The 61,828-nt window shown below is 45.6% G+C and overlaps 1 protein-coding gene across 3 annotated transcripts; it reads right to left on the bottom strand.

Annotated features, from left to right (window-relative positions):
• Window positions 1–2,930: 2,930 nt before the first annotated feature.
• Window positions 2,931–56,862, bottom strand: RANBP3L (RAN binding protein 3 like). 3 transcript variants are annotated; one of them, XR_015869854.1, is made up of 16 exons: window positions 56,426–56,862; window positions 40,439–40,497; window positions 39,282–39,318; window positions 36,184–36,261; window positions 33,480–33,554; window positions 32,990–33,061; window positions 31,592–31,713; window positions 28,349–28,443; window positions 26,734–26,818; window positions 25,878–25,977; window positions 24,628–24,752; window positions 22,163–22,283; window positions 10,556–10,698; window positions 8,868–9,069; window positions 4,188–4,374; window positions 2,931–3,796 (listed from the first exon to the last, which is right to left on the bottom strand). XR_015869854.1 is itself a non-coding variant. In XM_088447776.1 (15 exons), the coding sequence occupies exons 1-15, from the start codon at window positions 56,637–56,639 to the stop codon at window positions 3,753–3,755; spliced, it is 1,572 nt and encodes a 523-aa protein (XP_088303902.1). In that variant the 5' UTR covers window positions 56,640–56,862; the 3' UTR covers window positions 2,931–3,752. The 3 variants fall into 3 exon arrangements, 2 of the variants coding, with proteins under 2 accessions (XP_088303902.1, XP_088303903.1); XM_088447776.1 differs by lacking the exon at window positions 4,188–4,374; XM_088447777.1 differs by lacking the exons at window positions 2,931–3,796; window positions 4,188–4,374; window positions 8,868–9,069 and adding an exon at window positions 19,867–19,974 and having other exon boundaries at window positions 10,616–10,698.
• Between the last annotated feature and the right edge of the window lie 4,966 nt (window positions 56,863–61,828).

Raw genomic sequence — 61,828 nt, 5'->3', positions numbered from 1 at the left:
GGCCCCACTGACATCACTAGTGATGTCAGTGGGAGTGATTTTGGCTCTGATAGAGCCAAAATCACTCCAGGGCTTGCGGTCACCGAGACCCTACCGCAGGGTCTCGTCGCAAGCCCGATGGTTGCGATGGTCTTGACCATCGCAACCATCATCATGGACGCTCGCATAAGCTGTGGGTGGTAACCCACAGCTATGCGAACGTCCAAAAGGCCGGAAGGAAAAAAAAAAAAACCACGCCCTGATTCAGAGCGGGCGCTCGTTCAGAGCGTCCGGCTCTGAATCAGGCCCAGAGTTTGAGAAACAACACACTCTGGGAAGAAGGCAAGCCTGCGGAGGCAGTGTGATGGATGGATGTTACTTTGACTTGTACCACCTACCTAAACATCATTGCACACCAAGTACACCCCTTCTGGCAATGGTTACCCCTGATGGCAGTGGCCTCTTTCAGCAGGGTAATGTGCGCCCTGCCACACTGCAAAACATTGTTCAGGAATGGTTTGAGGAACAACGATTAAGCCTCTGTGGGATGTGCTGGATAAAGTCAGAGCCATGGAGACCCCACCTCGGACCTCAAGGGACTTAAAGTAGCCTTATCCCCCACATTTTGTCCACAAAAGATAACAGTAACAAAACTGTTACTTATAGGTCCTGTAAAAAACAATGCATGACTCCAAAATGATTGTCTGCGTAGCCAAAACTACCGACACATATGCTTAGATATCTTAGTGTAACCCTGGTTAAGGGTTAAAGAACATACTATACTAATAAGTACATATATGAGGTAAATATATATGTACTGCAGTCACAGTTCTTGAGGTAAAATGTATGTGTGTGTCATGTATTTATAATGGAGTATTGTAGTTCATGATATGTGTATATATATATATATATTTAATGTATTTACATATAAATTTATGTGGTACTTTTTTTTCCCTGTGGTGAGGATGTGCACAGTGTATGCATGCACATGCACTGGAGAAGAAGTGGGTGGAGTGATATGGCGGTGAGTGGTTGGGTTCCGGTCAGGAAAAGAGGGGCAGGGACAGAGAGACATATAAAAAGGAGCTGCCAGCAGACTGGGAGTTAGTCTGCTGATCCCTCCCTCCAGTGCCTGCCCTCCTGTGACCCGGGCAGCCAGTGAGCGGCGATGAGCTGTCGGGGCACAGGGGGGCAGAGCCGGAGAGGGAGGTGCCGCAGGAGGAGACCAGTGGGCATGGGAACTCTCCCTACCTGAGAGGCAGCGGCCGGGGCGGCAGAGCAGCGCTCACCATACCGCTGTCAGCCCGTGTACAAGGAGAGGGGGCGTGGCCAGCAACCCTCCCAGGCTGAGCAGCGCAGGGAGAGCCGGAGTGAAGGTGAAGCTGCCTGGTTGCTGGTGGTGCTAGGAGAAAGGCTGTGAGGGGGCATGTGTGCAGTATAGGAGGCAGAACAGTCAGAGGCAGTTCCCTAAAGGACAGCCCAGCAGCAGCAGTCATCAGAGGGCATGATGGGAAGCTGAGAGAGCGAGGCTCCTGGTGGATAAGTTAGCAGCAGCGCCCTGCTAACTGAGTATTATGCAAAACACTCACATAGACAAATACCACAGTGTCAGGCATACTTGTCTACCTACAGCTCCGGAGTAATGAGCTGGGGAAGGGGCGTGACAATGGTAGTGCCTGATCAGAAGACAATTAGAGGGGACTGATAGTTGGTAGAGTGAAGAGAACTCCTGCAATGTAGTGCACTCAATACTAAGGTCGGAATTCAATTGTTTCTACCCCCCCCCCCCTCGCGCCCGACTGAGCTATTCAATTGTTGCTCCTGTCGGGCGCGATCAGCTGCCAGCGCTCCATTTCAGCTTGCAGCCCCAGCGGTGTGCGGGCTGAAATGTGCGAAAAGTGACCTGTTTGGACGCCCAAACATCACTTTTTGCGGTCGCGTCCAGCATTTTCGTCGCGGGTAGCTGCTTTACGCGGCTAAACCCGACCACTTTGGGTGCAATCAGCGCGAAAAATGGCAGCAATTGAATAGTGGCCCGCTATCTCCTGTCACTTTAAATGGGAGATCCGGACGGAGTGAACAATTGAATTCCGCCCTAACTGCCATAAGAAGCACTGCAGTATAGTACTTGCTCTCCGTATGTGTACAAGCTAATGGTCAGTTATTACAATTACCAAAGGATTCGTCCGGAGAGACCTCTTCAGTCAGAACCTTCAGGACCCATACTTAATATATAGCTCTATATTGATTGGAGATACAGGACTTGTGAACTAGAACACTTTTTAAAGTGAGTAAAACTATATATGCATGTATAAATACAGCTGTAGTAGTTACGTGTTCTTCTGGTACCAGTGCTACGAATCCTATAAATTGTAATATATTCTTATTTGACATGATATAGTTACAGGTGTAAGGAATAATTTTGTAAAACGGAGAATAATCATTATATAAGATAGGTTATATCTAAAGTAGCTGTAATTCTCGGTTATTAATAACTATATATTAACAATAAATGTTAATTTGTTATGACATAAAACCAGTTGCTACGGAAGTTATTGTTGTGGAATCTGATGATCTGTAACAATAAAATTCAAGCTTTAGCATCCGAGGAACCGTACCCCATAAGTGGTGTCAAAGGTGTTGAAAATATACATATATGTTGAGTCTATTTCCACATACCTATATTACATTGTGTTAGGGCTTTCCCAAGTAGGCCCACACTATATACTGATACTTGGGTGGAGGAAGGTACACCACTTAAAGAGAGGTTAAGGGTGGGTACAGTAGAATATATGGGTGTTAGTAACCTGGTGACCCTTTAGTGGTAGAAGGGGGTTTACATTAGAATTAAATAAAATTGGAAGGGATTGTAGGAAAATAAGTCACGTGAAATTCAGTTTACAAATAAGCAGAATATGTACATGTAGAAGCATGCCAAGCAAACTCTGATAAATAGATGAACTCTTTATTTATATTACACTACCATATAACAACCTTTAATAAAATAGAAATATATATTATTCAACAATTTTAAATACACATTAGATTAGATATTTATATATAGTTTACATTTTAGCCAAAAAATTAGCCCTCAAACCTTCAATTACTCTTAGCCATTGTGACCAAATAATAAATTGTGCCAAATATATTTTAATATATTAACATCACAAAATAAGAAAACATCACAGTTCTTATAAAAAAGTAAACTGGATCTAGCCATCAATATGATGCACAATCCTTGTTTGATGTATCTCTACCCTTTAGAATTCATACGATGCAGGTGCAACAAATTCCTGACATCGGCGCGTGATCACACTTGGCGCCAATTATTGAGAGGAAAATTATATTTAAAAAAAAAAAAAAATTGGGAAGAAACCAGTTGGCAATGGGTATACTCATTTTAGGATCCACTGCACAGTCAGGTAAACTCAAAAGAATTGTTCTCGAGGTATATTTGTAAAGTCCTCCTAATGTACGATCAGTCTCATTGAGTTAATCTGGAAAAACGTACAGGTGTGGTGCAGCAGTATGCAGCTTGCCCACATTTAGACTGCTGTTACTACAATACTTATTGCATATTTATTTTCTTGTTCTCGTTCATGATTTCAGTCCACAGAAAACTTGCATGAAAGTGTTTTCCCGCTCTCCATATTTCCAGTTTGATATTGTCGTTCTGGTAAAAGGTACATGTGGTTAAAGCCGTCCACTACTGCTCTGCTGTGTTACTGTACTAAGACGCAAGGCTGAGAAGTACTTTGAAGGCAGGCTGATTGTCAGGAGTACAGGACAGGCTGTCTCCGGATCCACTGGTGGTGATCTGAAACGGAATTAAGACTTACATTTATTACAGTGTAATTAAATATATGTTAAGTCACGGAGGCAGAGCCTTAATAAATGACAAGTATAGTGGCACATCTATAATGAGTGCAGGGTATGGACTGATACACCTTTCCTCAGCTATACTTGTATTCAATGGTGCAGCTAAACCCGACCTCTATGGGCGCGATCATTGGCATTAATTGAATAGCCTCCCGCCATCTCCCATCGCTTTAGACAGGAGATCAGGAGCACTAGAACAATTGAATACAGTCCTGTGTCTCTTCATTTACTGTAAAACTACAAGTTTTCTAATTACCTACCCCCTACATTACTATTAGGGATCTAGTGATTTTGGTTACAAAAATTCTCTATAACTTATAAATATGAACCTTTTATCTTGTCATTGCTGTTGCAGTGTAGCAACTGACCCTGCAGCCTGTACAGCCACTTGGAGTTTCCTCAGGATGCTCTAGGCAGTGAGATACTTCCTGGTGCTAACGAGCCTGCCTCCTCTGCATGAGGTCATGCACTCAGGGGGACGGGACCGGCATAGGGCGCACTGCCGACCTGGTACAGCTAAAAAGATGTGCATAGTCCTGGTCAACAACAGTTTGTAAAACCATTGCATTTGCATAAGAGGAAATACATGTGTTAGCAGGGTGGAAGTGAGAAAGCAAACAGTTATTTGGGGATTTATGGTAACTATAGTTTAATAGAGAATAGAGATGCATTTTTAAACTGGCTATGGCATTTTGTGAGAAACAAAATGGAGGAAGTGTGTATGTGTGCTCATACAAAAAATTATTCTATATCCATACATCCGCCCAAACACCCTCACACAAACACACACCCTCCCTCACATATCACACATCACATTAAGATACTTGTACACATTACTTTATCAAAGAGTAAAGGAACATCATTTGTATCATGTAATATACTGTTTAATAATGTAATAATAATTACGCACGCAGTCTCACTGCGAAGATATGCTAATGATTGCAATTGCAATGCCGTACGCAGCCTAACATAAGGACGCCCCTTTAACCTTACAAACATCTATAATACTTACCAACGTTAACAATGAGTACCATCGGAGCCTCACGCACACTTGCACAAGGTCTGACCTTACTCAGGAATGGCTAACTTCATCGCATGCAGTGAAAGCCCAAGCTGCGTAGGTCATCGCAATGGATAATTTCTGCACACCCTTGTAACAGCGTTCAAACGCACTGGCGGCCCTGTGTTTCGCCAACCACCCCCCCCTCCCATCACCAACCCCCAAACAGTGCTTCCTGTCAATCACTCTGCAATGGCTCTGCGTAGTCACTGCGATCGCAGTCCCGGTCGCAGTGGCGTGTTCGCGCACTGCAATGCATACACATGTGTAGAATCAGCCGATTGCGTGCGTAATTGCAGTTGCGATCGGTAATGAATCAGGCCCTCAGTGCTAAAGCAGAGAATAGTATAGCCCTTATCATACCCATACTTATACAAGTCAGAAACGTTACAGTGACGCAAGTGCTGCGGATTGATGTAAAAAAATGTAACCACAAAAGATACATTTGGACAAAAAACAGATAAAACATTACAATGAAAAAGGGGCCCGACTGTTAAGGGGCCTATCTATTATCTTTTGTCTTTCATCTTTTAGAAAAACATCTGCTATCTATTGAAAATTTCTGTGGCTGTGCTGAACGATATCTGTCATGTACATGACGGATTTCGGCAAAAGACGAACGATGAACGATATCGCATGACATCATTCAGGGAGTGGATTTTTTTCTCTGTAGCGCTCTGTAACTGCTGCTATTATCTTTCATCGTTTGTTGTTTACCGCATATAAACTGCCAGATATTTCTAATATCTGTCAGCGATATGCGATAATTGACCAACATGTTGGAGAGATGAAAGATTCAATTTATCGGCCGTGGGAGTGCGCATCTGTGATCGTTCAGGGCCTATCCATAGCAGATAAATTGAACGCTATATCGTTCTATTGTTCAATTTATCTGCTAATGGATAGGCCCCTTTACGCATTTATTATGCTTTGAGGCTGTGCGACAGCCAGTGGCACAGAGTATTATGTCTGGTGGATGGAAGAATAGATTCAACTTAATATCAACAATGCCTAGAATCTACTTTCAGAGAGTTAGTGAGGAAATTGAATTAGATTCTAGGCATTGTTGATATTAAGTTGAATCCAAACATACACAAAAATTAAGCAACATGAAAGGTTTTGGAATGACCATCACAGTATTATGCAAGATATTTGGGGACATCGGAAACATGCAATGATGTAAGAAGACTTAGGGCCTGATTCAGAGCCGCTCGTAAGCGGCCGCTCGTTCGCTCCGAGCGATGTTTGCACAACTGCGCATGCGTATGGGTTGTAATACGCATGCGCCAACCAGTCATTGCAGTCGGAAATTGTGTGCTCGCAAAATAGCGAATGCCTGCTAATTTGAGTGACAGGATGAGGCGTTTGTGGGTGGTAACAGGGGAAGGTGCTTGAAAACGGGGAGTGGAGATCCGAACGCACGCTGCCAAATGGTCAAAACGGGCGTTTTAAGGGTGTGCATAATTAACAAAGCAGCGTCATCGACCACGTCACTTGGTTGTCTTTTAGCCTGAACTGCTCGCATGATTGCGGTAGGAAAATCCAACCACAAGCACTGCGAGCAGTTCATACGCCTTTCGATGTACTCGATTAATCTAATAAATAGCGGAGATGACGTAGGATGCGAGCGGCCAGGGGGCGTTTTTTTAAAAATAGCGAGCACATGTTTCGTTCGCTCGTTCAGACATAGAGGCCTCAACAGACCGCAAAGAGCGAGCACTCTATTTAAATATCCAGCCCCTTTTTCTGAACAAGCGAGCGCAAATAGCGTCCGGCTCTGAATCAGGCCCTTAAGACTCTTCCTGAGCTAGAAGAGTACCGCGAGGAGGAGCGGGAATAAAATCCTAAAGCAAAACTAGAAAGACACAGGGCCTGATTCAGACCCGCTCGCGAGCGCAGGTCGATGGTGGCCCAGTGCGCATGCATGGTGGCCCAGTGCGCATCCGTCGTGTGCATGCGTGAGACCCGGATAGGGACGGGCAAGCCGTCACTCCGGGTCTCGTACCAAAGGGGGCGTGCTGTCGATGTTGAGTAACAGCACGCCCCCTTTGGCGGGCCGGCCGGGGGAGTGGCTGCCCAGACCGTCTGGGGCCGGCCCCACTGACATCACAAGAGATGTCAGTGGGAGTGCTTTCGGCTCTGTTTGAGCCGAAAGCACTCTAGGGCTTGCGTAAATGAGACCCTACCACAAGGGTCTCGTCGCAAGCCCGATGGTCAAGACCATCGCGACCATCTTCCTGGCCGCTCGCTATAGCAGTAGGTGGTCACCCACAGCTATGCGAGCGACCAGGAGGCCGCTCTAAAAAAACAGAAGGCCGGCCCTGATTCAGAGCGAGCGCTCTGTCAGAGCGTCCGGCTCTGAATCAGGCCCACAGTGCCAAACTTTTTGTACAAGCCACAACAAAGTTTTATCACATCTGCGTAATACAGGGCTCGACAAAACCCGGGGGCCAAGTCGCCATGGAGACCAGATTTGGTTGCCTGGCGACCAGATTTTCAGCAGCCCCCGGGCCCGGTAGTGCAGACCGCAAGCACGGTCCACACTACAGAGTAACAAACACACAGCCGCCAGCGGCAGCCGATGAGTCTTTCCCATATAACTCCACGGAGTGAGCCGGCTGGAGCACACTCAAGAGCTCCGCCTTTCGGCTCACCCCACAGCAGGTTGGGAGAGACGTCATGATATCTCTCCCATAGTGCAGAGCGGCCAGGAGGAGCAGACAGCGGAGGTCGTCGGCAGGAGTGTGGATCAGGTAAGTTGCGTTTTCTAATTTTTTTTTAAGGGGCACTGCATGGGGGGGGGGGGGTGGCTGCTTGTGGGGGCACTGCATAGTTTGGGTGGCCGCTACTGTGGGGGCACTGCATAGGTGGGGGTGGCCGCTACTGAGGCAATGTACAGGGTGGGACCGCTACTAGGGGCAATGCATAGTGGAGACTACCACTGGGGTCACTGCATAAGGGGGACTGCTATTGGGGGTACTACTACTAGGGGCAATGCATAGTGGGGACTACTACTGGGGTCACTGCATAAGGGGGACTACTGTTGGGGGGACTACTACTGTGGGCAATGCATAGGGGGGACCACTTCTGGGGGAACTGATTAAAGGGGCACTACATAAGGGTACCACTACTGGTGGCACTGCATAGAGGGGGTGGCCGCTACTGGGGGCACTGTATAAAGAAGGGGGGGGTGTTACTAGGGCACTGTATAGGGGGGTGCTACTAAGGGCAATGCATAGTGTGGACTACTACTGGGGGCACTACATAAGGGTGCCCAAAGCATATTCTTGCATCTGGGCCCACCACTTTCTAGTTCGGCCACTGCCGGCGGTAGCTTTGCTTGCCCGGGGTTTTTTGGCTGCGGAGGGATGGTCTTTCTGGGGGTTGGTTGCCTGGAGAGGCGGGTTAGCTGCTCAATAATGTGGCTGTGGGAGGGTGGTTTACCTGGGGTACCCCATCAGTGGTATGGCCATGGGAGTTTGTTGCCTGGGGCGTAAGTGCTCAGTAATGCTGCCCTGGGGAAAGGGGGGTCTGGCTCCTACACTTTCATCCTGGCTCCTAGGTTTTACAAAAATTTGTCAAGCCCTGGCGTAATATATAGTGTTGTCACACTATACCAGTGGTCTAACATCATACTTCTTTTTACTTTGAGTGAGACATACAATTGTACAAGAGGAGTCTAACTTTAAGGATAAAACCTAAAACCTATATTACCGACCCCACTTTCCCTACCTTCTATCAAGGGCTCACACGGTACAACACTGAAGTTTGTCAACCAACAAAGCCTCGGTTGTGAATCACTTCCCATTCTATCTTAACCTGGAGGAAAAGTGCCTGCAAGTGTCTTTGTTTCTGGTCCTATAGACATCCAGTTGCTTTTCTCCAATGACTGCTCGTGCCTAGTACAGTGAGTGGCTCTAGTGTCAGTCATCTTTCTATCATATCTTACCAGAGATCTTGCTGGGATAGAGCAGCATTTCATCATCTTCCTCATCTTCCTCATCTTCACTGTTCAGCAGCTGTAAGTGTGATTCTGCCTCAGCTTCAGTGCTCGGGCCGCTCTGCTCTCGCTTCGGTGCCCTGTATGTTCTCAGCGCAGTAAGCCGATGATGGATGGCTGCATACAGCCTGCCGGCATCCTTTACACTCGCCTGTTAAATAGAAGGTGATGTAAGGAAAATCCAAGTTCTCATGCAGTTCTCAGATAAGTGCCATTAAGACTCATTAATCCTGAGTACCAGGAAGCAAGACTGCAGTCATGGCCCAATTTTCCATCAAGTAATCCGGCATACAGGCCAGTATCAAGTTGAAGCCATGGTAAGACTGCATATTCCTGTGCCACTGTACACACGCATTGATAAAATACAGGACAGAGGGGTCTATTTACTAAACCTTGGATGGGGATAAAGTGAACGGAGATAAAGTACCAACTAACCAGCTCCTAACTGTCATTTTTCAAACAGCCTGTGACATGACAGTTAGCTGATTGGCTGATACTTTATCTCCATCCAAGGCTTAGTAAATAGACCCCTAAATCATCTAATGATGCTTGTTTGCATTAGCCGAGTGGGGAAAGGGGGGCACACAGCAGAAGAGAGGGGAGCAGACTGGAGGTGACTCTGCATACACCGGGTCACTTTACTAATGTAGAATTAGAATACATTGGGCCTGATTCACTACAGATCGCTATTGCAGCTGAGATTACGCAAGCAGGTCTGCTGCGAAAATATGCTGATGACTGCAATCGCAAAGCCAGCATAGAGACACCCACTACCACTTTCTCACATCCGTAATACCTTGCAGTCCTGCATATACATCGGGAACATCGAGTAACATCGGCCCCATACGCACAATTACAGCAGCCCTGACCATACTCAGAAACTGCTAACCTCGTCACACGCAGTGAGTACACACGCTGCATATGCCGTCACAGTGGCTAATTTATGCACGCCCATGTAACGGCATTCAAATGGACAGGCACGCCTGCGTTTCTTCGACCACTCCCCTGTCACCGCCCCCAAACGCTAACGCCACGTCCCTCCATCTGCGATGACTTTGGACCGTGGCCCCTCGCGCAGTTACAATCGAAATGCTAACTCGCGCACAGCGGGGCATGCGCAATACGCACCATCGACAGATCTGCGTACGCTGTTGCGATCCGTGATTAATCGGGCCCACTGTTTCCATATTCTTTCCAATTATAACTCAGCCTTGAGTAAATAGTTCCCTACACCAGAGGTTCCCAGACTCCACCATTACAGTCCAGGTTTTAAGGATATCCATGCTCGAGTCCAGATTGTTAAATCAAATTGACTGAGGTACTAATTAAGTCACCTGTGTTCAAGCATGAATATCCTTAAAACGTGGACTGTAATGGCGGAGTCTGGGAACCAATGCTCTACACAATTGTAGTCACATAATCATGGCTTCTAAAATGACTTTGGTGTAGATTAAATTAGGTGCGGGTTGCATAATGCGGTCTCTTCTACAGAGGGTGTGAACAGAATTTAGCGTTAACTCCTGCCTTGGGGCTGCTGGGGGAGTTGATCGCAGGCATCTAATTGAATAGCTCCAGGCGCTTTACCCAGGAGAAGAATTAGATTTATTGAAGTACATAAAATCCTGATTTGCTCTCACCTGCAGAAGAAATATTTTGACACGATTGTCAGCCAGGTCCGTGGCAGTGATGCGCAAACTCCTCCTGTTGGCTCTCTCTAGTTTCATTTCATCAAAGATTTGGCTGTTCAAGATGAGTTTCAGATTTCCGAGGTTTCGCATCACTACAACAAAACAGCATATAGGGCTGTGCTCAGTTTTTTTTTATATATACAAAAAGTTTGACAAAAAGTACCAAATCTAGTCTAAGTACAGACGCAAGCTGTTTATTAGCATCAAGTCAATGCAAATGACTGATTATTAATGTCAGAGACTGCGATATGTTGTCTTGTTATTATAAACGTGTAATTATCTATAACCCGAGCTGTACCAAAAGCCACATTCAGGATTTAAAAAGATGATTAACCCTAAAATACAAGTTACTGGACATAAAAGAGGGCATTCATGGCAGCAAAACGCACATTTGCTATGTAGTTTAAGATGCAAAACTCTCTAACATAAGCCACTGCTGATTTTATATATATATATATATATATATATATATATATATATATACACACACACACACACACACACACACACACACACACACACACACACACACACACACACACACACACACACACACACACACACACACACACACACAGCAATTCTGCCTGTAGCTCTTTTATATAAAATGAACTTGTGTTTTAGGCTCTTAACTAAACTGTGTACATTTGTTGTTTATATGTATGATAACAAAAACTGCTAACCATTTGCCCGGGAGAGGGGACTTTGGGCCGGATTCAGAGCCGGACGCTATTTGCGCTCGCTCGTTCAGAAAAAGGGGCCAGCTATTTAAATTGAGCGCTCGCTCTTTGCGGTCTGTTGATGCCTCTATGTCTGAGCGAGCGAGCGAACGAAACATGCGCTCGCTATTTTGTAAAGACGCCCCCTGGCCGCTTGCATCATACACCATCTCCGCTATTTATTAGATTAATCGAGTACATCGAAAGGCATCTGAACTGCTCGCAGTGCTTGTGGTAGGTTTATCCTACCGCAATCATGCGAACAGTTCAGACTAAGAAACAACCAAGTGATCGATGACGCTGCTTTGTTAATTATGCACACCCTTAAAACGCCCGTTTTGACCGTTTGGCACGCCTGCGTTCGGATCACCACTCCCCGTTTTCAAGCACCTTCCCCTGTTACCACCCACAAACGCCTCATCCTGTCACTCAAATTAGCAGGCACTCGCTATTTAGCAAGCGCTCGATTTCCGATCGCACTGACTGGTTGGCGCATGCGCATTACGACCCATACGCATGCGCAGATGTGCGAACATCGCTCGGAGCGAACGAGCGGCCGCTTACGAGCGGCTCTGAATCAGGCCCTTTGTGTGGCAAGTGGTACTCTCTCCAGGCCAGCAGAATTGGGAGACATGCAGGAAAACTGCCCGGGAGAGAGTAATAGCAATTTACAATAACATGCAATCAGAAATGAACAGTCTTCTAAAGTTATGAAAACCTGATAGGAGCACAGATGTAATTATTGTGTTTTAGCTGAAGTGTTCTGTAGCATGTCTAGGCTATTACAGAAGTGTGCAGAAGCCAATTCATTCATGTGGTTTTCCCCTAAAAGTACAAAAGTTGGGTTATAACCAATAGGGGAATCCTGGATGTTTTCTGCTTCATGCCTCCCCCACTCAATTTCCCTTTCCTTCATTAGTAGAGTTTTGTATTTAATTTTAGTGTTATATCAGTGAATATGCAGAATCACAGCAATGTCATAGTATATTGTTTTCATTTATTTTTTATTATACAAATAGTGGTCTCTACCAATTTGATGCAAAAAGAAAAAAACTAAATAGGAGGAGTGTGGTAATGCAGCTGATTGGCTAGCAATGGCGCACTTGTCCAACTAGTGGAGCTTCTACACAACACCCCGACACAGTTAGGAATTGTCACCGTGGTTACAGATACGCAGCCTACGCAGTAACAGAGGGGTTCTCCCGGTACAGACCCTTATGTGCATGCTAGACAGAAGGGAATACCACCTAAATGGAGTTACTCGAAGCTGGACATGTTCAACCCGCTTAAACCGTTATACTAAAATCCCAAATTGCATGCACAGTCCATAAAATAATCTGCACCTGTCCTCATACAACTTAGATCCATACTGTATATGAAGATAAAGCTTTTAAAAATATAGATTTCTTTTTTTTCCCAATAAATGAAACAGGAAGTCTTGAACAGATCATATGGTCTGAGAACCACAAAATCACATTTAATACATATGAAAGTTAAGAGTCACTTTACACGATTCTCTGGATCACTGACTTAGAAACTGCTAATAATGGGCTGATATAAGTGTTTATGTATGCCAGGCCAGTGTCCCTGGTAAAACGTATACTGCAACAGTACTGAGTAACTATAGATCATATACTGTAACAGGAACATTACAAACGTAATAGTTTCCCTAGGAGGAAAATAGGCTGGGGAACACTGGACAATGGGATTGTAGGTTGGGGCTGGAGATGGCACTTAAATTAAACTGTAGCTTTAAAACCTATGCTCCTCCCCCCTGCAATCCCACAATTCCAGTAGTTCTTTAAAAGAGTCCGGAGAGGAGTGAAACTGTTTAGAACAACCAAACAATCCAGTAGGGAAAAGACTGGTCAAGAACCAAACACCTCGCACGACTGAGCGTGAGGGAGGGATCGCAGTGTTCTCCAGTCTGCTTAAGAGAAAAGGATTCAACGGTAAATTGACCAAAAATCCTATTTTCTCTTGCAGCAAGGCTGGGGAACACTGGACCATGGGACGTTCAAAAGCTGCCCTTAGGGGAGGGAATGCTCAGGCAGCCTGACCGGAAAACTGGGTGCCACCAGAGGCAAAAAACCCGAAACGTAGAAAAAAAATTATCAAACATGTGGACAGGGGACCAGATAGCCGCAAGTCAGACCTCTGCTGCTGAAGCCCCACGTCACGCTGCCCACAAGATCGCCGCCGCCCTAGTGGAAGGCGTTGACACCTAGTCTGGTGACGGTCACCCCGCACCAGAAGAGGCATGAGTGATGATGAGCAGATCCAACGAGCAAGGGTCTGCTGAGTAGCCGGCCAACCATGTTCACGCATGTCTCAAAGAACAGTGTGGCGTACCAAGGAAGACATATCCCATGAAAACTGCAGAGCTCAGCACCAATAGCAGAGCCAGAGCATCCCAGATCTTGAAAATCGCCAAAGGAGGAAGCACCGGAAGGACAAGATCCTGGTGTAAGTACGAGGCCGAAACAAGTGTCGGCTGGAACGAAAAACTTGTACGGAGAACCACACAATCTCAATAGAAGACAAGAAAAAGTGGCTTGCAAACCCTAAATACGGAACTATGCAGAAGGAAGGCAATAGTCATAAGGAAGACCAGCTTTCAAGGGACTAACTGAAGATTCACTGAATGCAACAACTCCTATGGAGCCTATATGAGAGCCTGATAGGACGAGATGAAGATTCCACGGCTCCACATGCTGGCAAAGTGGTGGCTGAAGATGTAGCCCCACCTTGTAAAAACTGTTTGGATCTTCAGAAGAAAAGCCAAAAGGCACTGGAAAGAACATGACAGGGCCGAAGCCTGTATAGTCACAAAACGAAGTTGTCAATTGGCCTCCACAACCCACCAAGAGGAAGGCAAAGAAAACATGAGGCGCGAAATCTGGTAATGGTTACACCTCCAGAGGTAAAATCTCCATCACGGAGGTAAGATGGAAACAGTGTCTAGGCGTGCAGCATTGTAACAACCACCGAGAGATAAAAACAAAATCATTCAGCTTTCCAATGCTTGGTCATAAAAGCCAGGTCGTGGAAACCAACCGAGGAAGGTCCCTATGCTGAACAAAACGGACCTTGTTACCACAGGTCTGGTCGAAGTGGAAGACGCTACCTGGGACCTATCGACCTTATGCGAATATCCCCGTACCATGACCAGCGTAGCCAGTCTGGAGGCAGTAGGAGTACCCCCACTCTGGAAGCCTCCACACATCTGGAAGCCCGAGGGAACAGTGGGGTCAGCGAAATGGATGCTCTAGATAAAATTTCCACAAAACAGTCAAGGCATCCACTGCAGAAGCCAGCGGATACCTGGATCACATACAAAACTGTGGAGCCTCGAAAACGTATCAAAGGCCCTGAGTAACCGAGACGAGAGGAAAGTCGAGCAACCCTTTCCAGTTTGGAGAATTACCCACAGGGACTTCAGTCAGTAGAAACTGGTTCATGGTATGGTCCTGAAGTGGAGACCTACATGCCCCACAATTGCATGTTCCACAAGGTCGACGGATGAAACACCGGCCAAACCTTTCACCAAAATTGGTAGGGTGCATTCAATGTCCACCGCCAGAAAACACAGCTGGAGAGAGGTGTCAGAGGCCACCCCCAGAACTGAAGGCGCAGACAAGGAAACCAGAGAGGTTTTGCAAATCAGGTTAGAGCCTTGATCCAAAAGTACTTAAAACACGCGACCTAGTGGTCTATTTACTAAGTAGTGTTAGGAGACAAAGGGCCTGATTCAGAGTTGGGAATAGAGTGAGATATCTCTCTCAACTGTGAACCTGAACAATCCATATTGTAATCCAAGGGGTGTAAATACATACATTTTTTAACATGTTGGGTAAATACTGGCTAATTTTGCATGTAGCCCACAAATACTGCACAGCTTTATTATTACTCTACAATTTAGATGTCAGTTTGGAAACACTCCTCCCAAATCTAAATCACTCTGCACATATTAAATCTGCCCCACCTGCAGTGCAGCATGGTTTCACCAAGATGATCTGTTGAGAGAGATATCTCACTCTATTCCCAAGTCTGAATCAGGCCCAAAGTGAAATGAGATAAGGTACCAGCCAATCCGCTCCTAACTGCCATGTCACAGACTGTGTTTGAAAAATGACAGTTGGGAGCTGAGTGGCTGGTACCTTATCTTCTTTCACTTTGTCTCCTAACACTGCTTAGTAAATAGACCCCCTAGGAAGGTTGATAACTGTGAAGCCGAGGTATCTTTCACAAGCAGAACCTCCGAAGAGGGACTAACTATGAATCTGGGCGTTTTTTTTTTTTTTTACTTTCGGCCGCTCGCAAAGCTGTGGGTGACCACACACAACTTCTGCGAGCGGGCTGGAGACCGTCGCGATTATCACAACCATCGGGCTTGCGACGAGACCCTGGGGTAGGGTCTAGCTGCCGCAAGCCCGAGTGGACTTCCTGCTCTAATAGAGCAGAAAGTCCACTAATTACATCACTAGTCTCTGAATCGGGCCCTATGCGCGGCAGCACTGACTGTATAGTGTTGCAAACGCATAGAGCCGAGGCTCCACTGAATGGCATAGCCTGGAATAGTAGATTACCCACTGAAATATAATGACCTGCCCAAAACGGAACCTGAAGACACGCGTTCCAAACGTCTAGTGAGGAGTTGTGGGCTTCCGCGCTGTGGATTCCTGATCAGAGGGAGTTCATGTGAATTGAACTACCCACCCCCTGGGGCTCAAAGTACGAAGAGACAAGAACGGCCAGAATGAGCCGTTCGGTATTCGGACTAGGAAGAAGATAGAACCCCAGTTTTCGTACCCGCTATGGAACTGGAGCATAAACATGCCGGCTGAGAGGAGTGGAATGACAGCATGGGTCAAAGCCATCGTGGTCATCGCCTCCCGGGGAAGAGTGATGTCGAACAAAACAACGCCTTGTAGGCGGACCTCTGAAGTCCACAATGGAACCATTTGCAAATGATGCCTTGCACCCTGCGGTCTGAAGACCTCACTGAAAGGTCTCTGAACTGGAGCAACCGTCCTACTACTTGCCAGTGAACTGGGTAGAGAGAGAGAGCTACACACTGGTAGGTGTTAGGGTTTTTATTTTTTTTGTTAGTTTTTTTTTAGCCTTGGTCCTTGCAACGTGGAGTGGTCCTAGAAAAAAACAAACTACCCCCCCCCGGAAACTGAACCCCTGCCGGGGACGAATCGGCTTGTGGGAGACTGACCTCTAAAAGGACACCCCACCACGAAAAAGAAAAGCAAAAACCTGGAAATGGGGACTCCGTTGTTAGGGAAAGCCACTGGCAGATAAGTGCTTTACTGACTGGTGGGGAATAATAGAATCCAGGACTGGTTGAAAGAGAACGGCCTCACAAAACCAAAGATTATGTACGGAACAACTCAGCATTGAATGCGTAGTCGCAGCAGAGAGCGAAAAGGCTACATCGAGCCAACATGGCCATGCCGAAACTGGAAAGGTCACCCGAGCACCGTCGTGCTCGGCCCCTCACACAGGTTCAGCTTGCTAAACTGTCCCTCCAATTCAAGAAGGGAATCCCTGAGCGCATGACTCTGAAGCCCTGTGACGAAATGTCAGCTGAAAGCGCCATAGCTGAAGTTACCCTGACGAGGCTTGCAAAGGTCAGTAAATGACCCCAAAGCCTATGATAACAGACTTGAGACAACTCGTCAAGCTTTATCCGGCAGCACCCTAAAGGACAGCGATCGCCCTGTGATGTAATCCCATATGGACACATAAGCCGTTTGAAACAAAATGTGCAAGGAACAGACACCTTGTTAGTCGGCGTCCTGCATTTTTTTCTGAGTTTCTCAATAACAAACTTTTGGCTTAGGGGTGCCGTGAAAACAATACTGATACACTAGGGCACTGCAATTCCAAAAAGTTTGGGTACCACTGACCTAGACCCTTAGTACAATGGTCCCTCAGATGCCAGATACCTAAAACCAGAGCTTTCTACACATCTGCTGTACAGCGGATGCACCTCTAGTAGTTTGTGGCACGTCTGTCTTATCGAATGAGGCTGACTGTGGTTTGCGACATGCTAATATTTTCACACTATTAGCATTGTCTAGATTTACGTAGAGCTGCAGGGAGTGAAAACATCGGAATGTACAAACATTAGATAAGAAACTAGGGGGAGAACAGTAAGATATCAGCCCAAGGACAAGAGTGGCTGATTATCTTTGTATGCGGTTGAATAGAGAATGGTGGTTTGTATTTTTTTTTTGGCTTTCCTCCCATATTGTGATCCTAGTTTCTGTAGTAACAGCAGCTGGAGAAGGTGGACGATAAGCAGGAGCATTCCTGTCTCCCTATATCCAGGGTGGAGAACCTTTTTTCTGCTGAGGGCCATTTTGATATATATAACATCATTCACGGCCCCGTTGAAGGCCCCGCTCCCTCCATGTGATGTCACATGGGGCGGGGCCACAATCGCCAGTGATTACAGCAATGCCCGGAGCATCCACAGGATGCACCGGGGAGCTGTAAGGGCAGCGGGGTGACCGTCAAAAAGGTCTTAAGGAGGTGGCACTGCTGCATAGTTTCTGGCCGCAGGGTGCCATTTTGGGCAACCTGCTAGCCAGATGAGGCTAGCAGAAAAAAGCTCAGAGGGCCAGACCTAATGACTCCGAGGGCCTTATACGGCCTACGGTCCTGAGGTTCCCCATCCCTGCCCTATATCATGGCCTCTGTACACCAGCTTATAATTGTGGTAAATGCAGCAAACACATTAAAAGCAGGAACATTTATTCTCCTGTGATATTGAATCATTGCAGATGAGACTGGAGCATCAACCAAAGAGCTTCAATTCTAAACAGAAATTACTAACAATAATTTTGGCAGCCCTTTAGTATTTCATGGTGCTTTAAGGGCTATGTATTGATATAGGTGGATATGGATCACACTTTCAAGAGAGATAAAAGTGTAGAAGTTGAACATAGCAACAAGCTTCTGTCATTTATTTAACACAGACAATTAAATGACAATTAGAAGCGGATTGGCGCTATGGGTAACTTCTCCACTCTCAAAGTAATGAAATATCTCCCTCACAATAAGGTCTATTAATGAATGCAAGGTATATTTCATGCCAACTGATTAAAATCTAAGGTATGCCAGGTACTAATTCTATGAACACAGTAATGCATGCACATTTTAGTAAATGAGACTATGACCCAAATGTAATAGGCTACGATATGTTGGTCCCAATGATAAATTTAAAGCATCTATTAGTTTTAAGGCAAGACCAGGTTGTTTTTGCCTTAAAACTAATTGCTGCTTTAAATCTAGCGGCTATAGTGCCAGAACCGCTCCTGGACCAGAGCCTGATATATTTGGGCCTATAAAGGTAATTTACAATAATAAAAAGGTGTCTCTTGCACCTAACTATGCTCCATTGTAAGTTCCCTGCTCAGAAATTTCACAGACCACCCAAAAAAAAAAAAATCTGGAAATATAATATTTCAAATGTAAGAGAATGCTGGCATTGACACATCCCCCATTGTAGGCAGTTTGGGGTCTATTTACTATTTATCTCCATCCAAGGCTTAGTAAATAGACCCCAAATAACATAATGGAAAACAGAACAAAGACAATACAATAAAGAAACAGTGACTGGTTCCGTTATCCATTCAGCTTGGATAACAGTTGCTAATGCATATGCAATCGGTCGATTTCTGCGTACTGCGCATGCGCGAATTCAACATTGCGAATGCAAAGACACCACGGACTCCACACAGGGCATTAGCAGATTGATTGACAGGCAGAGAGCGTTTGTGGGTGGTGACGGTCGGTCGTGGTCATACAGGCGTACCTGTGCGTTTGAACGCCGTTGCATGGGCGTGCATAAATTAGCCTGAGCTTTCCACGTGACCTGGAAAGTTAGCAATTTGTGAGTAAGGTCGGACCTGCCGCAATGCTGGGTGTGGGTTCGAAGTCTTTCGATGTGTCCGATGTTTGGCCTGGTTTGGGCGGTGTTATGAATGTGAGCGTGGACAGAGGGCATGTGTGTGTTAGCCGTGCGACGGCAGCATTTGCATATACTCACCTAAGACCTGCCTACAGAATTGCACACAAGTTAGCAACTGCGATCCAAGCTGAATCAGACACTAAGTCATTTCTGTTCTTACTATTTCCCTGTTCTTCCTAATCTTTTCTGCTCTTATTTATACCTCGTCATGGGCGAGATTACATCATTGGTACACCCAGTGGAGCTCTAAATCAAACCAATACAGAATAATTAGATTCACGAGTTATATATGTGTTTTTTTCTCCTCCTGGGACACTTAGGCATAAACCTAGTGTGCCCATTAATGAATGCTGCCCTTTAATCCCTGTGGAAATTTTAAACCCCCCCCACTGTTTATTTTACTACCGCAAGACCAGTAGGAGAAGCCAAAAACGTAAATACGGGAAGTACAATAAAGTTTCAATATTTCAAAATGGGGCCTGGTGTGCAAAGCCTCGCTTTCCCCTCTCAATTCTAATTGTCCTGTGTGTGCCAAAACAAAAAATGCCTTTTACCTCTCCCTTGGGCTGTCACCTTTTCCTGCTACCTGGCAGGAGTTTTCTGCTGCCAGTGGCCCACACTTCCCCACCATGCTGAGTCGGTAAGTCTGGTACAGCAAGTCACTGGGTAGAAAAAGCCGACATAGTATTTAAAGCAGCAGGAAAAATATTTTGGAGGTGTTTTTGGAATCAGCATCCTTTACAAAAAAAAAATGTTTGGGTTACCCATGGTAAATGGCCAAACTACCGTGAAGTGGTGTGATAATTTGGTTCCTGTCCATGATAATCTTATGACATTTCATGTAAAGGATGTAACCAAGGAAAGTTCTAAGTGTGTACTGTTATTTTATTCACTTAGGACTGTGCATCAGTTGTTTGAATGCATTTGGGAAAGTTTAAGGCGAATTGAAATGTGAAATGAAAAATGGTTACAGTGATTATATATATCAATATAGGGCTATAAATAGTCTTAACCTTCAGGGTGGCAGTTAGAAAACAAGTGGTCATGGCTACTAAACACAGCTTAAGTAAAAAAAAGTTTTGGAGACACCAAAATTGGGCAATATTTTCACAGCAGAAACCTAGGTGCCAAGGGAACAATCTGCAATTCTATCATTTTAATTTTATAAACTTGTGGAAGTAATTATAACCCATAGCGAACAATAAGATATCATATTTCATTACTCTAACTACAATAGACTATAGTAAGTAGCTATCAGATTGGCTGTGGGGCAGAACACATAAAAAGCTCCTAACATAATTATTAAAATAAGTCTTTTTGGTATATGAATACTTTTTAACCTTTAGCAATTGTATGTTGTACAAGCAAGGTTTCTGCCGTGATTCAACACTTTCAACATTTCAGGACAATTAAAAACAGTAACATTGATTAACCAGTGGTTACCGTCGTCCTCTATAGTAGCTATGTGGCTATGATGTCGCCTAAAATAGTTTTACAGTGGGACTGCTAGATGCATATCATGTGACCTGATATTATAATGTAGCGTCCACTCAAAATAGAACATACTTTCTGGCAGACTGTAAGATGGCTGCTGTGTGGATGCCATTGCAGCCAATACTACTGGGCTTTACTACTGGGTTTTACATGCAAAGGGTTCTTATAAGGGAATCGGTATGTAATGCCGGCCCCTGAATAGCCACCGGATCATAAACTGACACCAGACCGAAGTAACCTAACCCTCCCCCTACCCTCCCCTCCCTTAGTGGTGCCTAACCCTAACTTCCCCCCCACCCTAGTGCCTAAACCTAACCTCCCCCCTTTAGTACCTAACCTTAACCCCCCTCCCCGCACCCTAAACCTAACCCTCCTGGGGGGTGCCTAGTCCTAACTCCCCCTATTGGCGCCTAACCCTAACCTCCCTTTCCCTACCCTAACCCTCTCTTAGTAGTGCCTAACCCTAACCTCCCTCCATTAGTGCCTAACCCTAACCCCCCATCCCCTAAACCCTAACCCTCTTGGGGGGGTGCCTAGCCCTAACTCCCCCTAGTGGTGCCTAACCCTAACCTCCCTTTCCCTACCCTAATCCTCCCCGTGGTGGGGGGGTGCCTAACCATAAGTCCTCCCCGAGGTCCCTAAACCTAACCCTCCCCTCCTGCGGCTAGAAGCTAAGACACCCGGTTTACCCTCGTTCGGTATGCCGGGTGTCGGGGTTTCGACGCCTATTTTTAGTCCCATGTCGAGCTTGCAGTGTCACTATATCGGCGCGCGGGATAGAGCCCGTCGGTATGCAGACTGCGCCCCCTTATAAGTGTATGTTTTCCCTATAGGGACTCTATTTTCCCATAAGTTAGACTCCTGGTATAACCACATTAGGTAGACCGCTGGGCATAGGTTCCTATAACGCTCAAGACTTCGTGGCCTGAGCGATCTTTAGGTCTCATGGATGAAATGGTTTTGAATCTCTGAATGAGATACTGCACCGCAGGTGCACCATTTACGACGTAGCCTGCATACAAGAAATCACTGTTTCACTGTAAGAGTGTGCTTCCCTATACTTATAAGGCGCACTGTTGGGGAGATGTATCAAAACTTGGAGAGAGATGAAGTAGCAACCAGTCACATTCTAATGGTGTATGCACACAGTCAGATCTGTCACATGAACGATTTTCAAAATCATTATCGTTCATATCTGACAACAAATCTGACCATAACTGTCATTTTACAGGCTGTGTTTGAATAATGGCAGTTAGAGGCTGATTGGTACTTTATCTCACTCCGAGGTTTGATACGTCTACCCCCCAAAGGGCTAAGAATGTGGCTTTGACTGCCTAACCAAATGCGGAGCTCTACCTATTCGTGATCGGAATGGTCCACTGCCACCGGAGGCTATGTCGTTGAGTCTCAGATAGCCGCGTCCTCTCTCTGTCCAAGATTGATTTTCTTTGTTGAAGAGAAAGAGCTTGCAATTAACCTAGAAAGGAAAAACAAAAACAAATTAATTTACAATGGGCTATATATATATATATATATATATATATATATATACACTGCATATGTATGAAATGCTCATATACATGACAGCTCCATTAATATACTTTAAAATCACCGTCAGAACTGCGTCCATTGCAGGATGTGCAGCGGATAATGGGCCCAGTGACGTAATGTTTTGACCCATCTAAACTGTTCATATTTTACATCTTGTTTACATTCATTACTGTAAGTTATTAATGGTCATTTACAAACTGTGATGCGCGTTTGATGTGTACATAAGCAGCAATATTAGCATTCCACTAAGAACCGCATCCAGCAACAGTTAAAGGATTTAATAATACATAAGTAACTTAAGAGAAATATAGGGGGAGAAGTATTAATCTGGCACGTATCATGGGGTAAATGCCTGGACCGACTCTCCATTTTTATCGCGGAAAGCAGGTGAAATCACCACCTGCATGTATTAACAGGTGGTTTGCCAAAGAGGGAGAGTGTTACATCAGTGGCGTAACTAGGGCAGGGCGAGCGGGGTTCGTGCCCTGGGCGCCGTTGGACCGGCGGCGCGGTACCGGCCCGCCCGCCCTAGATAGCCAGTGTAGCGCCGACCGCAATGAGTGCGGTCAGCGCTACACATTTGCACAGGACCGGCGCTAGTCTTCCAGCGCCGGTCCTGTGCTGCACGCCTGAGCCCGTTCCCTCCCCCTGAGCGCTTGCCCAATAGCGCCAGGAGGCGGGCTCAGGCTGTGCATAACACACGCATCGCCGCCAGCGCTGGCGGCGATGCGTGTGTTAAACAGCAGCCAATGAGAGTCAGATAGACTCTCATTGACTGCTGCAGCACCCACTGCAAGAGCCGGACGGAAGTCCGGCTCCTACAGTGGGTAATGGGACTGACGTCATGACGTCAGTCCCATAATGCTGAGCGCGCCAGCCCGGGCGGACTGGAGGGTGGGAGCGGCATCGCGGACAGGAGCAGCGTGGAATCAGGTAAGTATATTTTTATATATATTTATTTATTTTTAAACCTATCTGCACAACGGGGGAGGGGTTGGCTACTACTGGGGGGACCTTTACTGGGGGAGGTGTCTGTGGCTACTACTGGGGGTGCCATTGGGAGGACCTCTACTGGGGACTACTACTTTGGGGGGGGGGGGGGGGGACTACCACTGGGGGCATTCTAAAAGGGGCCTATTACTAGAGGCACTGCACTCGGGGGACCACTACTGGGGGCAATAATAGGAAGGGCCACTACAGGGACCACTGGATTAGGGGGGGGGGGTCACTACTGGTAGCCTGCATCAGGGGGACCACTACTGGGGGCACTGCATGGGAGGGGGGGGGGACACTACTGCTGGGGGCACTATATAAGGGGCTTACTGCTAGGGGCACTGCGGCGACCACTACAGGGGGCACTAGATAGGGGGGATCACTACAGGGTGCCTGCATAAAGGGACCACTACTGGGAAAACTGCATGGGGGGGACTACTGCTGGGGGCACTATATAAAAGGGCACTGCATAAGGGTATACCGCTACTGGGCGCACTGCATTGTGGGGACTGCTACTGGGGGCACTGCATAAGGGGGAACACTACGTGGGGCACTGCATTTGGGGGGGCCACTACTGGGGGTACTGAGTAAGGGGAACTAATTGGGGGCTGTATAAGAGGGACCACTACTGGGGATACTGTATAAGGGGCACTACTATGGTCCTGCTTGAGAGGGACCACAACTGCATACTGGGGGTACTGTATAATTGGTACTCCTGGGGTTAAGGTGCATATGGATAGGAATGTTCAGTTTGAAAATAAAGGGGTGTGTCATGATTAAGTGACCGCGCCCATTTTTTTGCCGCGCACATGGGGGGGGCGGTGGGCTCCCTTTTCACATTTGCCCTGGGCTCCAAATACCCTAGTTATGCCACTGTGTTAGAACCCCCCCCCTCCCCCAGCGGCACCCCTGGCTATTTGAAAAAATAAATAAACTTGTTTCTTGAATGCACAATTCCTGGCTGTGTATGCGGCAGCAACAGCTGCAGCTGTCTAAATAGTAAGCTGCAGCTGTCAGACCAGTCAGTGACGGTCATCTGCCTGAACATCGGCAGCCTATCTTAAAGATAAGAGCGCCGTTGACAGCGGAGCTTTCCTGCATTACTGTGTTGAGTGCTGCAGTTACAGTTTCCCCCCCTATCGCCCCTTCATACGTCTCCCCAATAATTTTCTTCAGACCCAGAATTGATAGCTAAATAAAAAAATTAGTGGACAACAGCATTCTGCCGCTATGCTCATAGATATAGACATTCTCTCCTTGCATAACATGTGACCCACCTGCAGCACATTGCGCTCCGACTCCTCTCCGGTGATAATTTCCACTTGATCCAGTTCGTACTTTTGTCTCGGCCGGGAGGTGTAGGCCTCGGCTGACTCGATTAGGCTTTTATGCGATCTGTGTTCTACAAAGCAATATCAAGTCAGCATTACAAATCACAGCAAATACAACACATGAAAAGTACAGACATCTTTTATCCCCTCCACTGGCGAATCCCACTTATACTAAAGTGTTATGGGACCTATATCTAATAAAGTGCAGCCCATCCATTCCCTATTACTCCGTGACATCACTGAGGTATGACCATAGCGGTCAGATGTCCCCAATTTTCATGAACGGTCTCAGGTTTTGGGAATTTGTCCTAGAATGTTGTTGTCTTGGAAATAAATAACCATGTTTTTTTATTTTATTTGAAAGTATTTTATCATTATTAGCATTTACTAGTCAACAGCAAATATTGTAAGATCTTCGTGATCCACTGAGATCAATATCATATGTCTTAAAATACATTCAACTATGCACCAGGCGGTTTGTGAATATTGGTTTAGTCTACAGATCAGCTGCCTTCTCTGGCAATGGGCAATTTACAGATGTGTCCTCCAACATCTACAGTATCCTCATTACGCCACGCAGTGCGACTTGCCTGGCGTGGGTAAGCCGCCAGATCCTGTGCAACTCTGCTAGCGTTTGGAGTTTTGGCATCTACTTTTGCAGAAAATGTGTTAAGTCGTAATGTGATGCGACTAATTTCATAGGCGAAACTGAGCCTGTTACCGGAACTTGTCGTAGAAAAAAAGCTGCGGCTGCTGCATTGTAGCACTTCACAGGCTGATTCGGAAACTCAGTCGCATATACAGATATACAAGTGTCACATACCAAATTAATCAGCACAGTCTCCTGCCTGCGTTCCTAGTCACATCGCATTGCAACTTAAGATGCATTTTCAGCAGAAAAATAAACAAAAAAATACACCGGGCGCTCGCAGAGTCTCGCGGGACCTGGCGCACGGAGGGGAGCGGTTTGGCACGACTGAAGCAAAGATGTGCAAGGACGTAACTGTACAAACTTTGTAAGCAGTCACAGGCAAAGTATAGGAGGTCTCTCTGTGCAGTGACAAGCCATATGGATACCTTTCTATAAGCATTAACCAAATAAAGCACAGTGCACTTACACTGCAATGGCTAATATGCGTTCTGCAATATGAAGTGTAGTGTGGTGCACACCAGAATATACAGCAAGTGTGTCTTACTCTGATAAGGCCAATTCCTGTTACACGATCCCCTGGTTGAAGTTGATTCCCTCTTGCACTGGGGTGCACTGGTTTTAGATGGAGTTGGCCTCTTGGGAATCTGTAAATAGAGTGAACAGTCTCACACTCGGCTATAAATAAGCCCATGTGGTTTTATACAGTACACAGCAGTTTCCTGCTCACTTTTCTATGGAGCCGTAATGACTGCAATATATTTACAGTGAAGCTAAAGCAATCTGTGTGCTCCTCCGTCTTGCAGGACAGAAGTCACACATGGCCTATGTGAATAAAGTTCAAGAAGAAAAAATGATTGGAATATTGATACACTCTAGGCAAAGGCTGAATACTTTTCCAAAAGAATGTGTGAACTATCAAACGGTCAGAATGTCGACATGAATGTCGACAGCCGATGTTAGGGTTAGGTTTATATGCAAAGTGAATGTAAAATCGTACTGTTAAAAATGTCCACTGTCGGCATTCACAATATCATCATTCTGTCCGTGCCAACATTCAGACCTTGTAGACATTCTGGTGTCGACATTTTTATTCCACTCCCTCCGTACTACACAGGCAGCTGAAGTCACAGGACTTCTACCAAGCACATTACCGAAACGTTATTACTCAGCAGGATATTACATATTGTCATTGTCCAGCTAATATCCCTGGACCTTTAACTTCTAACAGGCTGACAATAGGGAAAGAACTTGCACTCGCCATTATTATATTACACGTTATATATTATGTATCTAATGAACATGGCATTTTAACAACAACAACATCGGATCTTCCCAAAAACAGAAACATAATGTGGAGCTTGTCAGAGTCAGTGTCTCCCTCGGTTAAGGCAGGAACTCACCATGACTCTCTTCTCCATGTTCTCTCCGAAGACAAAGTCGGCTTTGTGTCTGTGTGGCACAAACATTTGCTGAAACGGCTGCGTTCTAGAAAAGGAGAACAGTAAGAGGATTCTAGTCACAGCACCCATAACCACAGCAAATCCACACTCATACACAATACGGGCTTCAGGGTTGGATATTTAGGGGAGAGAGGCCTGACTTGTAGCCACGAACATGTCAATGATATTTAGGACAAGAAACCACAAGAGGCAGATGAGTATGGGCGCTAAGAGCACAGCACAGGGCACACTTAGGAGGCATTTACCCAAGAAAATGTTGTGCAACATTTCTAGAAATGCTGAGCAAAAGCCCACCCCCCTCCTTCACCCCTCCTATAGCCGGCAGCCAGTTTTCATAAAGGTCTTGTGTGGAGCAAGTTTAGAACAAGACTGGGTTGTAACAGACAGACAGACAAAGGCATGAGGGCCCTGCTCGCAAGCTGACATATATATATAAATATATATATATATATATATATATATATATATATATAAATGCAAAAAAGCGGCACTCACGTTGCTGGATAAAGAAGAGTCAGATACACAATAGGTGTATGTGATTCGACGTTTCAGTCGGTGAGGACTTTTATCAAGAAGATAAAAGTCCTCACCGACTGAAACGTTGTGTATCTGACTCTTCTTTATCCAGCCCCGTGAGTGCCGCTTTTTTGCATTTTTATTCAACAGGTCTTCTCTACCTCAGATGGCACCTGGGCAAGTATTTTTGGTTATTATGGAGTGCCGGCCTCAGTGACTTATATATATATATATATCAATTTGGTCCAACCATATTATTGAAGTACTCTAAAGATGTTCAATATGTAAATTTTGTCAATCTAAAAAGGCAAAATACTGACAGGCTCGACCACAGCCCAGGAGCAGATCCAGGGGGTGGGGGGTTGGAGTGGAGCGGTTTTTTTTGGTACCTTAACTAATGGGTGCTCAATGGAGCAGTTCAATTGTTGCTCCGTTCATGTGTAAGTGCCAACATTTCTGCCAGCAGCCTACTGAGGTGGCGAGCAGACTTGCAAAAAGTCCACAGTTTGGGCGCTCAAACGGTGGTTCTACCATCTTGCATTGTATTTCCCGCACATCAGACGCAGCAGCAGCGGACTACAAAAGCCGGCAGCGGACGTATTTCTACTACAGGAGCCTCCTGCTGCTTTTACATATTAGGGCTGGTGCAACTCCTGGGACACTGACCCAGGCGGGTACAAGCGCTGACACTTACTCTATCTTCTGTCACTTTGTTTAAGAACTATCAGATACAGGTTTCTTATATTAAGTAGCTCTTTACAAAGCGTTAATCAAACATACTGAGAAATCAGTGGCTATTGTGCTTTTAATCAAACACATTTAGGGGTAAAGTCACTAAAGTGAGAGTTTTTAGAAATGGGTTTTAAAAGTGATGTTGCCCATAGCAACCAATCAGATCTTAGCTATTATCTTCTAGAAGGTGCTATTTAAATGTTAAGTAGAATCTGATTGGTTGCTATGGGCAACATCAATTTTAAAACTCATTTCTAAAAACTCTCACTTTAGTAAATTTACCCCTTACAGTGCTACCCTCTCTTACCTTGTTTCCATTGCCAAAATATATGCAGATCCAGTAGGAGATTTTGGATGTCCGGCATTATTTACCGAAGCCTTGTTGTTTTTCTCTCTAACGGTCTGTTAAAAAAAAAATAGAATACTGTAGTCACGTATGTACGGTACTCAGCAATGTTATCCAACTAAACCTGAGCAATAAAAATATATCCAACTAACTGGCAGTCAGGCATATTTTTGTTTTACTATTACACTTGCATAACAGTAATTCCAGGGAAAATATCAAAGTGTCTGGCAGCCATTTTTGTTTGCCAACCAGAGATTGTGAAAAGGAGATAAAGATTTGAAAGGGAATAGCTAAGAACAGTGACTGCCACACATTTTAAAAAGTACTTAACTTGCTATTTAAAGAAAAATCCTCTATGTGGGATAGCTACTTTAACAGAGGACAATATTGTATGTATATAAACTAGATGCCATGCCATATGTCTAGGCCTAGGGTGACAAATTCAAGAGCGCTATGTATGTGTGTATATTTTTATTTTTTTTTAAAGAATTTTCTTTGTCTTTTGTGTTGCACAATCTCCCATACCATTAGTGCATGAGGGTGTTATTGCAGGATGTTCTTGTTCATCCCATTCGCAGTCTTCCAATTGCTGGACGGTGCAGTCCAATCAAGTGGAGCGTAGCACTGCTCAGTGAATTGACATGCTCTAAACCAGGGGTAGCCAACCTTGGTCCTCAAGAGCTACCAACAGTGCATGTTTTCCAGGTCTCCTCACAGAATCGCAAGTGTAATAATTAGCTCCACCTGTGGATCTTTTCAAATGTGTTAGTGAGTAATGACTGCACCTGTACACCTGCTGGGTGGTCTGGAAAACGTGAACTGTTGGTAGCTCTTGAGGACCGAGGTTGGCTACCACTGCTCTAAACAGTAGCGGACGCATATGCGCCTATGCAGTTTTCTGCTATTCTGTCACTTACGCCTCATTGTGTCCAGATAGATAGATGGGACATGACAGCAGGGCCGTTTCTAGGGCCGGGCGACCCGTGCAATCGCACGGGGCGCGCCTCCTCCGACCCCTGCTGTAGAAAGCCTGTGAACTGCCGGGCGCCTGCTGAGATTCGGTTACCAGCGGGCGCCCGGCAGGGCAGGACAGAGCAGAGCAGCAGCCGGAGACGGAAGCTCCGGCTTCCGGCTCCCCCAGTGTGCACTATGGGAAAGTCGTCATGACTCATGACGTCTTTCCCATAGTGCAGAGGAGCAGCCAAGCGGAGCGGACGCCGGAGCAGGGCTTATGGTAAGTATTAGTGTTTTTTTTTTTGTGTGTGCACGCGGCTTTTACTAGGGACAATACTTGGAGGGGGGGGCATGTCTGCTGGGGGAGGCACTACTACTGGGGGCACCCGGGCACTACTACTGGGGACATTACTCTGGGGGCACTTCTGCTGGGGGAAATACTACCACTGGGGGCACCCGGGCACTACTACTGGGGACATTACTCTGGGGGCACTTCTGCTGGGGGAAACACTACCACTGGGGGCACCTGGGCACTACTACTGGGGACATTACTCTGGGGGCACTTCTGCTGGGGGAAACACTACCACTGGGGGCACCTGGGCACTACTACTGGGGACATCACTGTTGGGGACATTACTAATGTGGACATGACTACAGGGGGCACAAGACTATAGGGGGCACAAGACTATAGGGGGCACTACTAATGGGGTCATGGCATAGGGGGCACCACTCCGGGGGGCACTACTACTGGGTGCACTGCACTACCACTGTGGGCACTGCATAAGGGGCATAAATACAGGGGGCACGTGTGGTTTTAAAACATAGTTTGTGGTTCTGGCTTTTCCAATATATTTTATGTGGAAGTGGTTTGTTGCAGTGTGATCCCTAAGTGGCCTTTTCAGTGTATTTTATGTGGACCTGGCTTATTACAGTGTATTTTATGTGGATCTGGCTTGTATCTTCAATGTGCTGGGCTCGACCCCCAACCTTACTAAAAACGGGTGTGATACAAGGTCATACTTCTGCAAATGTCACACCAAAGGCATGCACACACAAGTGCGGCGTGGGTTTGTGACAGCTAGGCCACACCCCAATTTTTGACCGCGCGCCTTCGGCACGCGCATGATGTCTGTCTTTCTTTTAACAACATATATTTTTCAGCGCTTTGCCTCTGACAGGTTAGCCACCCCTGGGCTCAGTAGTCACAGCAGCTGACATTCTGTGGTCTTTCAAGACAACGCTCCCTTACTGTGGTACCACACCCCCCATGATTAGGCCACGCCCACAATATTACTGCTTCTTGAGAGAAGGGGGGGGGGCGCATTTTGACTGCTCGCACTGGGAGCTTCAGACCCTAGAAACTGCCCTGCATGACAGGATGGGGGGGGCTAAGGGGTTTATTTACTAGGCCTCGGATGGCGATAAAGTGAACAGAGATAAAGTACCAGCCAGGCCTTGGATGGCGATAAAGTGAACAGTGATAAAGTACCAGCCAATCAGCTCCTAGCTGCAATGTCACAGGCCATGTTTGAAAAATGACAGTTAAAAGCTGGTTGGTTGGAACTTTATCTCCATCCAAGGCTTAGTAAATAGACCCCTAAGTTGGGGATGGCCATTGGAAAACAATGCTTGGCAACCATCGATGTTTTCGATCTGATGGAAATGCTTTTTCCATTTGTTTGCAGGATTGCGAAAGTTTCCACAGTCGCACGCTGCTCTCCGGTGGCTCATCCGATGGCTGCAAACGTCCATTCTGCTGCAGACACCAGGAAGGAGTGTCCCCAGCAGAGCTCCTCTGCGAATGTGCAAACGTTCCGGTTTCCACTGCGCTAAGTCTAACTATCGATTGTTAAACCACTAAATAGTCATCATGCCTTTGCAAAGTAAATGTTACGATGGTAACAACGCTGACACTATATGATGATCCCCTTACGATGACCATCCCTAGGTCAAGTAAAGGACTTTTTTGTGCAATTGCAAACACCTGCAGTCCAGAAAAAATATACACTTGGGAAAGCAGTATATTCAGGTGATATGGGGCAAGTGCAGATACTGTATAATAATATCAGTGCGGCCCATACGTTCATACACAAGATGGGAAGTGGTATCTGCTGTATTAGAGAGCGTCGCAGGTTAATGGATACCTAAAAGCAAATGCGTTTGTTGTACATAAAAAAAATAAAAAATGGATGACAGCATGGGAGCAGGTGGAATGTAAGGGTCTGTGACGTGTGTCTGGCATCACAGTACCTTATGTTCATGCTGACATCTAGTGAGCACAGTCCCGAGCTCTGTCTCCTCCACATCTTGGCATCCAGCTGCTTGTGGAGGCTGCAGTGTTGCTGGTTTCATCACCGTCCAGGAGTGCAAGCCTGCAAATATAGATTCCAGGTCAGTTTTCATGCAGCTAACTATTTCTACAGTAACGGATATAGGACCCGATTCTGAGTCGCACAGTAAACGTCTACTGGCGATCGCCCATCTGCAACTTTATACAAACTCATTCCCTTGTGTCCATCCGTGTGGCTGAATGTGCAAGGATAGACCCACCCACTTTTAAAGCCTGTGCACGCTGTTAATCCGATTGTTGCATCCTTATACGTCACCATCGGTTGCACATCGAAACTTGTATCAGTCCTATGACAGGTGCACTTTGTTGGTCTGACCACGGGCTCCTATGCCTGCGCCCATAACACGCCCACTGATTGGCCCATTTTTGTGTGCGCTAGCAGTCACCTCCCAGTCACCACCCAGGAACGCTCATAACTCTTCCCCCACATTTCCGATAGTGTCTGACCTGAACGCAGCAGCAGCAGCACCTTGATATGTACACTCTCAATAACGCATGCGCCGTAGGGGTTTTCTGAACTTTTTGCGCATGCCAGGTTGCAAATAGTCCCTGAACTACCAGAACATTGGCAATGCGTGCAGCTCAGAATCATGCCCAGAATGGGAAAATATTCTCATTTGAAGGCTACTGGATAACAAAATGACAGTAATATGTCATCAGTATCAAGCCAGATCATGTTCCGGGTTTTTGATCGTGTATCCAGGGCAACATGATGGGACAATACATTGCGCTGTCTGTACACACTGCATGATGCGATGCACATAGGCGCCATGCGTCGTTCCATGCTGCATTTAGCAGCATGGCGTGGTTCATCGCTTAGTCCCACATGCTGTGCAGCACAGCAGATGGAGCGGTGCCATGAACGATCCGCAGGCCAAGGGTGTAAACACCATGCGATATATCATTACGATCCGTGTCAGAACGATATATCATAACCAGCTCCGTAACTGTGGGTACTGGTGCCCTAACAAACTTCGCATATTTTCGCACTGCGCAATCCCAGAAAGCTAACAAGCGCTGCATAATAAGTTTTTATGTTTGTTGATTGTAGAATGGGATGCATCATGGACGCACTGAGCCCCTTATGACCAGAGAAACAGTCATAATTGGGTGGCGCAGGGCATTTTCATGTTTGTATAATGTGCACATTTTTTGCTGCCAATTCTTTGCAGGACAAAGTAATAGTATATTTAACAAAAAACACACATTATATTAATGTTGCTGATCCCTACAAATTAAAAATTTGACACCGAGAATGGGAACATAAGAAGCAGGGGGCGAGACTGTTCCGTACTTACCACTGTCCGCACCGCTTTGTTTAGGGGGCTCTTGCAGCAGTGTGGCAGGCATGAACACATTGTGCTTAAGTGCTGTGAAGAAATTAAAAATAACAAATACAATAAAAAAAAATAATGACTTATTTTATACTTTAAAAGTAAAAAAAACCCCAACATTTACATATGGCCTCTGCCAGCTGTTCCAGTGACTCAGTCTACCATTGCTTGTCGAACTGGCACGATCTACCACTGATGTGGCTACTTTGTGCTAATGCCGCCTATGTGTGTGTTGGCGGTGTATCACAGTCTATATAGTCCCCCAAAAAAGTGAGGCCGGTTTTAGGATTTATTTCTTTCTGTAACGTCCCCCGTGTCCCTCCCACTGGCAAGGTTCGCATAATGTGAGCGCTGAAAGATGTACAGAGCTCTCTACATTGCCCGAGGCTCTCAGACTGTGCTGGCGGAGACATTCGCTCATCATGCTGGTACCATAATGACTGCTGGCTCCTACCTGGCTGATTTGGAAGGTAGGCTGTCAGGAAACTGAATGACGAAGAGCGGACTCGTTTGTCCAAGACGCCGTTACCTGAAATTAGGATAACAGTAAATATTATAGGAGGAAGACAACACAGCTGTCAGTATGCAGTTAGGAGTCATAGGAGATACAGGACTGGATGTTCTAAGCCTTGGAGAGCGATAAAGAACCAACCAATCAGCTCCTAAATGTCATTTTTCAAACACAGCCTGTAAAATGGCAGTTAGGAGCCGATTGGTTGGTACTATATCTCTCTGGTTTATTTCGCTCCAAGGCTTAGTACATCTCACCCATATTGTATTAAAACTTGAAGCATCAGAATCTCATCTACACTTAGTAATTATTATAATATACACACACAAAGAGATAAATAATTGGATGAAGTAACCATAAAATTAATGGCTAACTGAAAGATACGGTAAACTTAAAGAGTGGAGAAGTTGCCCATAGCAACCAATTAACTGCTACCTATCATTTTACAGAATGTACTTTATAAATCAGTCTCTGATGTGTAACAGAACAGAAATGACTCATTTTCTGTATTTGCTGTACACAAATGATTCACTGGGTAAACTCCATTTATAGTTCTAAAAATGTTATCTTATATCTTCATCAGAGTATGCAGACAAAGGGCTCATATTGAATGCGGATTGTAGTGTGATATTACCAAGTGAATTCGAATTGCGAATTCAGGCAATATCACAGGGATTTACTATAAATCCCTTGCAGGGACAGAGCTTGCGATAAAGCTCTTTCCCTGCGGATCCCATCCGCACTCTAGTCGCGGTATTTTTGGAAAAAATACCGCGACTAAGAGCCCGCGCAAGCGCCGACCGACCACCGCTACTACCCCCCACCGATGCCAAGCCCCGCCCCCGGCACTAAGCCCCGCCCCCCGCGACCGCGGACCCCCCCTCCCTTCATTACACTTACCTGCATCCTCCTGGCCTCCGGTGATCTTCTCCGGGCTTCCCGATCAGGTGATCTCCCATACTGCACTGGGGCCCGATCACCTGATGACCGGGCCCCAGTGTACTATGGGAGACCAGCTGACCGGAGAGGAGCCATCACCGGAGGCCCGATCACCGGTCCCTGGATTCAGGTAAGTAAAAAGAAAAATGTTTAATTTTTTTTTTCTTTTTTTTACAGCAATCAGCTTGCGGTCTGCTTAGACCACATAGCTGATTACTGGTACCGGCTCCCGCCTCTGCTCTCCCCGCTAGAGCAGAGTGGGAGCCCGGTAACCGGGGGAGACCCTGGATAACGCCGTTATTATCACAGGGCTTCCCCCGGTATTTTTTTACAATTTATTTTTAGTAACTGTGGTCGGATCACATTTCCCATTACAATTATGGGAAATGCTATCTGCTATCTATATTTTACTAATTCTACTCCAATTGCCCTGTAATAACTACAGGTGAAACTAAAATAATGTGAAAAGGGTGTGAAAACACCCTTTTTCACTTTATTTTAGTAAAAATAATGTTAATAAATAGAGCCCAAAGTATCAAAATTCAGAATGTTGACATTCAACATTTCGAACACTAACAAAATGTCGGTACCCGTTAGGCTGCAGTTAGGGTTAGTGTTACATGAACTGTGCACTGCCAATTACATTGTCTACATGCGGATGGTCAACATTCACGATTTCGATAAAACGCCATTGTTGACATTTCAGAATGTCGACTTAATACACCACACCCCATCTTCACTTTGTTTGCCGCTGTATGGACACACATGTCCTAACATAACACAGTCTGTAATCAGTCACCTCTGAAGTAACGGACACATCTGTCGTATCAAAATTTCATTGGAGTATAACTATTTCCGAACCAAGCTTATTTCTTTGTCCGGCAATAAAAAGTTCTCAAAAAAGTAGTCTGTATAATTTAACGCATTAGGTTTTGAAGACTGTATATTGTACAAGCCACACTCAAATATATGCATTATATTGCACCTTTCTAGGTACTTTATAACTGTTCTGTAACTAGTCGTAGACTGAGCCTGATTCAGCAAGGAACGCAGTTGCTTATACGCACGCAATTGGCCGATTGTTGCATTCTGTGCATGCATCACAGTATGCGAACCAGTCATTGCGTTCGGGACTGAGATCGCAGTGGCTACGCAGACCCATCGCAGAGTGACTGACAGGAAGTGCCATTTGTGGGTGGTGACGGCGGGGGGGGGGGGAGGGGGTCAGCCGAATGCAGGCGTGCCAGTAAGTTTCAACGCCGTCGCAGGGGCGTTCCTAAATTATCCACTGTGATACCATACATAGCCTGAGGCCTCATAGCGTGCGCTGAAGTAAGCGATTCCTGAGTGAGGTCTGACCTGCTTTCTGTGTGTATGGGTCCGATGTTACAGATTATTTCGCTATGTTCCCCTAGTATACGGATGTAAGGGGAAGTGGGTGTCCTTATGTAAGGCTGTGATCGCAATGTGAATGCAATAATTTACATATCACCACTGATATTAGCAACTGATTTGCGTGCGTATTAGCAGAATAGCGATCCTTGCTGTACTGTATGGATATTATCCCCCCCAGGTTATGCCATAAACTTTAGTATCGGCTACAGGAACATAACATCAAAATATTGAAAATTTTCTTTATATTTTCAAACCAAATAAACAGTCAGTTTATTAGTCCTTATTTTATATAGGAGAGCTAGGAATATCCTACCCGTCTCAGCAGAAGAATAGGTCGGCCTACACGTAAACGAGGATGATCGGAGCCTCTTTTCTGAATAAGCACAGAAACCTGCAGTGCACAAAATTTAACATTTACATGAACAAAGTAATTTACAAAGTTTTGTTTTTCTATTATAGACCGATATTGCCGACTTCATTACCGGCTAAGAACAGACAGCATTAGACGGATAAAATATATATTTTATTAACTTGTACGTCTCAGTTCTGGCCTTAAATTCTGGCATGTTAGAGGTTTCTGTATAGAGAACCACAGAGGTAATGATCATGGCATCCAGGGCAGACAACAGGGGAGATACTGGCCTTGATTCTGAGTTGCATGCAATTCCGAACGTGGCTGCATCTCACAATTTTTGGCATTGCATTCAATATATGCAGCTTAGAGCATCTATGAGCAGTTCTGAGTCGTACGCATCATAGTGGCTTTTCACAGCCGGCTAAATGGTCAATAATAGGTGGCAGCTGGGCAGCAACTAGAAGTGTGTCGTAAGTGTGTACGCAAAATTGTGACTTATTCTGCACACGCAGGGTTCACGCCTTTTTAAGTCAGTCCTACAGCACCAAGCATGAGGTAGGTGTAAGTACCATTACTAGTGGTGACGATTGCTCTCGTGGCCTGAGGTGGTATGGTCACAGACGGTGTAATGGTTAGCATCACTGCCTCACAGCACTAAGGTCTTGGGTTCGACACCCACCACTGCCCTAACGGTGTGGAGTTTGTATATTCTCCCTGTACTTGCTCCCTTTCTTCTAGGGCACTAGTTTCCTCCCACACTCCAAAAAGATACTGGTAGGTTCATTGGCTCACAACTGTCAGGACTGGGGATTGTAGCTTGCTCAGAAGGAGCTCAGGTACCCGCTCACTGATGGTACGAGAGGGTTGTAGTAATGATGGTCGTATATAGGCCCTCCTCATAGATAGAATATAGGTAGGAGGATCTTATCACACAGGTTGCACAGAAGTAGCCAGGCCTAGGATTGGATCTTAAGATAAGCAACAGACTGTTCTGAGATCACACTTGTAAGTAAAGGCCAGATAGGAACTGGACTGGGAGGGCACGCTGAGACCTGTGTGGACCAGAACTAATAATGCTCTGTAGTTGAACTAGAGTCAGACTTAATAATACACTGGTGCTGGAGTGGGACCAGACTTGGAGAATACACTGGTGCTGCTGGAGAGGGATAAGACTTGGAGAATACACTGGTGCTGGAGTGGGACCAGACTTGGAGAATACACTGGTGCTGGAGTGGGACCAGACTTGGAGAATACACTGGTGCTGGAGTGGGACCAGACTTGGAGAATACACTGGTGCTGGAGTGGGACCAGACTTGAAAGAATACACTGGTGCTGGAGTGGAACAGACTTGGAGAATACACTGGAGCCGGAGTCGTCAGAATGACAAGTGCAACTTAGCATAGTAGCTAGAATAATTGCATGATGTATCAGCGACGAAGTTCAGGCACTGAGTGCTGTCAGGAGCAAGGCTTTATATGCACTGAGTCACAGGGGTTGGCTAAAGTTATGAGGTGTCCGTGAACCTGGATACCCATTGGGAGACAGACCAGTCAGCTGATCAGTATCAATATGGCGGCACCCAATATCCAGAGATGGCGGGGACCACGACAGAATTCTGAGCCGCCTGAGACCACCAGCACACAGAGGACCCTCCAGTGACACACCTAGTCAGACAGGAGCCGCCATGACAGCGCTTAGTGTCCGCAGCCTGCGGGAACCCCACCGGAGCACCGGACCTCTAAGACCACTGATACGCTGCGGACCTGCTGGCTGCACTCTCCTTGAGACCCCAGACGTGGTCCCCCGCCAGGGCAAAGTAGCACGACCCCGGAAGTGAGTACGGTTCCTGACAACAACCAAACATTAACCCTAGTGTGTATGTGTGTGCATGGGGTAGGGAACAGATTTGTAAGCTCCACTGGGGCAGGGACTGAAGTCAATGGCCAAATATTCTCTGTAAAGCGCTGCGGAATATGTGTGCACCATATAAATAACTGGCAATAAATAATAATAGGTGCGTCTGACTTCCTTTCACTGGAAGTAGCCTGAATTGTGAGTGCATTTCCTGTGACTCAGAATCAGAACCTGTGTCTCCAACTAGGACACATTAAGATAGTAGAGCCACATGTGGGTACAGAATTAAGGTTGCTTTGGTTTCTACCTCTACAGAGTTCCATTGTGTAATTCTGGTGCGTACATAGATTCATTCTGACACCGAACTGCAATACCCATGGGGCTACAAGCACTACTATCACTATTCATAGGGGCCAAATCCACTCCGAGCATTGTGTGGCTGTGACATCGGCAAGACTTAGGGGTCTATTTACTAAGCAGTGTTAGGAGACAGAGTGATAAGATAGTGATAAGGTGCCAGCCAATCAGCTCCCAACTGCCATCTCACAGGCTGTGTTTGAAAAATGACAGTTGGGAGCTGACTGGCTGGCACCTTATCACTTTTCACTCTGTCTCCTAACACTGCTTAGTAACTAGACCCCTCAGGGTTGAGCTACACTGCAGATGCTATGTGCCACAGTTACGAGCATTTTGATGGTGCATCGCTATGAAGTGAATCAGCCTCCTAGTATCATGGTCTATAAATGATCAATGTATACAGGGCATGACACGATCTATAGCTCCACAGCAGCTAGCCAGCCAGAGGTTACAGCAGGGGTATTTAACATGCGCCACTCCAGCTGTTGTGAACTACACATCCCAGCATCCCCTCACACTGTTTTGCTATTAGGACATGCTAAACCTGTGGAAGGCCATGCTGGGATGTGTAGTTTCACAGCAGCTGGAGGGCCGTATGTTGAATACCCCTGGGTTATATTACAACACATAAGTGCTCTTTAATACATGATCAAGCAATGATATTATTAATCGATAATTAGTGATGGAGTAGACAAATCCCATTTAGATAGATAAAGGACTTATTACATTACATTATAGCAATTATAAGAAATAAACTAGTAAAATAATGTTCTCTGTTCTCATTCCCTCAGCGTTCCGAGCTAGTTTATTGCTGAATGCGTCAGATTGAAGGAAAGATTACTCACCATGTTCGGCTTTTGGAACCAGATCTCCTGCTTGTCTCTACAAATAAAGGCAAAAATATATACAGTGAGAACTTTTTATTATCTCATAGATATCCGAGCGGCTTCTGACATGTTTTAGCTATCAGCAATATATGGAATGACAGATCGTATCAGCTGCAAATGATCAAAATCATGTACAGTGGAATTTGGAATTACATTTTTATTAAGGTTAACATTAAATCATTATACTGTATGTAGATGTAAGGTAATTAAGCTCTAGAAGAGTAAGGACCTCATTCAGAGTCGGTCGTTGCGGCCGCACGGTCGTACTCCACCGATGTTCGCTAAACTGCGCATGTGTAAAGTTCGCAATGCGCGTGCGCAAACTAGCTGCTACGGTCAGAAATTTCTCTCTCCTTGAACACAGCCAGGTCGGTAGTTTGAGTGACAGAATGAGGCGTTTGTGGGTGGTAACAGGGGAAGGTGTTTCAAAATGGGGGAGTGGAGATCCGAACGCAGGCGTGCCAAATTATGCGAACGGCGTTTTATGGGAGTGCATAATTAACAAAGTAGTGTCATAGCACACGTGACATGGGAGGTTTGTACACTGACCTGATCGTAGTGCTTAAGAGAGGGTATGGTCAACCTTAAGCTCTACGACCAGTTTCGATGGTTACCGATGGTCTTGATTAATCCTTATATGGCCGGAGATGACGTGTAATGCATACGAGAAGGGGGCGTATTTTTTGTCTTACGGCCGCATCCTCCTCTTGGTCGGCCAGCTAACGATCCAATCTTAAGGACGCAACTTGCGAGTGCATCATTTGCATATCCGGACCCTTTTCCCTTACGACCGTGCGGCCGCAACGACCGACTCTGAATGAGGTCCTAATTATCTCCTCAGGATCATGCCCTACTATCCTTCATCCTTCCACCTTTACTGGGAAAAGTAGATTACTGTTAATAAAATAAAGTAAAAAATATATTTATAATAAAACTCAGCATAAAAGCCTTTGTATGCTGCTCACTGATCAGCGCCAATGGAGAGATGTGTCTGTCTGGTCCCTATGTTAAAAATATTCCTATTAAATCTTTAAGTATTTTCTCTGCATCCAAATGGTAATATCACTATTGTAGCTTCTGACTTCTGATTAGTTCACAAATAGATGACAATATACCTTAAATGGTCGCTCTTTCTTTTCAGGAACAAACACTGGCTGAGCAATGAAAGTTTTATCTGCAAAACAAGAGGCATGTGATAGATTACTGAACATGTAGCTTTCGTTTTAAATATAGAACAGTCATCAGCTTTGTGTACTAGTGATAAACGAAACGCGTGTTTTATAAAGGCTTACCGGGCAGCAAGCAGGGACGGACGGCAAACACAAGGATTCATTTAGCAACGTCTTTGAAGCTGCACACCTGTGCTATACATGTATAGGTGGAAAAGCGGTTATATTTGCAGTAACCGTGGGATAGATATGCTTGGTATTAACTTAGTGCATCATTGTATTAAATTAGTGTTTTATGGTTATTCTGCTGTGAAGAGAAAGTTGCATAACTAACTTAAACACTGGACAAATGACAGAGATAAAGGCAGCTAAATCAAGTGGACAGACTGGTCCCTGGATCCTACATTATTTTGTCCGCAATATATTGTAGTCTATAAATTTAACTCAGGAAATAGCTATTGAATATATTTTTAGACACAATATTATACATGGTTTAAATCAGAGGCAACATGTTACAGGAGACTGCATTGCCTGGCCCGGAAACGGTGGTTCGATTCCCGGCAGCCCGACACTGGAACAGATCCCGGCAGCGGCTGCCCGACAGCCCTGGAAATCCCGATCGTCCCTAGGTAAGTATTGACTAACCTAATCTACCCCCCTAACCCTAACCCTCCCTTAGGGGTGCCTAACCCTAACCTCCCCCCCAAGTGCCTAACTCTAATCCCCCCTCTAAGTGCCTAAACCTAAACCCCCCTTCCCCGCTGCCTAAACCTAAGTCCCCCGGGGGGGGGTGCCTAACCCTAACCTCCCCCCAGGGGTGCCTAGCCATAACCCTCCCTCCCCCTAGCCTAACCCTAACCTCCCGGGGGGGGTGCCTAATCCTAGGTCCCCCCCAGGAGCCCTAAACCTAACCCTACCCCCCCCCCCCCCGCGCGGCTGTCCGCTCGCGGCGCCCGGCATCACTTCGACCGGTCTCCCGGCGTCGGGGAAATGAGCGGCGTCTACATCAAGACGACGGGCATTTCACCCTCGCCGGGATATGACAGTCGGGAAGCCGGCTGTCAATATAATGTCAGCCGGCTTCCCGATTGCATCCCGCCTGGCCCACCAACAAGGTCCTAGTCAAAATGCCGCACAGTTCTCTTAATCAAAGAAAGAGATAACTATCTGTAAATAAGTCAATAGACATTTTACACAAGTGCAACAAGATATAAGAAATTAATATGACAACAAAGCAGGGAGGAGCTGGTAGCTCAGGAGCAGAGGGCCACCTGTTGCTCATTGCTTGTGTACAGATCCAGGGCCTGATTCAGAGCCGGACGCTCTGACCAGAGCGCTCGCTCTGAATCAGGGCCCTCCTCCATGAAAATGGAGTGGTCTCCTGGCTGCTCGTATAGCTGTGGGTGACCACCCACAGCATATGCGAGCGGCCAAAAAGATGGTCGCGATGGTCTTGACCATCGCGACCATCGGACTTGCGACGGAGACCTTGCGGTAGGGTCTCACTGCCACAAGCCCTGGAGTGATTTTGGCTCTATCAGAGCCAAAATCACTCCCACTGACATCACTAGTGATGTCAGTGGGGCCGGCTTCAGACGGTAGGCGTTCCCATGGGAACGCCTCCGTCAGGCAGGCACGCCCCCGGCACGCCCACCAAAGGGGGCGTGCTGTCAATCAACATCGACAGCACGCCCCCTTTGGTGCGTGACCCGGAGCGATGGAAAGCCCGTCGCTCCCCGGGTCTCGCGCATGCGCACGACGGTGCTCCCTCCGTCGTGCGCATGCGCAGTGGGGAACATCGACCTGCTTGCGAGCATACTGCCGCTCGCGAGTGGGTCTGAATGACCCCCCAAGCACATCGGGATTTCCAGCGCTGTCGTGCTGCTGCCGCCGGGATCTGTTCCAGTGTCGGGGTGCCGCTGCCGGGAATCGGTATTTCATACTGATTCCGGATTTAGATGTAGGCAGGCTTTAAAGAGGAAATTCAATTCAACTTCTGTGCAACATTTTTTCGGTTCAACGCGACTTGCTAAAACCCTTATGTTGCTGAAATTGTTGCATTTCTCTACATAAATGTGTAGAATTGTACACCTCCTTCCAACAATTATAATACCCAAAGCCAGATACTCGTGTTTTCAGGTTATGGATTATAAACATCACCAAGCCGTAAAAGGACAAAAATAATATACATTGTGGAGGCTTTTATAGAATGAGAATCCAAACTAAAACCTTGGGGAGAAATTGGAGGTATTTAATCCTACTGGTCAACCATGTGCAGCACGGTTGTGTAGTGGGTAGCATTACTGTCTCACAGTACCAAGGTCATGAGTTCAAATCCCGGTCATGGCCTATCTGTGTGGAGTTTATATACTCTCCCTGTGTTTGCGTGGCTTTCCTCCTACGCTCCAAAAACATACGAGCAAGTAATTAATCCTAGTGTGTAAGTGTCTATGCTTGTATATTAGGGGATTTAGACTGTAAGCTCCAATGAGGCAGGGACTGTGAATGACATATACCTGTACTCTATTTACAGCTCTGCGTAAATTGGTGGTGCTATATAATTCAATGGCAAGAAATCAGATTTACTAATAGGCCCCACTGCAGTTCAACATGGTTATATTTGCAGTACAAACAATCCACAATATGTCATTATTTGAAGGCAGCTACTGTACATAGACACTTTCTCAAATTTCCCTTGCGCCAACAAATAAATCCCTATGTACAATCCATCTGCTTTGCTGCCCCCGCTCATACAGCCCCTTGCCACCTACATTGTTATTGCAAAATAATTCTTCCCCAGACACCTTATTACATGCTACAGACACAGTCCACAATGTACAGTCATTCTCCAGCTATTACTTCTAGCCAGGCTGAGAACGGCAGCACAGGGCTGGCCGGGGAGGGCGGTGATGCAAACACACACTGGATCAGACTGGGGCGGACTGGTTTTCTGCTCTTGGCAGATGTAATACGAGAGCAAATAACAGGATCAGAGGAGAAGACTTATACTGTAACTGGCTGCAGAACAACACTGGCTCAGCTGCCAGAGAGCGGATAGCCAAGAGCAGCACAATGATACAGTAACCGTCCCCTAACCTGTGGATCATGACTTTATCAACAGCAACTCTGCAGAATAAACACAGGGATAACTAGCATGCACATAATATATTTCCAAAGTACCGCACTATGACTAAGGGGTCTAGTTACTAAGCAGTGTTAGGAGACAGATGAAAAGTTATAAGGTGCCAGCCAATCAGCTCCTGTCATTTTTCAAACACAGCCTGTGAGATGACAGTTTGGAGCTGATTGGCTGGCACCTTAATACTTTTCATTCTGTCTCCTAACACTGCTTAGTAAATAGACCCCTAAGAGTGTTAGCTGCCCGTACATAATATATATATATTATTATCATTTTATATAATATATATAGAACTATGATATTCTCTTATGCTTTACAATTGGGGACACAGAAATAAAACAAGACTGTGGTCCTACTCGCAAGCTTACTTCTATTTGATCCAGATATTGTGCATTTTGTTGCAGTCAAAGCTCACTACACTCCCAAACAATACAAGCATTAATCATAGTAAATATAGTAATGAATATTTAGTAACTAATATATAATCATGGTAATATAGTAACTATAGTATATCCTCTGTTAATAAATGTTTCTTGATGCGGAATAACCATAGCTGGATTTAAGGACAGTAGTTCTGTGTGCAGCAGCAGCAGAGGTTAAAAGGGGGCTCATTCCCTGCTCAGTGCATACGTCAAACTTATTTTGTTTCGGCTCTCCATAAAATTAAAGAGAAGTCATCTGGTGTAAATCTAAAACATATGAGATAAGAATAAATTGCACAGAGTCCTAGCGCTATGTCCTGTTTTGTATTTTTAGCAATCTTCGACAATTATCGTCTCATTCTGCATCTTTAGCATGCAATGTGGTCATTATGCAGATACTGCTGGTATTCAGGAGGCAAATGATTGGTGGTTATAGTGTTAGTGCAGGTCTCCATCTTCGAGCAATGTTAGCGCATTACTGGCAACGCATATCTCGAAGTCACTTCCTTTTGGAACTACAGATGCCAATTGTAATGCACAACGGAATATGCTGCCACTATATACATAAATGTGAATAAATAATACTGGGCCTGCTTCTGACTTGCATGTAATTCAAAATACTGGCGCATTTCGCCATGTTTAGCAAATTGTCCATGTGGCAACTTAGAGCATCTATAAGTAATTCTGAATGATATGCATCTTAGCTGCTTTTCACCTCAATGGCTGAGAGGTCGTTACTGGACGGCAAGGAGAAGCATCCCATGGGCTTGTGGATAAAGCTGTGACCTATTCCAGGGTTGAGCATACGCAAAAATTCCAATTGCAGAAAGTGGACGGAATTGCAACTTGATTACGTCCCCCTGTATTATCAGTGTGTTAGATGTAGACAATTTTCAGCATGGAAAATGTGGGATAATAATCAAAGCAGGACCACACATTATTCTTTAAATGTAAAATAAGTCATCACACATAAAGCACACTATTGCAGGAAGGTTACCTAGATAGCATTTATGGTTGGTTCCCTGACCCACTCCCATCGCAGAATGCAGTGTCTCATTGCCCGGGGGTTGTTTCATGAGGAAATGCACAACAATTATCAACAAACTATCGTCATATATGTTACCCTTTCTTTGAAAATCAGTACAATAAAAAACATGCACAACAGGGTCACACCCATTAAACTTTTCTTTATCATTACAATAAAACACATACAAATATAAAATTAAATTTAGCTGACCAGGACGGCTGCCAAGTCGGCGGCACAAAAGCAGCCGAGGAATTCAAAAGAGAATATTGTCCAATTCTAGAAAAGTAAAACTATTCAGCCAGCGCTGTGCGGAATCGCCCTGCAGTGTGTGAGTAAATCCCCAACAGACAGACTTGGAGAGAATGAATGTGTTGTTCGGTCGACATAGGAATAACTAAATCGCAGATACTGATCATTGGACTGTGTCCATGTTTTAACAAAACTGAAGTGAACGTTTCAGTCAGGAAGAAAATTAGTTCAATACACCGAGATCTAGCGATTTATTAACGAAGGTCTCAGCTGGATAACATTTTTAAATTAGCCTTTAGAGCAGCTTTTTGAAAAACCAGGTCTTTTTTTAAATAAAAGTAACAAATTAATATGAAATAGCCAATTATTATTATTATTAAATAAAAGTAACACATTAATATGAGATATCCAATCATTATTATTAATGTTACTTTTATTTAATGAGATATCCACTAATTATTATTAAATATAAGTAACAAATTAATATGAGATATCCAATCATTATTATTAAATAAAAGAAACAAATTAATATGAGATATCCAATCATTATTAACTATATGATTACCCAAATCACAGTAAATTCATGTACAATTTTATTTTGTATATATTTTTCAGCTAAAATTACGTTTTTATAATATTACTAATAATACTACATTTAACGACAGCGGGGGAGATGTATCAAACCTTGTTAAGAGATAAAGTGGAGAAGTTACACATAGCAACCAATCAGCATCTGCCATTTTACAGATGTGCTATAAATGATAGCTACATGCTGATTGGTTACAATGGACTACTTCTCCACTTCTTCTCTTTAGAAGGTTTGAAACATCTTCCCCTAACTCAGCAATACATAGGGGTAGTATGTCAACCTATTATATCATGGCACAAGGCAGGTGGGTACGGGATCCCGGCGGTCAGAATCCCGATGCTGGTATCCCACCACTTGTTGGTCAGTAGCCTAACCCTCCCCCTCTCTCTAACCTTAACCTTCCCTCCCCGATGCCTAAACATAACCTCCCCCTCCCTGCATTCCAAACCTAACCCCCCCCCCTTAGTGCCTAACCCTGACCCTCCCCCTAGTGCCTAACCCTAACCCTCCCCCTAGTGCCTAGCCCTAACCCACCCCCTAGTGGCTAATCCTAACCCTCCCCCTAGTGGCTAACCCTAATACTTACCGTCAGGATGCTGGCGCAGGAATATTGACAGGTGTCGGGATTCCAGCAATGACATTCTAAGCGCCAGCATCCCAACTGTCGGCATTTTGACCGGATCCCTACGAGGCATGACAGTGTAACACAAGATTTAACCACATTTGTACTAAGCAGCAGTATGGTCAGCATCCAAAGATGTTATCAATACAATGAGCTCAATGGCTGCGCAGCACAATATTTTTCAGGCTCACTTGTGATCAGTAGGGATGTCCAAAAGAAGGGCATAATGTATTTGTTAGGGCACTTCCACCATGGGATAACACCTTTCGATGGTATGTGACCATCGCTTCTAAACTATTTGATGGTTTACACCAGTGTTTGCCAAACTCATTGCTCAGAGAGCACTAACAATGCATGGTTTAAATATTTCCTAATTGGTGCACAGGTGTATTCATTACTGACTGACACATTTTACAAGATCCACAAGTGGAACAAATTATTATATTGCACTTGTGATACTGTGAGGAGACCTGGAAAACATGCACTGTTAGTGCTCCCTGAGGAATGAGTTTGGGAAACACTGGTTTAAACCATTGAGGCTGTAGGCGTGTAGCTACACAGACGACATTGCTGGGCTGCAGAAGCGCAAAAGAGCTTTGGCGCCGGGTCAGTGTTTCTCCCTGTGCTGTATTACATCACCACACATTGAAAAAAGTATACAATGGTAGTAACCTGGGCAATCCCACCATTGCATGGGAAAAACAGCACCACCAGATCGTTTTACGGTGGCCATCCCTAATGGCCAGAAGATGACTGCACACACTGGACAGTCCGCTACTGTCCAACGATAACGTCATTCATTTCAAACTCAATATTACCAAGCAGTGGTCCATTTTATAGCCACAGAACCTGCACTATTGGGTTAAATCAGGGATGGGGAACCTCAGGCCTGGGGGCCCTATAAGGCCTTCGGAGTAATTTGGTCTGGCAATCTGAGCTTTTCTCTGCTAGCCTCATCTGGCTAGCAGGGTGCCTAGAATGACACCTGCAGCCAGAATCTATGCAACAGTTCTGCCTTTAGTGTCCTTAGGATGCTTGATACGGTCACACCGCTGCCCTTACAGCTCCCCGGAGCATCCTCAGGATGCTCCAGGCATTGCTGTAATCACCAGCAATTGTGGCGCCGCCCCTTGTAACATCATGCGGAGAGGGGGTGTGGCCTGCAAATAAGCCCGCGAATAATGTTCTATATATCAAAATGGCCCTCGGCAGAACAAAGGTTCCACATCCCTGGGTTAAATGGTCAATATAGAAGCATGAGTGACCAGCTTAAAGCAAATCTCCGGGAAGGGTAAGGAGCAAGTTAGTAACAATTAACATTTAGTTGGTAATGTATCTTTTAGAACAGCCACTTGGTATCTAAGCTTAGAAATGATTAGAAGCTCTCACACCTGAATTCCTGATCAAAAAAGCATTATAATTTATGTGCACTGGATATGGATTGCAGTACGGACAGATGAAAGGGTCACACTATTATCACAAACATTATCACTAGCAATGCTAAGAAAAATAAAGCACTGTGTAGTTTAGGTGTGGGTCACGGGGAAGGCTCTCAAGATAAACAGAATCCACAGTAAGGTCAGCCTGCCAGTAATTCTTCTTGGCTCTAAGCTCATGAGAAAGTTATATGCCTGTAGTAAGTGTGCCCCTAAACCATTGATACACAGCCAAGATGACCTGGTCAGAACATACCGTCTCCTAAGATACAGCAGGGAGCCCCGTTTCCCGCCAGCAATGGCGCCAGGTGCTGCCAAGTAGTAAAAGTTTTATTAGGATTCACAATTCCGTAGTATGTTAACCTTTTAATTTCTCAGCTGAAGTAACAGGTTATTCCCCCAGCACTTGAAATATTTCACACCTTAGCACTATGCTCTTATGTAACACAGACTATTTAGCCCTTACTCTTAGGATTTTTCGCCCCCCCCCCCCCCACCTGTTAATTAACATAATGAATAGGCGCCTAAAGGTGGATGCAAGGCTGGAGCAAAAATCCATTAACTGCAGTGTCGGTGTCGCCCCATCCCCCCTCCCGCCGACGGCACGCAGTCACACACTGCTGGGGCAGCGCCCAAAAAGTGAGACTGTTCCCCTGAAATTGGATCATTCGGGAGGTATGGCAAAACCATTTAATTTAAACGTGTGTGATATATTATGATTTTTGCCAGTGTATAGTGAAGGATTATTAACCTGAATTAGCACATGTTGTGATAATATGCAGCCCCACTCTTCCCACTGATTTCACTGTAACAATTTGTATTAAAAAAAAAAAAACAACTAAGGGCTTGATTCAGAATAATGCTGGAGACACACTAGAACGATGGATCAGGCAGTAGACCAATCCGACTTCTGAGTGGCCAATTTGCAAGCTGTACAGACTTACCAATCGATATGTCTGGGCTGACATCACAACTCAACGGGTATTTAAATTTGCTGGCCAAGTTGTGATGTCAGCGGTCCCTGCAGCTAGTGTATGGGAGGGGTCGGCGGGTCGCACCGATATATCTTTCAGATACAGTATATCGGCTGTGCTGCAGGGCCGACCTGATATGACTGAACGGCGCCAATGCGGCCTGCCTATGCACTCGTGATATATCGTTTGCCGATCGAACAAACGATATTTCGACAAGTGTGTACTCAGCTTTAGGTGCAAATGAAAACAAGGAGCCATTTGCACCTTGGCAAAACTATGTTGAACTGCAGGTGGGGCAGATTTAAGGGGGGAGATTCTGATTCGGGAAAAGCAGCATCCGAAGTTGCTTCCAGCCCCCGCTGCCTAAGATATGATAATTCAGATATTTGTCCATCTATGTATGTATTTGTTGGATTTCATGTGTCCCAATTGCACTGTCCACTGTATTTGTGCATCCAGGCCATAGCTGTCATGGTTAATTATCTGGATTTGCACGAGCTTCATGCTGGGTGCAAGAGAGCCACCTGAAACAGGCACAGAAGTCAGGCTGCATGCCCCCGAACCTGCCATCAGACACAGCCGTTCAGTACATAAATACTCGCCGCCCACTCGATGTTAGTCTATGTTAACTTTATGTTGGACACAGACGCAACTAATTTCGGGCACATCGAGCGGTGCATGCACACGTTTTCAGACTAAAGGTGCCCATACACGGTGGGATAAAGCAGCCGATCCGACGGATTGGTACGAATTGGCTGCTCTATCGTACCGTGTGTGGGAATGATATCGGACAGAGCGTGCACCTGTGGGAACGTACAACGGACCCCCAGATCTTACTGCAGGTTCAGTCGATCAGGGGATGGGATGTGCGATCCCATGCAGCGCTATGTGGGTGGGGGAGGGTGGAGCCGGCATATCGGCCGGTCGGCCACCCGATCGTACCGTCAGTGTGGACCGCCCGATATGTTGGATCCCACCGTGTATGGCCAGCTTTAGACGCATGTGCAGTCAACTAGATATCGTGAAATCCGTCTGTACCTTCAGATCCGTCCAACTCACCCCCAAAATGAGCACAGAAAGTTAAAATTGGGAAGAGGTGTTTCCTAGCTGAATTCTAAATTTCACTTTAAAAAAAAAAAAAAACAACCTGTCTAGTATTTATTTGCTACATGCAAAAGCAGACAGTATTTACCCTGCATACACAAAAAATGCATTTGCAACCATTGCAGTGCAACATGGTTTGTTCCAGGAGCAAACTGCTCCTTGTTTTCGTCGTATTCTTTTATTTATTTGCACCTAAGATGCATTGACCGTTAATTACCATTAATTTTCTAATTGCTGCAATAACCAGGCTGTATAAATAATTATTTATTTCAGCTTGGTTGTAGAAATCAGAACATAAATGGGAAAAACAGAGATATTATGGCATTGGGAAATGGATAGAGCTAGCAGGTTTGATTATCAGTTTAGACTTCAGTGAAAGATGACACATCGTCATGACAAAAATGCTGAAATACTGCTTTCTTCTGCATGCCAAAGCAGACCAATGAGACATGTAAATATTATTTAAAACAGGTATTTTTTTCAGTAACGTAACAGTACAATACAATACTTCAAAACAAACATTTAACACAAGTCTCATTCAATTACTAATAAAAAAAGGGGATGTTTTTGCGACATCAATGGAAAAACCGTGGGGACGTGTCACTTTAAATTCCTGCACATAGACGGACTGGAAGGAGGTTTCACCATTCTTACTAACTGACGACAAACTTGTGTTGACACCAGAAGCCATTAACACATTACAAACAAAATGTCACATGTCAGCTGCGGCCTGTTACTTCCACCTGTTAGTTTCAATATACATCACAGCATTAAAGCTCAAGTGTGTGGTCTTGTTACTTTATTTATTTAATTTTTTTATTTATTTTAAACAATAGATTTATTCTAATTAGCAACAACACTTAAACATGCAGGAGTGTTACTGTAGAAAAGTAAAGCATGTCTAAATTTGATTATTAATTAACACTAATCACCATAATTACTATACAGTAAAAAAAAAAAAATAATGATTTTCTATTATCTAAAAAAAAAAAAAAAAATGTAAATAAAATCTGGGAGATTTATGGCCTGATTCAGAGCCGGTCGCTATTTGCGCTCGTTCGTTCAAAAGAAAGGGGTGGCTATTCAAATGAACCGTTCGCTCTTTGCGGTCTGTTCGCGCCTCTAGGTCTGAACGAGCGAACAAAACCTGGGGTCGTTTTTTGGGAAACTACGCCCCCTGGCCGCTCGCATCCTACGTCATGTCCGCTATTTATTAGATTCATCGAGTACATCGACCAGGGTATGAGCTGCTCGCTATTCTTGTGGTTGGTTTTTGCTACCACAATTTTGCGAGCAGTTCTGGCTATAAAATAACCCAGTGACGTGCACACTGACGCTGCTGTTTTAATTATGCACACCCATAAAACGCCCGTTTTGACCTTTAAGCACGCCTGCGATCGGATCTCCACTCCCCGTTTTCAAGCACCTTCCCCTGTAACCACCCACATACGCCTCTTTCTGTCACTCAAATTATCAGGCATTCGCTATTTTGCGAGCACATGAATTTCGGCCGCACTGACTGGTTCGCGCATGCGTATAACGATCCGTACGCATGCGCAGTTGGGCAAGCATCGCTCAGAGCGAACGAGCGGCCGCTTACGAGCGGCTCTGAATCAGGCCCTTAGACGTCAACATTGCAGCAATGACAATACGGCTGATCTGTAAAACGAATCAAAACATATTGCAAAACTAAAAACAGTATGTAGGAAAAAATATATTAACATAATTATAAAAAAAACAAAGGTTACCGATACTTGTCACCCAGTTCTCTACTAGGTCCCCATAATTTAAATTTCTAGGGGTTATTGAGATGTACAGCAGCAGACATGTCACTTTCAGCTGATTCAGACTAACCTCCTTATACTTAAAAATGGTTTATACTGCAAACTGGCTGACAGTTGTTCCAGCAGGCTTTCTGCTGTCATCATCCTAGTGGTCACCTCTCTTCCCCAGGCGTAGGACCAAGAGTGTAATGAGATAGGAATGAAGTGACAGAGCATTGTCACAGCAATGTCATTGTGATGTAATGTAATGCAATGTTTAATGATAAAAACGTCCTTTAGTAGCAGAAGGAGAGGTGTCAGCTGTATATTAAAGCAATTAAAGTCTGATGAAGATCTCCTGGGGCCCTAGACGGGACACTGACTTGGGGCCTCTCAATTTGTATAGACAAAAGGCATACATAGCAGATTAGAGATATCTGGACCCCTCTGTGACCACTTGGCCCTAAGCAGGCATCTGGGTTGCCTAATGGAAAATCTGTCTCTCTGTGTAATGGAATAACAATAGTAAAGTACACATTCAGGTCACATGGATCTTTCATAGACCTGCGTGACCTGATTTAGAACTTTGCTATTGTTATATCTTTAACTGGACTGTTTATAAAAGGTGTTTTAGGATCCGGTCACTTGGCCCAAGTGTAATCCTGAATCTAACCACATTCAATCCAATTTTTTTAAATGTTTGGGGGGCTCCCACGTTAATCCCCCTAAACTAAAAAATGGAATGCGTAGACAGGGTTAGTGGCTGCCACGACCGGTCTGGCCATCTGGAAAAAGCCAGAAGGGATGGTCCGTCTGTCTGAAGATTTGGCGGAGCATCTCCGCCTCCGTCGCTCTGCTCAGCTGGCATGCTTAGACAGGATGTGCTGCGAGGCTATGCCCATTTTCCCATGAACAGAAAAAATGCTGAGCCGAATTTTAGTCTGTACCTGGTAGCAGAACAAATATTGGGGGTGCTCTGGGCCAACAAAGGATTTTTCAGGCTCCGGGAACTTAACGCGGCTATGCCATCTTGGGTGCATGGCCGTGCCTCCCTATCAGGCCTTGGTATAGCCACCTCCCCCTCGCACTCCTAGGCTGGCTTCTAGGCCCACATATGTAGCCAATGTATGAACATCCTATGGGCCATATTTAATTAGGCTGTGAAAAGACGTCAAATGATGACGTCATTTTCACTTTTCTCCATATGCAATTTCAAAGACTTTTTGCAGGTGCGAAAAGTCTTTGTCAAAAAACGGGGATAACTTTTCACCATATAATAGGGGTTGAAAAAAGTGCAGAATTGGGGTTTTGGGGTGCAGACGTAAAAAAGTACCCTGTGCCCCTTGGAATGTCCCCTAAAAGTTATCGGTGTCAAATTTTTTTGAAAAGTAGCATAGGACACCCCAAAAAAAGTGGTTTAGTTTGGGGGCGAAAAAAAAAGTTGGGGGACAAACTTAAAAACTAGCAAAATAGACTCAGGGAGGATCCCCAAGTATGCGGCAGGTGGTTTTTTGGTCGTGGTTGGTTTGCGGCATGTGGATTTTTGAAGAATTTTTAAAGTTCACTTTAGGGATTTCAAAATATGCTTGCACCCATTTTCATGTACCCCAAATTTGATGGGATTAGTTGTTTTCCAAAAAAAATATTGCTAAATGCTATTCTTCACCACATTTTCAAAGACGCATAAAAGCACCTGGCGAAACCATTTAAAAACCCCAAATACCTTTAGCAGGCCAATTCCTGCCAGTTTGTGAGCTAAGCCAATGGAAATGCAGGATGTCAGCAAACGTCACTGGGTCCTTGAGAACTAATAGACGTTCATGAGACTAATAATCACTGCATCCACTGTGTCTAAGCGACTTTAATTCAAAGTGTGGTGGAGCAAAATAAATATTGTTGTTCCTAGACCCGAATAGGGAATGTAGTTATCATCCTGACTGACTGGAGGCCGACGCTCAGAATGCTGGTGCTAGACTCCCGACACCAGTCAGAATCCCAGCGCCAACATCCCGACGGTAAATACTGGGGTTAGGGGGAGGGTTAGGGTCGGGCACTACGGGGAGGGTTAGGGATAGGGTGCAGGGGGGGGAGGGGGTGTTAGGTTTATGCTGCAGGGGGAGGGATAGGTTTCAGCTGCGGGAGGGAAGGGTTAGGTTTAGGGGTAGGGTTAATATACTTACGTGGTTGTGTCTGATTGCAACCCAGTTGGGATGTCCACGTCGGGATCCCGTACCCCTGAATAGTGATGTGTTATATTGACTTTGTTGTGGTACATTTAGATGCGTCCAGATTTTGCATAACCAATAATATAGATGTGACTTAATAGAGGATTGTCCAAGCCTAGCCCCAGAGAGACATATTTGAAATTCCAGAAAATTCCATATAGCAGCCAAACAACCCCTGCATTCCTACACGCTGAGCAAACGCTTCCAATCTACCTGTCTGCTCTTCTCCATTACACTCCACGCCCCCCTCCACCTGGGTGTCCATCAGAACAGCCGACCAATGCAGCCAGAACTCTCTAATGCTGATTCACAAAGAGTGCAAGGAACAGATGAGATTGTCATGAATGGTTATGTAGTGGCCGGCAGTGTGTCACGTTGTGTACATCCCATAGCAGCTCCCAGGCTTTAGGGACAAATGCAGTTCCCTGTTTCTCTTCAGGAGTAGAATTGCTTGTTAATTCAATTGAACAATTATTATTATTATTATTATTAAAGGAATCGGTATGAAATACCGCCGGCCGCATGGCGGTTCGATTCCCGGCACGCCTGGCCGACAAAAGCAGAGTTCCCAGGAGCGGAAGCCCGACAGCGCTGGAAATCCTGATCGTCCCTAAGGTAAGTATAAACTAACCTAACCCCCTAACCCTAATTAGGGGTGCCCCCTAACCTCCCCCACAAGTGCCTAACCCTAGTCCCCCCTCTAAGTGCCTAACCCTAACCCCCCCTTCCCCACTGCCTAAATCTAAATCCCCCCCGGGTGTGCCTAACCCTAACCCTCCATCCCCCTAGCCTAACCCTAACCATCCCGGGGGGTGCCTAATCCTAAGTCCCCCCTGGGTGCCCTAAACCTAACCCTCCCACCCCCTACGGCTGTCCGCTCGCGGCGCCCAGCATCCCTTCGATCGGGATGCCGGGCGCCAGTCTCCCGGCATCGGGGAAATGACAGACTTTTAGATATAGACGCCGGTCATTTATCCCACGCCGGGATAAAGGAGTCGGAAAGCCGGCTGACGGGATTCCAGCAGCCGGCTTCCCGATTGTACACCATTATTAACAGTTACTTGTATAGCGGCAGCATATTCCGTTGCGTTTTACAACTGGTAACAAAACAGTAATAAAAGAAGACTGGGTAATAACAGACAGACAAAGAGGGCCCTGTTGCAAGCTTACAATCTACAAATGAAAAATAATAATAATACATAACAATAATAATAAATATACAGAGTGCCTAAACTCCTAATACCACCTGGCAGTAGTGGAACTAAAGGGGCCTACTATCCATTACACGACTTTGTGAACAATCCAACCAAAACCAGGAGGTTTTGGTTGCACTGTTCACAAAGTTGTGTAATGGATAGCCGGCAAGGACCAGCGATGCGCGTGCACGCTGGGTCCTTGCCGACCCCGACTACTGAACATGCCCGTCAACCTGACAATGCTCATCAGGTTCGGCATGTTCAGAGATAGGAGGTCGGACTCCTGCACTGAATGACGTTCAGTGAATGCCGTTCAGTGAGGGCACCGCGGTGACCTTCTCTGAACGCTAGACATTCAGGGGGTCTATTTACTAAGTAGTGTTAGGAGACTGAGTGAACAGTGATAAGGTGCCAGCCAATCAGCTCCTATCTGTCATTTTTCAAACACAGCCTGTGAGATGACAATTAGGAGCCGATTTGCTGGCACCTTATAACTTTTTACTATGTCTCCTAACACTACTTAGTAAATAGACCCCTAAGTTTTTCAGGTCGCCTAGTGGATAGGCCCCTTAAAAGTCACAGCCAGAATGGACTAAGCTTTTCTAAGCTCTGCCTCAGTTTGACAGTGCAAGCTGGGACTTATAGTCCCACCACGGCTGGTAAACCACAGATTGCTGCAGAAAAGAGGCGTAAGGGATCAGCAATTTAGGACTTCTCTGTTCTTCTGGAACTACAAACCTATGCAATCTCTGCACTCTCCTGTGCCCACTCATATCCCCTAAAGATTGTAAGCTGCCACGAGCAGGGTCCTCTGCCCTTTGTCTTCTCTACATAACTATGCTGCCTGCTCACTGTAATTATCTATCTATACTTTATATACTGTATCGGCCTGTGCTTATAGGTTTGTTGACAATTTTATCCCCCTTGAATGGCACTGTGGAGCATTATATGAAGTGCCATAGCTGATGTCAAGGCATGCTGACATTTGCAGTTCCACAATAACTGTAAAGACTATAGACTTAAGTGGGCAATGACCCATACATGTAACATGCACTGCCATCCCATCATTCACATGTAACATACTCTACCATCCCATCATTCACATGGAAAACTTTGTAACTTATGCTGACTTGGTGCAAGCATTACATGCATTGAGTGACACATGATTACAGTGCATTATTGCTCACCTCTGGTGTAATCCTGCTGTCCCTCCGGGTGGCTGGGTGCAGGGTCCTGCAGGTGAGTGCTGGGGCTGGTTGCTGGACCTCTGCCAGCAGCGATGATGCACATGTCGCCTTTCCCAGGTAAGTATCTGGCACTAGCTGCGTTGTGGCTGCACAGGGGCTCTATTTCAGGGTAGAAAACATTCTCTCTGATTATAGGAGCCTGCTGATTTCTCATACCGACCTACTCACACTTCTGGGACAAAGTTCTGCAGCTGGCCGAGTACAGTGGGTTCTAATAATAATTAGAAATACAGAATAGCAGATGGTCTCCCAGGTTGCAGGGGGACAAAGCAATCCAATCCTCTGACTCATTCCCCGGCTATAGTCACTAGCGATCACCCCCTTCCAGGACAGCTTCGGCCAGGCAGCAGTATAGAGAGGCTACGTGCAGGACTGTGTGAGCGGCGTCACAGGGACTGGGACCTTTAATGAGGGCGCAGGGCGGGGACATGCAGATGAAGCGGAATCCTCTAATACTAGTGAGTCAGAAAGGCTTGGAACTAGCGAACGTGTGAGGCGGGGATATGCAAATGAGGTGGGATCCTCTGACATCAGTGAGAGGCGTCAGAGAGACTATGGCGGGGGTATGCAGATAAGGCGGGGATCCCAGTGAGAGGCGTCAGAGTGACTGGGACTTTAATGAGGGGCCGGGGCGGGGATATGCAGATGAGCAGGGATGCTCCTCCTCCAGCGTAAAGACTTGTAAGATCTGTACACAGGATATCACATTTATCTGTGTAATGTACACACAGAAACCAGACATCAGCCAGTTCATCCCGGTATTCCCCCAATACTTTTATTCAACGTCAGACTAGATACTCAGCATCTTGTGGTGGAATTGGTGAGCTCACACCACATAAATCATAAACAGTGATATCTATATATTATTCTTTCATGTAATATGCTTCAAAAAATAAATATACAATACCATGCAAAAGTTTTAGGCTGGTGTGCAAAAATGCTGCAAAGTAAGAATGCTTTCAAAAATAGAAGTAATAGTTTATTTTTATCAATTCACAAAATGCAACATGAATGAATAGCAGAAAAGTTAAGTCAAATCAATATTTGGGGCTGTATTCACCATCTCTTTTCACCTGCAATTGTAGCGATTAAGGGCCTGATTCAATTTGAGGCGAAATGTCAGAAATCGATGATGTAATTTTCGCCTATTTCAATTATGCCCGTATTCAATTACATTGACTTTTCGCAGGTGCGAAAAGTTAATGTAAAAAAACGGGGATAAGTTTTCACCAGCCTTTTGCTGGCGAAAAAAAGTGCAGAATTGGGGTTTAGGGGTGTAGACAAAAAAAAATAGCCTGCACCCCTGGGAATGTCCCCTAAAAAAGATGTTTGCCAAAAAAATGAAAAAAAAAAAAATCGGGACACCCCAAAAAATGACCTTTAAATTTGGGGTGAAAAAAAAAATACAGAACAAACTTGTAAAAAAGCCAAATTGAATCCAGAGGGGTTCCCTTATATGCGGCAGGTGTTTTCTTCATTGCGTGTAGAAGCGGCAGGTGCATTATTGAAGAATTTTTACAAATCATTTTAGGGACTTAAAATATGCTTACCCCCATGTTCATGTACTCCAAATTTGATGGAACAAGTTATTTAAAAAAAAAAAAAAACCTAAGTGCTATTCTTCACCACTTCTTCAATAGCCGCATTTAAGCATCTGCCGTGGCTGTTACAATCCCCGACTTCCTTCAGCAGGCTAAAATGGGGGTACCCATAGTGAACCCTCATGTCTGGACATCTTTAGAGGGGACCCAGGGACATTTCCCGAAAATTCCCGAATGTTTGCCGATACCTTTCTGGCCGGCTTCCATTTTCGCTGCTTCCTAATTGAATACAGAGATATTGCGGGCACGCGCCCGATACTTTATCCCCGGAAAACCGCCTCTGTAAGTGCAGCTGGACGCATCGTGCCGCAACAGGGAGAACAGCAGTGGACAGTACAGAAGGATTAATTTGAGAGCTATTTGTGAGCACTTTCTCATTCAGGGCCTGATTCAGAGGGGCACGCAAAGCCAATGTTTGTGGGTCTGAGTGATTTTTCTAATACTTCACGTGCACCAAGTTAGATTTATGCCGGCGGTTGCAGTGAGGACGCAGTGTGCAGGGGCGCCGAGAGGGGGGGGGAGCGGGTACAGTTTACCCGGGCCCGGGCTTCCAGAGGTGCCCGGCGGGGGCCCGGGTCTGGCGCCGCCCCCCTCACTTCCTCCCTCCCTCTGCAGCAGCCCAGCACACAGCGTGTGCTGGGCTGCAGCGGGAGATTGCTTGCGGCTGCTAAGTAGCAGCCACAGCAATCTCCTATGCCTGAAGGGGGGAGCGATCACATTGATCGCACCCCCCACTGGCTTTGCGCAGGGCTGAGGGGCTCACAGTGCCCCCTTCCCGGCGCGCGGCGCTGCAAAACACTTTTTTTTCACGGGGGCGTGGCCACGCCTTCTGAAATTAGGCCACGCCCCCTCTTTACCGGGACCCCGCGTGGCTCTCTACGCCCCTGGCAGTGTGATTGGCAGTCAGAGAGCGTTTATGGGAGGTTACAGGTGGGTGGCGAGGCAGTGGTAAAAGCTGTGGTGGCTTACTGTACACAAGTGACGGCACTAGCTGGCATCTCAGTACAAATTCCTGCGACATTTGCATATTTTCGTACAATTGCATATTGAATCGCAGCCAGGACGGAAGTTGCATGCACCCTTGAATCAGGCCCTCTGACTGCAATGTTAGAGGTCATGGGTTCGTCCCAGGTATGACATTACTGAGAAACAAGTGCGTTAACTAAAGGAGGATGTAACTGAAGGTGCACATATGCTCCTGTACTTCCCTGCCTCCCATACAACAGCAGAACTTTGGCAAAGTGCTTCTTTCACAGATGAGATCATCGGCAGGCTGCGCGCCCCCCTCAGGGCCTGGAACATTAGCTCCGGCTGTACCCCACTGATGACGACCCTGTTCACAATAGCCATGTAGCTTTAGTCCCTACGGATCAATGTGGAACTAAAGAAGTTGTATAGCCTGCCACCAGGTGGGCTACATAGATTTCATGTTTTGGCAAAGAAGTAGGTTTTGCAATTAGAGGGCCTGATTCACTACGGGTCGCAACCGATTGTTGCGGTCTGCGCCTGCGTATGCATTGCAGTGCGCGTGCGTGAACTAGCCACTACGATCGGGACTGCAATCGCAGAGACTATGCAGACCCATCGCAGAGTGATTGACAGGAAGTGCCGTTTGTGGGTGGTGACGAGGGGGTGGTCGGCGAAACGCAAGCGTGCCATTGTGTTCGAATGCCGTTGCAGGGGCGTGCGTATATTATCCACTCTGTTGCCATACGCAGCTTGAGCACACAGTGCGTGCGCTGAGCTTAGCAATACCTGAGTAAGGTCAGGGCTTGTACAAGTGTGCGTGAGGCTTTGATGATACTATTACCGATGGTTTCTCAGTCTTGCTAAACATTACGGATGTGTGTAACACTGTAAGGTAAGGTGGGCGTCCCTATGTAGTGCTGCAACGGTATAGCGATCACAATGGATTAGCATATCATCGCAGTCAGACTGCGTGCTTAATCGCTATTACAATCGCAGTTGTGATCCGTAGCGAACCAGGCGATCCATAGCGAGTCAGTTGCTTTTGCTCCAGTAGTAAATGTATTTATAACCATCAGGAAGGTGAATATTTAGAATGCAGAAACTGAAATGTCACCTTTCTGTGAACTACTGCTGTAAAAGTGAACATACACATAACTTTTATACAGAATTGTCTAAGCAGATAAGCAGATACTGTGAAAACAAGTGTTTAATGCAAGTTTTTATTGAATATTTCAACATCATTAAAGACATTCCTGCTAATGTACACACTGGTATTGATATACAGTGGCTGTTTTGTCCTCCTGGTCAAGGAAAAACCTGGCCTAAGTTCCTTGGAACAATTATGCTCACAGGGATATGAACAATATTAATGAAATAATATATAATTTTTCTTGATATAAAAATATCTGTAAGCTGAACCAGCGATAGGCAGCAAGATACACTTCAGGGGCCGAATTGGACAGCTTTCTATCCTTTAAAACGGCCATACATTACCCTTAATCTAAGTAACACATTAAATCAATACATTTATTTGAGAAAGAGAGATTTATTAGTAATAACTAGGGGTGTGCACCGGCCACTTTTCGTGTTTTGTGTTTTGGTTTTGGATCTGGATCTTTCTTCGTGTTTTGGATCTGGATTGGTTTTGCCAAAACCACCCTTCCGTGTTTTGGGTTCTGGGTTTTGTGTTTTGGATCTGTATTTTTTTGAAAAAAAGCATAAAAACAGCTAAAATCACAGAATTTGTAGGTTTTTCTGCTCCTATGCTATTATTAACCTCAATAACCTTAATTTCCACTCATTTCCAGTCTATTCTGAACACCTCACACCTCACAATAGTGTTTTTATGTCCAAAAGGTTGCACCGAGGTAGCTGGATGACTATGCTAAGCGACACGAGTGGGCGGCACAAACACGTGACCCATCTAGGAGTGACACTGCAGTGGCAGGCAGGATGGCAGTTAGAAAAACTAGGCCCCAAACTGTACATAATGCAAAGAAAAAAAGAGGTGCAAGATGGAATTGTCCTTGGGCCCTCCCACCCACCCTTATGTTGTATAAACAGGACATGCACACTTTAACAAATCAATCATTTCAGCGCCAGGGTCTGCCACACAACTGTGGCTGAAATGATTGGTTCGTTTGGGCCCCCACAAAACAAGCTGGCAATTAATGTGTCCCTGCACAAACTGGCTCTACGGAGGCAAGATGTCATCCTCATCCTCCTCATCCACCGATTCCTCACCCTCTTCAGTGTGTACATCCTCATCCTCACAAAGTATTAACTCGTCCCCACTTGAATCCACCACCACAGGTCCCTCTGTACCTTCTGGAGGCTGGTCTCCCTGGAAGAGCTGATAATTCATTTTGATGAACATCATCTTCTCCACATTCTGTGGAAGCAACCTCCTACGCCTTTCGCTGACAAGGTTCCCGGCTGCACTAAACACTCTTTCGGAGTACACACTGGAGGAGGGGCAACTCAGGTAAAATAGAGCCAGTTTGTACAGGGGCCTCCAAATTGCCTCTTTTTCCTGCCAGTACAGGTATGGACTGTCTGACATGCCTACTTGGATGCTGTCACCGATGTAATCCTCCACCATTCTGTCAATGGTGACAGTATCATATGCAGTGACAGTAGACATGTCAGAAATTGTTGCCAGGTCCTTCAGTCCGGACCAGATGTCCAAACTTGGTCCTGCCTGCCCTGCATCACCGCCAGCGGGTTGCTTAGGATACCTAAGTTTTTTCCTGGCAGCCCCAGTTGCGGGAGA

Source organism: Taudactylus pleione, unplaced genomic scaffold (assembly GCF_031769625.1).
Source record: "Taudactylus pleione unplaced genomic scaffold, aTauple2 ptg000438l, whole genome shotgun sequence".
In the NCBI taxonomy this organism is placed as follows: domain Eukaryota; kingdom Metazoa; phylum Chordata; class Amphibia; order Anura; family Myobatrachidae; genus Taudactylus; species Taudactylus pleione.
The sequence above is the reverse complement of the archived record's forward strand: the minus strand, read 5'-3'. Positions and strand labels throughout refer to the sequence as shown.

What these genes read in the sequence shown, in the direction of transcription:
- RANBP3L (XM_088447776.1), bottom strand. Translation starts at nt 56,639, where the DNA reads ATGAGAAATCAGCAGGCTCCTATAATCAGAGAGAATGTTTTCTACCCT. An exon ending in ACAAAGCGGTGCGGACAGTG is followed by an intron (nt 31,714 to 32,989) that starts GTAAGTACGGAA and finishes CTATATTTGCAG; the next exon opens with GCTTGCACTCCTGGACGGTG. An exon ending in CAGGAATTGGCCTTATCAGA is followed by an intron (nt 24,753 to 25,877) that starts GTAAGACACACT and finishes ATTGCTTTGTAG; the next exon opens with AACACAGATCGCATAAAAGC.